We start from the raw sequence: 72,089 nt of genomic DNA on the forward strand, positions 1-72,089 counted from the left end.
AAGCTCATGGTGACACTAAATGTGCTGTGTTAAGGTTTACGGAATGGTAAGGATAGTAAGGGTAGAATAGAGCAGTGCTGGCGTAAAGAGGGTGCTCATCTTTGTTGAGTGAATAAATTATTCTTACATTAGTTTTTAAAGGACTTAGAAGTTAACAGTTTTATGGCAAATAATATTGCTTGTATATTAAGGCTTTTAAAAAGATCATTACTATTCGGATTTTGGACAGATCACGCTGCCTCATTCTTCATTAGTGAGGACTTATTATGTACACAGAGACATTGTGGATAGAGAGAAGGATTTCATAGAAGAAAATTGCTGTGAAGTTGGGAGTTTTCCTGGTATTGTAGGCTTTCTCATTGCCGAAGCTGGCTAACCCTGCTAGCTGCTGTGGTGGTTCTTTCTCAGGTGATGGCTCAATGTATGCAATAAAGTAAGAATTTAGAAAACACATTTGGAAATTCTTTTTTGATTAGACTACGTCAGCACACCAGTTCAGAATTTTAAAAATAATGTGCTTAAAGAACTCAGATAATGAGAGAGGGATCTCAGTTTAAGAACTGATCTTTGACATGATGTAGAAAGGTTCTTTGATTAAGGAGTTAGATCAGTAATCCTGTTTGAAGGGAAGGAGAAAGGCAGTAGACTTTGAGATATTTTGAGATATTTTTTTTGAGTGGACGAATTTAACATGTGGAGCCCAGAGCTTCGCGTGGCCTCCCCTCTCGCCCATCCTGCTACACTGCCATCACTCATGGGTAGCTCTGATTAGTGGTGTTTTAAGCTTTTTCCATCGTGCAGAATTAAATACTAGTATTTTATCAAAGCATTATAAGGATGTTTAAGAGCAAGTCTTTGGTGTCAGAGAGACCAGGGTTCAAATTCTGATTCCTCCAGTTTATAGCTGAGGAGCACAGGGTGTCTGGCAGCCTTTCTGAGTCAGCTCCCTCATCCGAAATCCGCTCATAATAATAGTACCTACTTCTTGAGGTTGTGAGGAAAAAGTGAGTTTCTTAAACTCTTAACCCAGTTCTGTCACATAACCACCATTTCCTAAACTTTAGCTGATGTTATTTTGCTTCAGATACGTACATTAGAGGAAATTTTCCTCAAGAGTATATTCTTAATGTGATTTGATGATATTGTGATTTCCCCCAGAATTATGAATATTGAGATGTTATGCTTAGCTTTATAATGGAAGATGAAAAAGAAAAGAGGGCTTGAGTGCAGTGTTTCACAGGCAGGTATTCTGTGTGAGGATGGTCTGTATTGGGTCAAATGGTTCAGCTACCTTAGTTGGGTCTCTATAATAGTGACCAAGCATAATAGTGCCTTAAGTATTGCTAAATTTCCCTATGTAACTATCATTCTTCTATTATGTATGAATACATGCATCATCCTTGAATCTATATTTTGCAGCAGCATAAACTTTATATATGTATCATGTGTACTTGATACAGTGCAGTGATTCTTATCCTTTGGAGACTCCTGATTTGACAAAAGATACGAGTCTTATCCCCAGAAGAATGTGCATGTGCATCCTGAGAATTTTAGATACAGTTATAGGAGGAGCAGGGACGCCTGCTGCACCCCATCCGTGCATGCTGATGTAGGCTATATGAACACAAATAAAGACCAGTAATAGGTTAACCAAGGATAAAAAAATTTCAGACAATTGAGGCAGACATGATTGGTGGAATGAATGAACAACGTAAAGTAACGAGTGGTTAGGAGACCTGTGTTCTAGTTTGGCTTTGCTTCTAAATAACTAGATATGTTAAGGGCAGGTCACCCTGGCCTTTCTAGACTTAGTTTTGGTTTTCTCACTTTTAAAATGAGAACGTTTGTAAGGCTCCAGGCTATCTTATAGTCGGTAATCTTTGAAGCATCTGTATAATTCAGGGACTTCTCCATTTCAAGCTGAATCTAAACTGCATGTGAGACTTGGAAAAGAGAGGCTGCATTTACTGAGCATTGAGGTTTAGTATGTAGTGACTATAAGAAAGTAGGTGATGGAATTGTGAGCTGTTCGGAGCAGGAAAGGTAAGGTGAAAACCATGGGAAGTAAGGCTTGGAAAGTAGGTCAAGTTGGATTGACGGCCAGATCTTTCAGAGACAGTTGAGTCTTTTCATCTTTTATCTCTGCATCTAGTACAGCTTAGTGAATGATTGCGAATGAATGAGAGTCTGATAGGAACTGTTCAAGCTCTTGATCTGATCAATATGATGAAGAGCAAGTAACCCACTGAGAGGCCTCTGGTACTATTAAAGAGGAAGAAAGTGTTTGATAGGCACCTTCGTATTTTAATTTTAAAAGCTTATTATATTTTTGTACGCGACTTCCCTGGGGTTTCAGTGGTTAGGATTATGCGTTCCAGTGCAGGGGGTGCGGGTTCCATCCCTGGTCGGGGAGCTAAGATCCCACATGCCTCGTGTCCAAAAGGCCAGAACATAAAACAGAAGCAATATTGTAACAAATTCAATAAAGACTTTAAAAGTGGTCCACATTAAAAAAAAAATCTTAAAAAAAATGCTTATTATATTTTGTATATAACACTACCGGGATTACCTACCTTTTCCAAGGGTCTTATATATTGTACAGCTAAACATTAAAAAGAAAAAAACCCTAATTTAAAAATCTTTATATGTACCTGTTACATATAATAAACTCAAGTAATTTATTTATCTTAGACCAAACATAATTTTGGTGTTCAGAGGAAAAGGCATAATTTTGTTGATTAAAAACATACGAACAAATAATAGAACAACCCAAATTAGGCATTTAAATGTAGTGTGTAAATTCTACTGGAGTTAAGGCAAGCTGTAATTTCCAAATGCTGTTAGTGCTTAAAAAGAGTAATTCTTTATTGCTTACATAACACATGGACTTCAGTTTCCAGCCCTTCTTCAATAAAGTATGTGAAATGAAGCATTGTCAAAGGGTGCTTTCTTTTGGGGATAATTTGTAAAAAAAAGTTTTTGTTGACACATGACAGAATTCTGAAGGAGAATATTTATTGTTATTATTTAAAATCAGTCTTTGTGCATCTCTAGCTTTTCTGTTGCTGAATGTTAGGAAAATTCAGGGAAGTTTTTTTTTTTTTTTTAGATTTATTTATTTATTTTTGGCTGTGTTGGGTCTTTGTTTCTGCGCACAGGCTTTCTCTAGTTGTGGAGAGCAGGGGCTACTCTTCGTTGTGGTGCGCAGGCTTCTCATTGTGGTGGCTTCTCTTGTTGTGGAGCACGGGCTCTAGGCATGTGGGCTTCAGTAGTTGTGGCACATGGGCTCAGTAGTTGTGGCTTGCGGGTTCTAGAGCGCAGGCTCAGTAGTTGTGGCGCACGGGCTTAGTTGCTCTGCGGCATGTGGGATCTTCCTGGACCAGGGTTCGAACCCGTGTCCCCTGCATTGGCAGGCGGATTCTTAACCACTGCGCCACCAGGGAAGTCCCCGGGAAGTTTTTTTACATATGAATTGGGTCCATATTTTGGCCAGGAGTAGGGAAAAAAATAATTTTCCTAAGGCCTCTTTAGCATGCACACGCTTATACATGTGCACATGCACGCATGTACCCACACATACATGTACACATGCAAAACATACATTTATACCTACATATATACATGTATGAAATCTGTGTCTTGCCTCAGCAGCAAATGCTCTGGCAAAATGCTTACCTGTGTTGTCTATATTGAGTGAAGAAAAAGTTACATGGTACATTGTAGTTTCTATAATATTAATTAATCTAGTTTATTTCACTATGTCTGAACCCCCTTTATAATAATCTGTCTTAAGGTAGCACTTAATTCATTTCACTAGAGAAAGAAGTCATTATGTAGTTTCGGTGTCAAGCAGTAAATCACGTTTAGTCTTCAGCTAAATGTAATAAAGGTATTGAAAAAAATGGTGAGATATATAGTCTGTTACTGTGTATTTATTGAGCACCTAAACTAGAAAGGCCAAGAGAAATATCCATAGTCAGGGCTGATTTCAGTTGCTAAGGCTTTATAATTAAAGCAATATTTGCTTATATGTGTTTATGCAGATTCAGTTAAAAGTAAAATATTCAGTGGGCATCTGTTAATCTTAAAATGGATACATTCTTTTTCAACCCCCTGAGGAGATCAAAAGGAACATATCCAGATACATATTTTGACCGGAAGATCACTGTAAAAATGGGCACTTCCTTTGAGGCCATAGTGTTTTGTATATTGTGAAAATAAAAATAGGAATCAGACAAAATTTTAAGCAGAATTCTACTTCTCCCATTCATTAGCCACATGGCCTTGGGCAAGTTATTTCAAATCCCTTTAAAATGGAGATGATAACTTGTCTTAGTGTTGCTTTGTGGATTAAACCAGATAATAGACTATAAGTGCTCAATAAAGGTAAATTTTCTCCCTTTCCTTCTTTACTCTGGGAGCTTTTGATATTTCATACTTGCCATGGTATATGAAGAATTTTTACACATTGTATTAAGGATTGTTTACTTCTCTTTTATTTTAAATTTTATTTATTATTATTTTTTGCGGTACACGGGCCTCTCACCACTGTGGCCTCTCCCGTTGCGGAGCACAGGCTCCGGACGCGCAGGGTCAGCGGCCATGGCTCACGGGCCCAGCCGCTCCGCGACATGTGGGATCCTCCCGGACCGGGGCACGAACCCGTGTCCCCTCGCATCGGCGGGCGGACCCTCAACCACTGTGCCACCAGGGAAGCCCTTGTTTACTTTTCTTTTAAAATAAACTTTAAGTGAAATCAGTTTCAGTTGATACACAGGAAAGTACATATATCGCAGGGGCACACATTGAACATACCGGTAACCAGTGCCCAGATCAAGGAACAGGTATGGCCTATGTTTTTTTTATAAGGTTTTCTCAATGCCCCCTCCCAGGCACTTCCCTCTCCCCCGTCCAGCCCCCACCAAAAAGAGTAAACACCATTCTGACTTAATTATTTTTCCTTATTTTTAATTTTATGTAGTGAAATTATATGGTAAGGTTTTGTGTGGTTTTTTTCACTTAATAAGTGTGTGAGATTCATTCTGTGTTGCATCATTGAGTTATAGCACTTAGTTATGTGATGTGTCAGCATTTACTTATGTTATATTGTTGATGGAGATTTGGCTTGTTTTCAGCTTTGGCTATTATGAATAGTGCAGTTCTGAACATTCTCGTGCATGTCTTTTGGAGAATATTTGTACATATTTCAGTTGGGCATACACTTAGGAATGGAGTTACTGGGGGGTACATGTATATTCAGCCATAGCAGATACTTCCAGTGTACAGGGTTGCCAGTAGTGTGTGAAAGTTCTCTAAGCTCCACGTTCTCCCCATCATTTAATGCTGTCTCTCTTCATTTTAGCTCTTCTGATGGGTGTGTGGTAGTAGCTCTTGGTGGTTTAATTTGTATTACTCTAATTGCTGATGAAGTTTATTGACCATTTTGGTATCCTGTGCTTTGAAGACCTTTGCCTGCTATTTGCTTGTCTGCCTTTTTCTTATTGCTTTGTAGCAGTTGATTATATATCTCCTGTTCTGGCTTGGCTTTTCACTCTCTTAATCAGTTCACTTTGTAAACGGAAGTTCTTAATTTTAATGTAGTCCAGCTTGTTAATTTCTTTCCGTATAATAAATTTTTGCTCACCCCAAGAACAGGAAAGTATTCTTCTATTTTTTTCTAATAACTTTATTGTTTTACTTTATACATTTAGATATCCAGCTGTCATTGATTTTGTGTATCATGTGAGGCGGGAGTCAAGATACACTTTTTCCACCCAGATACATAATTAGCCTAGCTTTTATTTGAAAAGATCATCTTTTTTCCCTACTGTGCTACAGTATTGTTTTTGCCATTAATTAAGTAACCTTATGGGTGTGGGTCTGTTTTTACATTCTGTTCTGTTGCATTGTCTGTTCTTGAGCCAGTACCTGCATGCTGTTTTAATAAACTGATTGATTTTTGAATATTAAACCATCCTTGCATTCCTCCGATAAACTACGGCTGTTCACGATGCATTATCCTTTGTACATATTTCTGAATTCAATTTGTTAATATTCTATTTAGTGTTTTTACATTTTTTGTTTGAGAGACAGGTCTATAATTTTACTTTCCTGTAATGTACTCAGGTTTTGGTGTCAAGTTCATGCTGGTCTCATGTAAAGAGTTGGGAAGTATTTCTTCTTATTTCTGACCTCCCGAAGAGTTTGTCTTTGAGATCGGGGTTACTCTTTAAATGTTTTGAAGAATTTACTAGTGAAGACATCTGGGCTTGGAGTATTTCATAATCAGTTTTTTTTTTTTTTTTTGCGGTACGCGGGCCTCTCACTGCTGTGGCCTCTCCTGTTGCGGAGCACAGGCTCCAGACGCGCAGGCCCAGCGGCCATGGCTCACGGGCCCAGCCGCTCCGCGGCATGTGGGATCTTCCCGGACCGGGGCACGAACCCATGTCCCCTGCATCAGCAGACGGACTCTCAACCACTGCGCCACCAGGGAAGCCCCATAAGTAGTTTTTAATTAAATTTCTTTAAAAGCTATAGGCTTCTTTACATTTTCTCTTTCTTAGATGTTAATTTTGGTAAATTGTATTTTGCAAGAAATTTGTCCATATCATCCAAAGTGTTCTCCAGAGTAAGATGTAATTGATATTAAAACATAACCAGGGCTTCCCTGGTGGTGCAGTGGCTGAGAGTCCGCCTGCCGATGCAGGGGACACGGGTTCGTGCCCCGGTCCGGGAAGATCCCACATGCTGTGGAGCGGCTGGGCCCGTGAGCCATGGCCGCTGGGCCTGTGCGTCCGGAGCCTGTACCTCGCAATGGGAGAGGCCATAGCAGTGAGAGGCCCGCGTACCGCAAAAAAAACAAAAACAAAAAACAAAACATAACCAGATAAAACTTTGCTCTACGTGGAAAAAATTACTTTTTAAGAGAGTCATTTAATGATTTAATATAAAAAAATACTCTTTGTTGTGGTGTATGGAAGAATAGAAGTGTTTAATGTCACTGAAATTAGGTTTTTTATGTCCTTAGAATTTAGGCACAAGTATGATTTATATGGACAAATTTAGTTCCCTGAAAACTAATAGAGTTAGTTTCATGAAAATGATATTCAAAAGCTGTCAGTATGTGACATCTTTAATTAGATTGGAAGCTAAATTTTTAATCTTTGGCCAAAGTTCACTCTGGATAAATTTGACTAATGAATTATAATTTAACATATTCTTTGTTGTTCTTGGAAGGATTGTTTCTGAGTGATAGTAAATAAAAATAAGTAGTTAAGGTATGAAACAGTAGTATTTTAAAAACCTTCCGGGAGGTGGGGGGCAGTCAATATTCAAATGGCCTCTACCTAAGAGTTGCCTGTTAGTGGTGAGAATTGTCAGCCTTTCTTCATGTATTCAGATAGATCCTGCTTGTGCCTGGTACTCGGATTGGTTCTGGACATATGGATTATATATATTAAATTACTGTCTTTTAACTGATATTGTTAACTTTGTGAAAATGTGACACTGGAGGTGAGACTTGAAGATTGAGGAGCAGATGGCCAGGGGATGGTGTGTGTAAAGGCTCTGAGGTAGGAAAGAGCTTGGTGGAGGGCCTAAGGCCCTGTGACTAGTGGGAGACGGGGGAGTTACCCAGCCCCAGTCAGGGAGAGGGAGAGGCAGGGTCACACATAGTAAGGATTTTAGATTTTATCCTAAGTGCAAAGGGAATTCATTGAAGGTTTTGAGCTGTCTTGCTGTCCTGGTTTGATTCATCACGTTTCTCGTACCCAGAGTCACCTGGAGCTTTACGCTCCATGAGTACTCTACTTTTGATTTTAATCCCTTTGTTTTTTTTCTGGGACTGATGCTTGTTGGTAGTCCTTGGCGAGAGGTTGAGTTTGGCAAATGACAGCTACTTCTTCTGCTCTTAGTGTTGGATACTGTGTCTCAGTCACATTGTCTATTTGCCATTCAGACAGTTTACTTACTGAGTAGGTCCCTTAGAGGTGCCAGACTTTATCTTTGCAATCATGTGTAAGCAGATACATATGGGGTATCCTCGTGGCTTTGCTCATGTTCAAACAATGTAGGATTAAAAGCACTAGGATACGGTATCCTTGCAGGATACGGTAGCCGCCAGTTTTGTCCTTTGGTCCAATGTGGGCGCTTGCCTGTTTTTTTAAAGAGGACTATAACAGTTCTGAAAGGTGGGACCAGTTATAGTTTTGGTTCTTGCTCTTCTTCCCATTCTCAGTGGTCCCCAGATTTGTGAACCGTGTAGCATACTCTTAATTGACTCTCAAGGAGAGGCTCTGAGAGTCTTTTTGAGCATGGTGCCCGCAGTCTCTCACCTCTTCTCTCCAATGTGTGCAATTCCTTTTTCCACAGCAAACATCTTACCTATTTTTTTTTTAGTGATTTGCGTAGTTGACTTACGCTAGAGTTAAATGTGTGTGTTGTGGATTATGTAGGGAGAAGGAGGAGCCAAGGGGCTGCCATCTGTGTAGGTGCCATTGTAGAAATGAGGTCGTTTGCCCGCAGTCTTAGAGCTAACGGGCTCATTCACCACTCTGACTTTGGAGCCTACTCCCTTTCCTCTCTTACCTGGATTCTTTCTATACTATATGTATATTGGGTTTAATTGTAACATAATTGAGTGAAATAAGAGTTGTTACCTTAGGAGACTGCATTTATTTTGATGCTGCTTTTCTTTCTTGAAGCAGCTCTGGAATTCCTGTAAGAATGGTTGTGTGAGGGGGTGTTTTTTTACTTGTACTTAGTAGTAGCAGATCTTCATCTTTCTTTTTAGATTAATTGAAGTTTTGGAGAAGTTCCTTTGATCTCCAAGTGGAAATGTACCGTAGGCAGTCAGGGGTAGTGAATTGGAGCTAGAGGTGGGGTGACCAACCCTCTTGGTTCTTCCGTGGTTGGACTGGATGGGTGGGTGGTTCCTGGGACAAGGGATTTCAGTGCACCAACAGGGACAGCTCCAGCCAAACCTGTATTCGCAGAGGCAATGATTGTAACCAGGAAAAGGAATGTCCCCTGTAAAGGAAAGAGTAAAGTTCAGGAGTCTCTTACTTTGTTGTATTCAGATTTCTTGTATATGGGCCTTGATAGAGAGTCATTCTTAGGCTGAGATTAAGTAGGTGACAACCCTTGGTGTATGCTGAGACTAAAAAGGCCCACAGGACGAGATTCTAATCCCTTTAGAGCTGTGTAGAAGGCCCTTTATGGTCTCGCCCCTGCTTATCTTACCACTTTCATGGTCTTGCTGTTCTCCTGTGGGACACAGCGCTGCAGCACACAGCTTGTAATTCCCTCAACTCGACTTGCCTGGTTTCTGCTTAAACGCTGCTTCACATGCTGTCTCCTCGTCCCCATGATGTCCTGTATTATCTTCTCCCTAACTAGTGCTATTACTACACATTCTTCAAAACTGAACTCAGGTTCTCACATTCTCCAGAATACAAGTTTGCATTAGGGATGTCTTGCTTAATAAATACGTGTTGAATGAATGAACAAATAATTTGAGGGGCAGGAGGTGCAATGAGAGTTTTTTAAGTGGGGAAAACCACTTTAAATGTTACTTTTTGTACTGCTCATCTGTGGAGGCTGTGATACACTCGTCGTGGAGTTACAGGGAAAGCAGAGAGCATGAGTGGCTGCACGTGGCTGTGGTGTAGGCTCTGCCTCTCACCTGGAACTTTGATGTGTTTGCTTCCTGACTCAACATTGACTAAGCGTCCATCCATAATCATGTTTGTTAGGCTCATTTTGTCTCAGAACTGACCTCTCTTTAGTAGTGAAATGTTCACATTGTAGCATCTTAAAGCAGCTTGACATAGAGAGTTGAGTTGTGGACCCTTTTCCCTCATGGATGTTCTTATGTGTTGTAAAAGGTAGAATTGAGTAACATTCTAGCACTTGTTGAACAATGTTTTTGAGTAAAGTACAGAAACTTGGAATCAAACATTAACCTTAAAACTCACCTTGAAAGCTAGTGATGTATTAAATATTTACCTTTCTGAAAACAAAATTGCAAAGTAAGGTCATTATAGGTGACTTGAAGGGCAGGGGCGGGTATCTGTGCCATTTCGATGTGTTGGAAGGTGGTCTTTTGAAGAAGTATTCCAAGTAAGTGGGCCATTGGCTGGCAGCCTAGAGTTACTTTCTATATGGAGATTTTGGTGGATGGAATTTGTTAAAATGGTATTTGACCTGTATTCAACTTCAATTTTGGACAAATCCCATTTTAGGCATAATTACCTGGAAATGTAAATATAATATGTTTATGCTACAGATTTTAGAGAAATGCAGAAATTTGTTTGGTTCATAGAGTAGTGCAGGAAAAGAAGGCTGGTGAATTTGTGGTTTAAGTTATAGAAACTGGGGTAAATTTTACCACATTCAGTGGCTTAAGAAGGGAGTTTTTTCCCCCAATACTTAAGACAGAGTCATATATCTTTATTGTCTTCATCCTCAGTTTAAGAGTGTGTTTACTTCTGAAAGTAATAAAGTGTTCAAATTGTAGGGGATTTTAAAATGCAGAAAAGTTTTAAGGAGAAAGAAATTACTTATGGTAGTAATCCCAGCCTCAATTTTGGGTGCAATTTTCTTTCCCTCCATTCCTCCCTTTCTTCTTTTCTTTAGTTTTTAACTTGAAGACACAATCAGATCTTCCTGTAAATAAAAGTTTTTTCATTGAATCCCATAACATGAGCATTTTTGTTTATTATAAACTGTCATCATTTTAATAGCTCAGTTGAACTGTAGTTCATATAAAGTGAGCCATCCATGGTTTACCAAACCATTCCCTCACTCATTGTTAGACATTTAGAGTTTTTGGGGGAGGTGGGAGGGACATTTTTTGCTATTATAAATGGTAATGCTGAAGGGTGCATATCTGAATGTGGTTTGTGTTAATGTTGTAAGCTAGATTTATATGCAAGGATTTCTAATTAATAATGACAGATATGACAAAAGTGAAAATGGAAATATTTCTCTTGTGCTGTGTATTTAACTACCTAAGACTAAAAATTCCAGTGTTTAAATTTTTGAAATTATTATCCCTTTTCTCTTTGGTCTGTCACTCTTTGGTTTGACCTTAGTCATTTCATAATCTATATTCACCAAATAATAGTTGATAAATCCTTGAAATATTTATTTTATGTACAATGGGTATTTTGGATGTTTCCTATCTTTTTGTTTTCTCTTTTCTTGCATTTTATATTTTCAAAACTTGTCTGATGGTGAGGATGATGATGACGACGGTTACTTGCCCAGCTGTGTACCATTTCATTGCCTAAGAAACAGTTCAGTCATGTTTGCAGTGATGTCTGGGGAGCCAAACAGAAGTAGCACGTAGTATTTTTTGGTTTTTGCTTTTAAAGAGGACTAGTGGACACAAAGGTGTTTAATTTTAGTTTACATTATATACCATGTTTTGTGATTTAAATTTGTTTGATTTTCATTGTACTGTAAACTCATAATGACTAGGTAGTTTGGAGTTTGTGGTTTTTCAGGTTCATCTGATTAAAAATACTGTATAAAATCTTGTATAGTACTTTAACTTTGTATGAGAATAATTTTTTTATATTGAATCTTAGGATTGATACAACATTTTAGGTTCTTTAAGGAGTTCCTTAAAGTCTTAAGAATTGTATGACAACAGTGGTTGTAGATAGAGATGGTCGTGTGGTTTCTTTAAAACTATCTGTTTTTGAACATTTTCTGTGCAAGGACTTTTGCTCTACCAAGGTTATTATGCGTTTAATTACTTAGTCGTCATAATAGGTGCTCTATTTTATAGGCAAGGAAACAACCTTAGAGAGAGGTAGTAGAGTCTGATAAACCTTGGTCTTCCTGACACTGGATTCTGCTAGCATTCAGATTATTTTAAATGAAAGATACTTAAAAAGAAAGAAAGAGAAAAGACTGCTTTCTACATCCCCAGTGGCCTTACCCAGTGTCCCTCCCACATCAGAGGGCCTCGCTGAGGAGGGAATGACTGTATTCCAAAATATTAAGAAGTGAGAGCATTGGCTTGACTTAGGAATTAACTTAAAACAGCCTCCTCTCTTTCTCCTCTAACTTTAATTTAGAAAAGGGAGGTTGTTTGGAGTTATTTGTAAATACCTTGGATCCTTCTTGTGTGCAGATTCCTTTTTAGGAACAAGAGGAGGTGTTTGCGCACTTAAGTTCTATTTTCATTTTTAAAACTGCTCTCTCTAGTGCAGTTGAGCAGTATATTTTAGGATTTTTCTACTGTTTTAAGTTTCAAGAAGTGGATTTTGTTATTTGGTGTGAATACTTTTTGAGAATTGGACTATTTTTTTTTTCTTTAAAGCTAATGTTGGGGAAATATAATTAAAAACAAAATCTCCTCCCAACCCAGAAAATCTCTCCAAAAATGTAGAAGGGAAGGAAGAATTTTTATTGATTAAGCATTAAACTAGAATGTGATGTGTATCTCAGGCTATCCACTAAAGAGATTGCAAAGACAGAAACCTTATTCTTTTGTATAGCTAAGTGGTTACAACACTTTACACCCATGTTTTCAAGATAAAATTGCTAATTTTCTCGTATCTTTATGACTGGTGGTAGGTTTTGCAATTTGGAGTCAGTTGCCAAATTAGGCCATCCTAGGAAACTGGGAGATTGGGCATTATCTTTCTTGGTGATGACATATCTTAAGGAAACATTCCTGAGAAGTGAGACTGGCTAGAGGCTTATTTGGCTTTTATAAAGATTCAAGTACAGCACAAAAGGACTGAAAAAGAAGTTCTGAAAAAAAAAAAAGGAGGGGAAAGAGTCTCTTTCCTTTATTTTCAAGTGGGAGAATTGAACCACTTATTTTTAATTTGCCCTTACGTCAGCAACCTGTATTATAAACCTGTTATTTTATATCCATAGCCAAGGATGCTCTTAGCATTTAGGCTTTGGTTGGAGTTAAAATTAATGTCTTGGATCTCCATAGCATATTTGTTACTGTATTAGAGACTAAAAGCTCTTCAGACGTGTTTTAGTTTTATCTCTTAGCTTCCAGGAGTATTTTTGACAGTGTTTTAATGTCACAATATTAATGTTGTGTGGGTGTGTTCTTTTGTTCACTATGGAACTTCATGGTAGTTGCGCATTTTGGGCTTCATGAGAATAGGAATGAAATCTGGACAGTCATATTTGTAAAGTTAGTAGTATCAGAATCTGTGACACATAATAAAATGAATGAGTTGGAAGTTTTCTGTTACCAGTTTTGAAAATATGCACCAGGAAGCTCTAGATGCCTTTAGACTTCAAACTAGGAGGGTTAGCTGTCTGTTGTTACAAGCCTTTGTCTGAAAGAGTACAGCCATATATGGGATCTAGATGGTAATTAGGTTAAGTTTGTTGGTTTATACTAGAACTTGACTGAGCATCTGGTATGTGGCATGTCTTTTTCAGAGTTATCTTAAAGGGACCTATCAAACATGAGTCATGTATGTAATTTAAATCGTAGTCATCAATTAAAATTAGAAAACTTGACCTATTGGCTCCGTAGTATGAACATAAGTTGTCATTGTACTTGGCATGTTAACTTTCTAATTTATCTCTATACAGAATTGTCTAGGGAAGTAAGTTGGATAACTCAACAATAATTTTGTAATAGTGGAGTTGCATTAAGTTTTAAAGGACTATCAGCTTATTATTTTGGCTACAGTGTTTCTAGAAAAGAGGTGAATATGAATTGGAAAGACGTCGAGTGTGACACATCAGGCCAAGTTGGTGTATTGCATTTACATCATACTAGGTGGCAGTACAGAACGGAATTAAAAGTCAAAGCATGAGGTAGTTTTTGAAAACACGAACTTACTCATTAGGAGAGTAAGGGGTTATAAGTTCATGTAAAGCATGGTACTGACTTACTGTAGTCTTTTAGTATTTTTTTAGTTTATTTTTTTGCGGTACGCGGGCCTCTCACTGTCGTGGCCTCTCCCGTTGCGGAGAGCAGGCTCCGGACGCGCAGGCTCCGAACGCTCAGGCTCCGGACGGACGCTCAGTCTCCGGACGGACGCTCAGGCTCAGCGGCCATGGCTCACGGGCCCAGCCGGTCTGCGGCATGTGGGATCTTTCCGGACCGGGGCACGAACCCGTGTCCCCTGCATCGGCAGGTGGACTCTCAACCACTGCGCCACCAGGGAAGCCCTCTTTTAGTATTTTTAAAGCCAGATTTTACTGGGGGGGAGATGTAATTTACTTCCAGGAATTCTCCTTATATCTAATTGAATTGTACTAACAACTCTTAAAAATTCCCAATTGTAATAGAACATAATAAATACTAATTTTTAAAGGGCAGCCCTTTCATACTTATACTGTTTTCTTGATTCCCAATAGATAAGTACAAAACTTGTTTTTATCAGAGATCTTATTCTGATAAGATAAATATCAGAAAAGTTTGTCAAGTAGGAAATTTCTTAAAGTTGTTTTTTAAAAATGAGTTGTATGTTCTAAAATATTCTCTCTGATTGCTTTTAGGTTACCTAGGGTATGAATTAATACAGACTTGGAAACTGAAAGAACTTAGAATCAGCATTTTGAGGTAAATATGTACATACTAAAGTAGTGTTAAGGTTTCCCCATTCTGCTTTGTTACCTTATTAGCGAAACCAATTTGTGTATGAAATGAGAAAGTTTAACCTCCATGCACGACCTATAGACTAGACTAGACTAGACACAAATAAGTGAAAAGAAACCACTGCCAATTTGTTTTTCCTGAGCTTGTGGTAGTAGAAGCATTGCAGTTAAGGAGCATAAATGAAATCCAGTATCAAATCTAAAAAAAGCAACATTGATTAAATCAAGCTTTTCACCTCAGTACTTTATGCTTCCTCATTTATTTTTTTTATTAATTAATTTATTTATTTTTGGCTGTGTTGGGTCTTCATTTCTGTGTGAGGGCTTTCTCTAGTTGTGGCAAGCGGGGGCCACTCTTCATCACGGTGCGCGGGCCTCTCACTGTCGCGGCCTCTCTTGTTGCGGAGCACAGGCTCCAGACGTGCAGGCTCAGTAGTTGTGGCTCACGGGCCTAGTTGCTCCGTGGCATGTGGGATCTTCCCAGGCCAGGGCTCGAACCCATGTCCCCTGCATTAGCAGGCAGAGTCTCAACCACTGCGCCACCAGGGAAGCCCTACGCTTCCTCATTTTTTGACTTATAATTTTGATTTTGATTTATAATCTCTTAGGATTATTTAGGACCACCCCTAAATTTAAATTTCTCCACAGTATTGACATTGTTGAACTGAGTTCTTAAATTTTTATTCATAAATGAATTTTATAAAAGAGTTTATCATTAGATTAAATTGTTCTTTGAGTTCGTATTTTTAATTTCCTTTGAGAAATTGAAATTGCTGATGGATTTCATACTTGTAGTGAAAACTTGCTACCGGGTGATTTGGATTACTCAGCCAAGTACTCTTCTGGTGATCTTCTTTACTTCTTTTGTATATATGAACTTAGGAAATGACACATCTCTGTCCTTTTATTTATTTATTTTTTCCATTTCCCTAATCACTGTCTTTAGAATTTATGTACTTTGTTTGATTTCCTTGCATTCATTTTTAAATCTTTCCTCTAACTTTTCTCAAGACAGCCCACGCCCCACCCCAGTCTCTGGGAATTAGGCATGCTATTGTTATAGCTCATTCTCTTGTTCTTTGTTTTAGAATAAGACTTAGTATCCTAAAATAACCCAGATGTCTTTTGTTTAAATTTTAATCCAAAGTAATGGCCTTTTATTCAGCTTTTCATATCCATAAGGCTTTCTTGTAGATGCGTTTATATTTAGTTTAAGTACAGGAGTCTTAAACTTGGCTATTTTTGCATTTATTTTTAGAGCAGAAGCTTGGGTATGCTGTGATTTTCCAATAAACTGCTATCACAATGTCAAAATGCAGTTCAGACAACAGCAACACAGAGATCTCAAACATTAAGACGGTAAATCTGGGCTTTGTCGTATGTGGAAAGAGGAAGAGAGTTTTTATTCATGTGTTTTACTAAGTTATTTCTAAATGAACCATATAAAAGCTATGAAACAACCTCACAGCTTTCATGAGTGTTAATTGTTTGACCAGAAATTTGAAATCTATGATTGGAAAGTAGTCATGTGGATTACTCTGTTGGCTCTGCTGAAGCAGTTAACCATAGTTAGTTAATCTGTGAAACTATAGAACTTTCACTTACCAGCAGGGATTCAGAGCTTTTCATTAAGACCAAGTTAAGAAAAAAAAATCTATTTAAACATGCCAAAGAAAGTAAAAATTGGCGAAATTATAGGTTTTTCAGTTTTCACATTATTGGATTACTTGTTGACTTTTTAAATGTTGGATTTGCTTTCTTCAAATAGATAGTGTATCGCTGGGGCCAGTCACTGTGTACTAAATGAATGAAAATTAATTTAAATATTGTGACCTTCTGGAAATGTAACGGGGAGGGTTCAATTGCCGTCCTCCATTTCCCTGCAAATTCTCTGTCTTGTATCCACCCTTCAGGGTGAGTAGGAGTGGTGCGGGCATGGATCTCCAAACCAAATACTGTAGAAATAACTTTTGAACTATGATTCTGTTCTGTATGGTACTGTGTGGACATTCATGAACCTCTGATTCAGTTCATCAGATATTTATCTAAATGTACATATGGTACATTATACCAGGTAGTAAGAGCTGTAAAGAATGAGACACACATCTAGTTCTCGTGGAGCATGTTTGCCAGTATGCCAGTAAAAGAATAAGTTGTGTATGTATGTGTCTCTGTGAATATATGCAATGTGATGTAAGTTATAAAAGGCAAATAGAAACTGTTTGAAGGTTTTTATGTCACGCACATGGACAGTATTTGCATTTTACGAACCTGTATTTTTTGTTTGCCATGTCTGGGGTGTGATTTGGTTCGGTAGGTGGTAGGAATATGTGTGAGACATACAGCTCTTGTACTCAAGGAGATCCTAGTCTAATGGGTAATATTTATTTATTTACTTTTTAAAGCTCTTTATTTGGAAGTAATTTCAAACGGACAGAAAATAAGATTAGGACAAAGAATATGTGCTTTACCTATTTTGCCCCATTTGCTTTATCAGTTGCACCCATTCTCTCTCTGTATATCTACGTGTAGTTTCTTCTTCTGAACCATTTGAGAATAAGTTGCATACGACATGACCCTTTTACTCCTAAATATTTCACTATATATTTGTCAAGAATAAGGATGCTCCCCTACATAGTCATGGTGCGGTTATCAACTCAGTGAATGTAACACTGCTGTATCTACAGCCTTATCAGTGGACTCTGTAATGGTCTTTATGGCATTGCTCTCAGGAAAGGATCCAGTCTGAGGTCAGTTACTGCGTTTAGTTGTCATGTCTCTAGAGTCTTCTTTAATCGGGAACATTTTCATAGTTTTTCTTTGTACTGGTACTGATAATTTTGAAGAATATAGTTCCCCCTTAAGGAAATGGAACAACAACAACAAAAGAGGAACATTCTTCTATTTTTTAGACTATTCTAAAAGTAGACTTTATTTTTAAACTACTTTATATAGTCTATAATAAATTTTTAACTAAATATTTAAATATTTATACATAGACTGTTTTTAGACTCTTCTAAAAATAGAACATTCATTTGCTTTTTAGACTATTTTCTGGCACCGTCATCATTATTAATGTTGTCTACATGAAAAGGAATGATGACAGTGATCGGAAGGAGGGTTCCCACTGTACATGGTTTCTGGAGGTGGAAGAAATGTGTTTGGGGATTTACACTGCTGCCCTCTTTTCTCCTTTGAAAATTTCCATCCCCCACCAGGATTTAGGCTTCTTTCCTGATCCCTTCCACCATGTCTTTGTTTGGTCTTGGATTAACGTTTGGGTTGGGTGAAAAGTGAGGTGTGAGGCTTAACAATGATAAATCGTCCTGCCAGTAAGCAGCCTGGAGTCATGAAGGACAAGTACAGTTGTCCTTCAGTGCCCATGGGAATCGGTCCAGGTCCCCTGCAGATGCCAAAATCCATGGATGCTCACGTCCCTTGCATAGTACAGCTGGCCCTCCGTATCTTTGGATTCATCCGACCAAGGATAGATTCGACCTACGGGTGTGGAACCCCTGGATAAGGAGGACCATAGAGATATCCCAAGAATGGTAGGCAGGTGGGAAGTGCCTGCAAATCCCTTGGGCCTTCAGCGTAACCTGCTGGATCTTAGGAAGTTAGGTAAAATAGCCTTCCGCCTCAGGTTCTCTGCAGCGGTGTCAAGAAGCTTGAATGGTCAACCTGAGGGTGTTTATCCTGTGGGCCTGTAGAATTGGGAGAAGTGAATGCTGAGTGTAAAAGGGGTAAAAAGAAAGGCTGTTGGGACTTTGATTCAGTAGAGAGTGAGCACGTTATTTCTCATGAAAGACATAGTTCTGCTTGACCCAGGCAAAATAATGACTTGATAGTTTTTCATAATGTACTCTGGAATGCTGTGCTTGCCATCTTCCTCTGAGAGGGATAATGAGAATGGTTGTGCTGTCTGGTCCACGGACACGCCTGCCTTGCTGAGGTCCTTGGCCCTGCAGCCATTTGCCCCTTTACCATTTACTTGAGATCCTACTTGTATTAGCTGGATGTTGAATTCTTGTCAACTGAATTGAGCTCTGAAATCAGAATTTGGTATTATGCCTATGCATAAGAGAGACTCTACTCTGGAGACTTCTTGTTGGACTAGCTGCAACAATTTAAGTCACTGTGTTGTACAGTGGTTATAAATTTAACATGTCAAGAGATTCAGAGTTTTTGTTGTCAAGGAACAAAGAGTGGGGATTCTTTCTTTCCAGTGTCATAGAGTAATAACAATGAACACTGCAAAGCAGTACAAGGGAGAAAATTCCCTTCTACGAGGCAGGTGAATTCTGCTGCTGATGGACTTTCACGTAGAGATTTGAAACCCTAACCCTCTATCTGCAGGTTAGGAATTTTAAAAAGACTGAATTATTATTTTCTCATTTTACATAATCATTTTTATCTTTGGGGAAGAATATATGCAATATAGAAGAGTGCTTAGATACCATGAAATAACTTTTATTTCACAGAATGGTGTTGCCTTGTTTTAATTTATCTAGGATATGATAATTTTAAAGATACATATGTAAATAGTTGAGCAGCTGTGCAGTTGTGATAGGTTGTCAGTTGAGAAGAATGACCTTCTGTGTTTATGGTCCTTTGATAAAATGACCAAATGTTGGCAGGCATTTGAATGCTTCCCGTGTGCAGGCATAGTGCGCAGTGCCTTCCATACAGTTTTCTCATTATTTTATCAATAGCAGCATCACAGAATTTACAAAGAATGTTTGAAATGTATTTACGTATGTATTTGCACGTTTTGTATATATACACGTATTTTAAAGGGCATCGATACTGTACATATTTTCTCTTAAAGGTATATTATGGGCACAGTTCTGTGTCAGTAAATACAGATCTGTCTTATCTTATGGATTTATAGTGTTCTATTTTAAGACTAGACCATAATTTACTTAGCTAACTTTTGATTAATTCATTTTAAGGTTATTTCTTGTTCTTAAGTAATAATGCAGCAATAAATACTCACGTGTTTACCTCTTTGTGCAGCCGCCTGATTCTTTTAGACAGGTTTCTAGGTGTAGAATTGCTGGGTTGGCGAGTACAGAATGCTTGACTTTTAAAACGATCCTCTTAGATCATGAAAAAGCTAAAACAATTATGAAGAGTTTGAAAAGGCCCATAGGAATGATATTCTGATGTTCCTCTTGTTTCCGTGCTTTCTTTTGTTTTTAACCCTGCATGGTTGTGTAATGGTATTCTTTTTCCCTTTTGTAGTAAGCTGTGCTAGAACAAAAATGCAATGAAAGAAACACTGGATGAATGAAAAGCCCTGCTTTGCAACCCCTCAGCATGGCAGGCCTGCAGCTCATGACCCCTGCTTCCTCACCAATGGGTCCTTTCTTTGGACTGCCATGGCAACAAGAAGCAATTCATGATAACATTTATACGCCAAGAAAATATCAGGTACTAATGAGAACACTAATACTGGAGCATTTTCACTAAAATGGAATAAATTAGCATACAGTTGACACAACTTATATAAAACTCCTTTACCTTTTCAAGCTTTCCTCTTCTGATTAATTTTCTCATTCCAGATACTTTTTTTCTTAATAGTCCTTTTCTAACATCTGCTGGGTAATTGATTTGATAGTTTTATTGGTGAAATTTCTTTTTCTTTTTTTTTTTCCCCCTGTGAAAACTTCACTGTTCCTTAGTATCTATTTGGGTGTGTCTGTCCTCATGATCTGGGTAGGAATTGAGATTGGTCTGAGCAACCTTGGACTGGCAGAAGAACCATGGTTATAGTCATTTCAGTTCATATTATTCTAGAGAAGTTTTCTGTCCCTGTGAAAATAATTCTTAAAGAAATTGTAAATGCCATTTCAACACATTTACACAGCACAGCTATGTGCAACCGGTATTTTAATGTCTCTGATTATTATTCTTATATAAAGATGTAGAATGTATGCTTTTTGAAGGGGCAGATTTGTTGGAGGAAGATTTTAGAAAACAGTGAAATTTTCTGAATTAAAACAAATCCAATTTTCTAAATTCTGTACTTAGATAAGAAGTGTATAATCTTTTTTTCCCCCACTGTATTTCTAGGTTGAACTGCTTGAAGCAGCTCTGGATCATAATACCATAGTCTGTTTAAACACTGGCTCAGGGAAGACGTTTATTGCAGTACTACTCACTAAAGAGCTGTCCTATCAGATCAGGGGAGACTTCAACAGAAATGGCAAAAGGACGGTGTTCTTGGTCAACTCTGGTAATAAAAAATTATTTTATCAAATTGTGTGGAGGAAAACTGGATGAGATTTTATGGTTAAGGAGATTTTTCCTGTGGGTATTAAGTTAAACTCTTGAAAGTATAGAGAGGTTGATGAATAATGTGTTTGTTGAAGCGGAAATATCATTCTGTCTTATTTCTTAACTTTATAGTATTTCTCTTAAATGTTAGTCATCTTACTTCATAGGTGTTAAACTTCAGCTTTTTTCCTAAAACGTAATTGCGTTTAATTCCAATTCTGCATTTTTTTTGAAGGATTACTTTCGGAATATAATCTGATCTAAGTAGTTGTTTTTGTTGTTGATGTTTTAGCTTCACATAGTGTATCAAAAGGTGCTTGATTATGAAATAGGTAACTTTGATTTATGATCTTGCTATGCCAGTTGTAGAAAGAAAGTTAGATGCTTAACTTAAAAGTTAGATATTCAGTAAGAGTTTAAAGTACTGGTTTTTATGTGTTTGGGATTAGATATTAAACTAAAGGGTATAAAATGTGAACATAAACTGCTCGGGTACTAATATAACCATGTCACTCCTCTTCTTTTTTTTTTTTTTTAGATTGTCTCAGCATGTGATGTTCTCATGTGCTTTAAATACATATTAGTCTGTCTTATTTCTTGGTGATACAGTCAGATTTTATTGAAGAAAACAGGAAGGGTGGATCTGGAGTAGTTGCCATTCCAACCTAGAAATTATATTCTTAGATTGGGGAAAGTCACCTTTAAAGAAGGAAGGTGGTATAAGGCTCTCTGAAGTGAATGACAGAGGGTGGGGTGGTGAGTCTAATAAGTGTGTTTTGGAGATTACTGTGAAAATATGATTTTAAATTGGCTATCTAAATTGGTGGTTAGGTGTAATGTATAATAATAAGGATTTCCTGAACTGTTTAACTGTTAGTAGTCCAGAGAGCCGTTTAAGGAGGAGTTCTCATATTTACACAGCATATTATATTTGTAATCAGCAAACCAGGTTGCTCAACAAGTGTCAGCTGTCAGAACTCACTCAGATCTCAAGGTTGGGGAATACTCAGACCTGGAAGTAAGTGCGTCTTGGACAAAAGAGAAATGGAACCAAGAGTTTACTAAGCACCAGGTAAGACTTGTAGAGAATTTTCACTTAATAAATCTGTACAAGTCCTTGGTTTATGAGATGATCTGTAGCCTTGGTTGTCTGAATTAGGTTTGAAAACTCTACTTTTCTGTACTTTGTCAGCCTAGAAGCTAGCCCTCATGCGTTTTCTTACTATAATCTCATCCTAAAGCCAGGTAAATTACTGACATGTATTGCTCTTATGCGATAGAAAAGAAACAGCTTTTACAGTATGATTTACTTGCTTGAAAAACACAAATTCCTATGACCTATTTCCATCTTGCAGATAACTTGCTTTCACAAAGTTTATTCTTGAGTTAAATGTCTTGAAACTGGAGACATTTCTTGGTTGAGGTCTTAGCGTCTTTGATGGAAGACTTCCTCGTAGACGTTTCCATGTAGCCAGCTTGTGTTGAGGGCCTTTCGTGTGTTGGATCTGAAGTGGTTAAGGGATGCTTCCTAACTAAGCTGAGCAGTCCCCAGTTTGCTAGTATGTCTTACATATTGGGGTAAAGCCCTCACTGGTAAAGCACTTAAAATCCACAGAATGATAAGCCCCTGTCTGCTTCCAGAAAACCTTGTCAGTTTGATGGGGAAAAACTGTGATAAAACTGATAGGTCTTATCAGTCAAAATTATGGCTCTAGGAACCTAAAAACCTGAAGTAGATTTAGTAGATTTATCATAAAAACATGGTCTCCATTATCAAAATTTTCTTTCTTGTCTCTTTCCGCGTTTTCCTAATTTTACACCTTGGTTCTCAAGTACGAGCTTCCATACGTTGAGGATTTGGGTTTTAATTTTTACGGATGAGTGTCTTAATCTTCACCTGAAATACAGTGGTTCCATAATCTGATTTCATAGAAGTGTGTCCAGGCAGGTGAATGGCATGTGTTGTATACTGATAGCAGTTTTATTTTAGGTTCTCGTTATGACTTGCTATGTCGCCTTGAATGTTCTGAAAAATGGTTACTTATCACTATCAGACATTAACCTTTTGGTGTTTGATGAGTGTCATCTTGCAATCCTAGACCACCCCTACCGAGAAATTATGAAGGTAAGTTTTTAGATTTTATCAGTCTTAATAATGCAGGTCAAATTACTGAGTATAAGCAATGTTTTTATAGATCAAAAGCAGTATTAGTTACCAGTTTGGGGAACTTGGTTCCAGTGTAGGAATGAATGAATGAATATTAAATTAATGTTCATTTAAATCTATAACCTATAATATTAAACTGTAATAAATTTATAACAAGTTCTAAATCTATAATAAAAATTTAAACATAATATAAATCAATAAATTATATGATCTATCATAAGTGAATTCATAATCCATCATAGCATATTTAAATGTTCCTTTTTGATAAACTGATCTTTTAAACAAGCTACAGTAATTCTATAAGTGATAATTTTAGTATTTGTTAGGTCTTCTTGACATGTTTTATTAGGATGCTGTCTCTTTGGTTAGGGCCTTGCAAAATGAATCCCTTACTGTCAGTATCTTTTGTTTTGTTAGCTCTGTGAAAATTGTCCATCATGTCCTCGTATTTTGGGACTAACTGCTTCCATTTTAAATGGGAAATGTGATCCAGAGGAATTGGAAGAAAAGATTCAGAAACTGGAGAAAATTCTTAAGAGTAATGCTGAAACTGCAACTGACTTGGTGGTCTTAGACAGGTATGCACTTCGTATTGACTGGGCTTTAATGAGACCTGCTATGACAGTTTTAGGCCTTCAGTCTCAGTGCCTTGCAGATAGTCTCTAAGGGAACAAATGGCTATTAAAAGGAAAGAGCAAGACTAAGAATTCCTTATCAGGACAGTCATCTTCGAATGCAAGAATCTGACGTTATTTCCACAGAGAGTAACGGAGGTGTTTCTGCCTTAAGAGGAAATGCTGCATAAGCGCGGGCCCATCCTATTTGCTGGTGTTGACGAGGACTGGGGAACTCTGGAAATCAGCGTCCTTTTCTGCAAGTGTGGACACTTTGTTGTTTTGACCCACGTGTCCCACATGATGCTTTGCAAGAGCATTTATTTATTTACAGAATTCAATATTTTACAACGTGCTTTAAAATAATAGGAAACACCCTCTAGTTTTGAAAGTGGGTGTGAATTTCTGAGAAGATGTTTGTGACTTTGAGGTTTGTCTCTTCGAAGGGGTTGCTATTTTGAGTTTCATTAAAACGTGCAGACACAAACAGCCTTTTTGATCTAAGTTGGTGGAAGTGAGCCTATATAAATGAGGTTTTTAAGTAAATGTAACTAATCCAATTCATATTAAAATACCCATATTAGATATAGCCTTTAACAAGGTTAAAGGTTACCAAGCGGTGATTCTTAGAACAGTTATAATAGAGGTGACTTATTTCTCAGGTTATGAAGTTAAGTCACACATGGGTTTTGAGTACTGGCTCCACTAATTGTAAGCCATGTGACTTCGAGTGAGTCATTTATTGTTCCTGAGCCTGTAAAATGGCATTAGTGGTTTCAAGGGATTCTTTGATGACATGGAAAACACCTTGTGGTGTACCTGTCATTTAGTAGGATTTTGGAAAGAGTTCTCTTTGTGGAGTGAGGTGAAAAGGTAACTTGTAGATTCATAAAACTTACGAATCCAAATGTAAGGTGAAATACAAATCTCATGGCCTTAAGGACATGCTGTTTTCTGATTTTCCTGAGCTAAGATAGTCTGTGATGTAGAAGTGAAAGGCTGTACTTTTGCTTTTATCTGACCTGAATTAGATTGGTAGGCCTGTCCTACTTGAAGTCTTTAGGAGAAGCAGTGGTATTAGAGTGTTTGGGTAAAACTGGTGAGTAGTCTGTTGAGTCTGGCATCACCTAATTCTCAAAATGTGACTCTTAAACATTCTCTCTGGGAATAATGAAAACTGTGGTATTTAAATATGTCTTTATTGTGTTTCTTTTCCTTAATTAATTATTATATGTGCTTTTAGGATTTTGCGTGTTGTTCTGGTTGTCGTATTATGAAAGTCATGAAAGATCCAATTACATGAATGATAATGTAATTGACTGAAATTTGGGGGCAGTTTCCTTATGAAGATATGTTAAAAACACATTAAAAATAAAATTGACATTTGCAAATGCTAAACGTTTTCAAATAGTGTGGAAATGGATACATTTAATGGTAACACTTCCTCTCTATGATCTTCTCCCCTCCCCCTTCCCTGTTTCTGCTTCTGAGAAATCATCATTATTGAGTTTCTTGAGTATTTTGACTAACATTGTTTCTCATTCTGGATGATGCCTAAGGGGGCAAAAGATGAAAGGCTAAACCTAAAAAACCAAATGAAAAACCTGGGATAATAATGCCGTAACAAAATTCACATTGAGACCTAACAGGCAAACACAGTACGGATAGAAGGAGCACCACTTCAGGAATGCTTGCTGTGAGCCTGCTTGTTATTCCAAATGAAAATAGGAAGTTTCTGTTTTGGTTTAGATAGATAACGGATCGTAATGCTGTAGTGAATTTGTGTATTGTGTATTGACGACTTTTGTTTCTGATATTAAAGATATACTTCTCAGCCATGTGAGATTGTGGTAGACTGTGGACCATTTACTGACAGAAGTGGGCTTTATGAAAGACTGCTGATGGAATTAGAAGAAGCACTTAATTTTATCAATGACTGTAACATATCTGTACATTCAAAAGAAAGAGATTCTACTTTAATTTCTAAACAGGTAAGCATATACAAAGTAAGTATGGGGAGTATAATAAAAGGCTTCTATTTATTTTTAATGTTGAAATGAATATTCTTCTAATGAGGCTGTTTTATATACATTTTAGTTTAAGGCCTTGCCTTCTTATCTCTGGACATTTTTCATTGAATGTATTGCATCGGGTTGAGTTTACTATTACCCGACAGACAGTTATATTATTAAATATAGACCTCCCTGGTTTAAGGAGATGTCATGGTTATTTAAGTATAAGAAGTGAGTCCAGTTTTTTTTTTTTTTTTTTTTTCTTGGTCAGATGAATTAGTTCCTGATCAAACCCCCGGGCTGAATGAATTCTTCGGCTCTTTCTTTGTATGTGACTGGATATGAGCTCGTCATCCCTGAACAGTGCAGCTTTGAGAAGCAATTCCTTAGGACAGTGGCCTTCAAAGTGTGGGCCCTAGATGAGCAGCTTCCCTCTGGAACTTTTTAGACATGCAGATGACAGGCCCCACCCTTGACCTGCTGAATTTGAAGCTCTGTGGGTGGGGTCCAGCAGTCTGAGATTTGACAGGCCCTTTGGTTATCCCGATGCCATTAAAACTTGAGAACCATTGTCCCAGGACTTTGCAGCCAGCTGTGAACGGTAGCGCCGTACTGAACCTGAGTCTTAGTTCTCTCCTGCTGGGTTTCTTCCGGAGCGGCAGTGCCCAGGCTCTGCTCAACGCTTGTCTTCTCATTAAGTCCATGGTCAACCCCGTGTGTCTTTTACTTGCCTGCAGAACTGGCAGTCCCTCAGTTTTTAGCTTTAATATGGATTTACATTCTGCTCTGAGCTCGGCTTGTAAGATGTGGCACTCTGGGCATAGATAAAGTTAAAGGAAAATTGTTTTGCTTTTCTTTGATACCTAAAATAAAATTACATACTCTGTTGCATTTGCATGTACATATATATGTACATTCTGCTACATAGTTCTTTGCATATTTACCTAGACGTAAATGACTCAGTTGTACTTCGAACTAATCACAGTTCTAAAATTGCTTTATTAACTGTATACAGTTGCATCTTTTAATTTCTCTTGTTTGATTATTTTTGCTGGGGAAAACAAAAGGATGGTTCTGGGCGTGTCTATGAAAAAGTAGAGCTTGAAAAGACCATTGGCCTTTCCCCCTAACCTTGGGGAATTAACCTCAGTGTTTATATTAGAGGGGTAAATTTATTTTGAAGGGGCAGACTAAAGACAACTTAAATCCCAGTTAAACTCCATGTGAAAATAACTACATGATTATTGTTTAGCATTTGGGCCTTTACATTGTTTTGTAGATACTCTCAGACTGTCGTGCGGTATTGGTAGTTCTGGGACCCTGGTGTGCAGATAAAGTAGCTGGAATGATGGTAAGAGAACTACAGAAATATATCAAACACGAACAAGAGGAGCTGCACAGGAAATTTCTATTGTTTACAGACACTTTCCTAAGGAAAATCCATGCACTATGTGAAGAGCACTTCTCACCTGCCTCACTTGACCTGAAATTTGTAACTCCGAAAGTAATAAAACTGCTTGAAATCTTACGCAAATATAAACCGTATGAGCGACAGCAGTTTGAAAGCGTTGAGTGGTATAATAATAGGAATCAGGATAATTACGTGTCTTGGAGTGATTCTGAGGATGATGAGGAGGATGAAGAAATTGAAGAAAAAGAAAAGCCAGAGACAAACTTTCCTTCTCCATTTACCAATATTTTGTGTGGAATTATTTTTGTGGAAAGAAGATATACAGCAGTTGTCTTAAACAGGTAAATCTCTAAGATTGACGTTTTTTCCATAGTAGAACAGGCAGCTTTTTGTTTTGTGAAGTGATATGTTGTAATAGCTTTAAGAGCTACCAGAAGGCTTTTATGTAAGTGTCCTGTACTTGGCACCATCCTCATAGCTCATGTGTTACGCTATACTGGGATTGACAGGATGTTTATATATACAGTAGCTTTCCCCGAAGGCTAGATTTGATATGACTGAGGTTTTTTCCCCTAAAGGGTGCTAATCTTTTCTAATCCATGAAAATAGAGTGCAAGTGTAGAAAAATTGTTACATTACGGTAAAGCATTCCTTGTTTTATATTAATTGTTAGCTTCAGTTAGATATTTACTAACCTGTGACTATGATGTGTTGGGCATGTGTTGAGCATTTCACACCAAGCTTTCTCCTTCAGGTAAATGTTAAAGATAAATTTTATCAGGGTATTACTGCGGCTAATGTTTCTGTTAGCTTTTCTCCTTACCAGATGTCGATTCAAGTTGGCACGTTTGCAGGGAAAAGTTTTCAACAACTGGATTTGAAATTTGGATTGGTTCATAGACTACATATTAAAATTTTCTGAATCAGAGGAAAATAAAAATGTTAGGGAGGAATTCAGAGGATATTGGCAAAGGTGACAGCGAATGCCAATTAGGTTGTGAATTCCCACCCTACCCCCTTCTTCAATAGAAGTGTATCTTTCCTGAATATAGACCCAGCTAGCTGAGGAGCTACACTTCAGATTTGTGTCATATGGTCACTTACTGTATGGTTCTTTTGACTTGTGGATGGATGCTCTACTATTTACAAGGGCCAGAAAGGGTCCTTATTTTGCACTTCAATCTACTTTTCTACAAGATCCATTAATTGGCCAGAGTTGATCCCTAAGAGCCTTTTCTGCAAGTATTGATCTCTGAGGAGAAATTAAGCTTTGTTTCCTGAGGTAATTTGGGATTTTTTTTTTTTTTTTCCAAACTGCTCTGACTGTTTGGGGGCCTCGAGAACTTACTTGAATAACGAGAAATTGGACTCTGGGGAAGTCATCTGGCGGTTTTCGGTCTGGTAATTTTCATAGTCATTGGGCCTGATCCTTGTGATGAATATGAGGTAAAGTAACTTCAGGTAGTGAATTACATTGGAATCAGAAGTCTAAGGTTGGAAAGGGACTTCACTGACTGTCTAATCCAACCCACTTACTTTTATGAAAAAGAGAAGGGCCTCAGGAGGAAAAGTGATTCGCTCTGAGTTAAATCCAGTCAGCGGCAGAGACAACTCTAGAATCCTGATATCCTGCCTCCTAGTTTTCAGTTCTTTGTGTAACCGTAATGCCCTTGGGTATGACAGAACACTAAAAACCGGTGCTTTCCAGTGGGAAGGCTGCCAGGAGACAGTCCAGGGAGTGCGTGTCTGTTCGGGTTGTTTCTTAGAATGGGGGAAAGGCATTTTGGGGGTCAGAAAAGTTTAGCGTTGGCACGGTTGTAAGCCGAGTTATAGACGTACTCCCTGCCCCTATACAGGATGGTTTAAGAATTAAATACATTTTCTGGGGCTTGGAGAGAAGTCGGGGTTCATTTTCTTCCTTTCCCCGCTTTTCTGCATGCGTTTTTAAGTGTAGAGATGTACTCACTTTCACTGCAGGAATATTAGCCTGAAAAGGTCAATATTCAGTAGTCAATGTTACTTCCTGTTGACTTTGAGGATCAGATTAGTTGTGATCAACTTTCATAAAATGTGGCCGGAATTCAATGTTGGATGATGAATCAGGAGCGGTTTGAGGCTTGGCTTTATGGGCAGCTAATTAAATATACAATAGAGGTCTTGTCCCGGTGAGCTTTTTAATAAGCTTAGAAAAACTTCCTGCAATCCAGGTTCTTTCCTTCCATCAGTTTAATGGGAGGAAAAACCCTTCTTCAGTGAACAGTTTAATGGGAGTACAAGCTATTGTAATACACAGGCAGTTTTCTATTCTCCTAATTAAAAAAATAAATCACAGCTACTTCTATATATAATGTAGTATGTGTACAGTCTTCTGTTTATAGTTTTTCTTTTGCCTTTTGTGTTTAGGGCTTTATCATTTATTTATAATTTACCTTTATATATTTTTTTAAAATTTCAGAACAGTCCATGAGGGAAGAAGGTAGATGTTTTTGCTATATCATAGATGAGGAAAATAACACTCAGTTTGTGACCTCCTGAAGTAATGCAAGTATCAAGTGGCAGAAAGTGGTTTCCACTCTCCAAGTCTAGAGCTCTTTTCAGTGCGTAATTTACTAGCATTGTGTGACTTTCACCAGTTTTTCCATTAATGTCCTCTTTTTAAAAAAAAAAAGTATATATATATATTTATTTATTTATTTATTTTGGCTGCACTGGGTCTAGCTGCGGCACATGGGATCTTTGTTGCGGCATGCAGGATCTTTAGTTGCGGCACGCATGTGGGATCTAGTTCCCTGACCAGGGATTGATCCCAGGCCCCTGCATTGGGAGCGCAGAGTCTTACCCACTGGACCACCAGGGAAATCCCTATTAATGTCCTCTTTTTAATCCAAGGTGTACCAGAGTTCATTTAGTTGTTATATTTCCCTAATTTCCTTTGGTCTGTTACAGCGTCTTCTTTCCTTGTTTTTGATGACTTTGATACTCTTGAGGAGTACTGATCAGATAGTTTGTAGAAGGCCTCTCAGTTTGAATTTGTCTGATGTTTTTCTCAGGATTAGACTGGGTTTTAGGATTTGGAAGAATACTACAGACGTGAAGTGCCCTTCTGGTCACTTCGTCTCAGAGGGATTCATGGTATTAACACAGAACATCACTGGTGATGTTAAACTTCATCATGTGATTATGATTGCGTTTGCCAGTTTTCTCCACTGTAAAGTCATTGTTTTTCTCTTTTCTTACTTAATTCTTTGGAAGCAAGTCACCAAATCTAGTTTATTCTGGGGAGGGAGGGATTCAGTTTCATTCCTGGAGAGGGGCTTATATATGTATGTTACAGAAATTCTTCTGTAAGGCAAGTGTGTCTCTTTTATCCTATTTATCTGTTTATATTTGTTGAATCATGTTCTTTTATCATTATGAACTCGTGTTTGTTTATTTTATACTTCGGTTATAATCTGATACTAGTTTTTTGTCTTGTTTTGTTTTGTTCTGTATAAGTTGTTCCACCCTGGGCCGTTGGGGGCTGTTTGAGGTTAGCTCCTGTGTCCCTTTGACATGCCCTCATCCTTTTGTTTTTTGAACGCTTCCTTACTTTCTGGCACTACAAGATGTTCCAGGCTCATCTTGTATTTTTCTTGCATAGGATCAGCCATCTCTCCAAGGAGCCCTGGTTCCTTTTATTTCTACTCACTTTATAGGTGTATGTTTTGTGCAAGTTATTTACCTTTTTAAAGTCTCAGCATCTTCATCTATAAAAGAGTAATAATACCTCCCTCTCTTACTGGGTTGTTAATAAGAGACACTGGATATAAAAATGGCAGTCTTACCACCTGACATTGTACTTGGGGAGGCTGTATGCACACACACATGCACTGTGACCTGTGAGTCTGTGCCAGCTGCGTTGAGTGAGATACAGAGATGGAGGGTAAGCATAAACTCTTAGTTTTAAGAGTAAGTTTTGTCCTCTGAATGTCATACAGTTATATTCATAAACTCTTAGTTTTTTATGTCTGCTGAATGTTATACAATTGGCCGTTGAATTTTAATGCTTTTAAAGTTATATTTTCTTAGTAGTTAATTTTCGTGGAATTTTACAAAAATTTTGCTTTCGGGTGAGTTTGAAATTAGGAAAAAAATAACCAGTTCTTTGCTATAGATTGTTTGAGAAACTCTGTGCACTAGAGAACAGCATTCTTTATCAAACAGCTTGCTTGTGGAACAACTCACATAAACTCAGTATAAAATTAAAAGAAACAAATAAGACTCTGTCCCAGCAATTCTGTGGTACTGTGAAGTCTCTAGGCAGTGTGTGTTACTCAGTAACAAGCTCCCTGCCAACAGTAGACCTTGTTTTGTTTCTCTGGAAGCCCATAACTTTGCAGGGATTTCTTAAATTTATCTGATCAAGAAATTTTTCTCTTTAAACGTTGTCAGCACAGGTATATAGAATTCAGCCGTTGCTTATGAGAGACTTTTTTTTTAATTAACGTGCAGATTGTTTCTTCTCTTCCCGGCAGTCCTGGTGAGAGTCTGGTTAAGGAGAAATAAAGGTACTTGTAGTGCTTCTGTTTCCCAGCTAGTTGAAGTCTACCAGATTTATTTTTTTAGGCAAATTGAAATACATTGTATACCTAATTAGGAGTAACGTGAAATGCATTTTTTTAAACCTCTGTTATGTTCAAATTGATGCTAATTTACATAAACTAAAATGTGGAAGTATATATTATTTCTAAGATAATTAATTTCATATTTTAGATTTTGGGGCATGCTCTTTGCATGTAGCACTGTTTTCTGTTACTGACATCATAAGTTTATGATAACTAAACGAATCTTGGAACATATTAAAGAAGTTTCTGATTTTGAACTTTTTAAGTACTTGAACTATAGAGCAGACTCTCAAACTAACCTAGACACACAAGTGTTTTACTGATTTGGAGGCAGGAAGATATTCTAGATGGCCCTTCAAGGTTTTTTTCAGGGCTTTGATATTAGCCTGTTTCATGTACTTATTGGGGGGAAAAAAAAAAAAAAAGAATGGTTTGACTTAAAAATGCAATTTTCTATTAGGAATTTATACTATGTTGTATGACTTCAGAAGAACCATATGGAATCGCTTAGGTCAGGTGTGGAACCATTTATCCTGTGTGCTGAGTTTTTGAATGTGGATATTTCCAAAATAGCTGTAATGGCAACACTAACTGTTAACCTTCTGCACCCATGTAATGTGAGCCCGTCCTGTAGCTCTTTTCCCGTTTCTTAGTGGAGGACCCGTCTGAGGGGACCAGCTTTCTGGGTTAATACAGAGGTGCAGGCAGAAAGGGAGATGAGCTCGGGAGTATGTGCTCTTTCCTGACAGGATGGGGTGCGAACTCTCTAGGCCTTGCAGTGCCGAAGCTCAGTGGCCTTTAATGCAGAACCGTGGTCAGCGGCCTGCCCAGGGACATGAGTGTTGGGAATGGAGATGCTTAGCAGTGGATGGAGGCATCGCTTTTTTTTTTTCAATTTTAAAATTAATTTTTTAGATTTTAGAAAGTAGTTTAACCACCACTTTTCAAGTAGCTCAGTTTTTGAGACTGATGATGGCAAATTGCTTGGAGGGAAAGGTAGGAAGACAAGTTAATTTCTTTCTTATTTTAAATCTCAGAGTGAACAGCTATAAGATTGGATATGTTAACATCCCATGCAGGGTCTGAATGGTTCAATTAAAGGGGCAAGGCTACGTTCTTCATGGACTTTTATTCCTTTTTTGCTTTGTATTATTATTATTATTTTTTATTTTTATTTTTTTTAAACATCTTTATTGGGGTATAATTGCTTTACAATGGTGTGTTAGTTTCTGCTTTATAACAAACTGAATCAGCTATACATATACATATGTTCCCATATGTCTCCCCTCTTGCGTCTCCCTCCCTCCCACTCTCCCCATCCCACCCCTCCAGGCTGTCACAAAGCACCGAGCTAATATCCCTGTGCCTTGCGGCTGCTTCCCCCTAGCTATCTACCTTACTACGTTTGTTAGTGTGTATATGTCCATGACTCTCTCTCGCCCTGTCAGGAGGCATCGCTTTGCCTAGAGCCGTGCTTCCAGTGGTACAGAGTGCTGGGGTAAATCTAAAAGAAATAACGCACTTCTTTTCATGCACAGCTGGAACTCTCTTACTGTGTGCAGAGGAGAATGAAGTATTCCTTTGGGGTATTTGGTACTTTGCGTAAGTTTGGCCGTGGACGCAAGGGCATGACCATCGCTGCAAGCTGTGTGTGTGCTTAGGGAAGTGCGCTGAGAAAGAGTGTGCGGTTTTTTCATTAAGACTTGGACTAAAGCCAAAATACATGCGGAATCCATGTTCCTCTTTGCCTAGCGCTGTCCCCTCCTGGGCCACATTTCTATGAAGGTCATCACTGCCAAATTAGAAAGTTTGAGGGACTGTGACCATTTCATTCATCAGTGTAAATCAGCCCTGTATTTGGTGTTATAAGTATTTGGTCCACAGATCGACTCAGAAGAGCGACAGTGATTTCTTTTTAAGCTAGTTGAAAAAAAAAAAACCGACTATTTTGTTAGGTATGTTGGCAAAAGGATATGTATTTCCATTTTAAGGGAGACCTTAGAAACAGAAGTTTAAATTTTTTTCCCTCAGCAGTGCTTAACTTCCAAATGTGTATAATTTTCTTAGATTGATAAAGGAAGCTGGCAAACAAGATCCAGAGCTGGCTTACATCAGCAGCAATTTTATAACTGGACATGGCATTGGAAAGAATCAGCCTCGCAACAAACAGATGGAAGCGGAATTCAGAAAGCAGGAAGAGGTAACTAAGTTCAAATAATTGTACAATAACAATTTTCAGAACATACACAAACCTTGCCCGTAGGAACTTCCTTTCTTCATAGTTCCTCTGCATTTTTTGGGAATATAGAGTACTCGTTCATGCAGAAACTAGCCGTCTCCTTTGCGGTAGCTGTATAGTGATTCATACGTTGAGAATCTATCTGGAAAATCAGTTCTGTGTCTTAATTGCCATCACCCATTTTGTTTTCCATTATTGGGCTGATGGCACACAACTGCATTTTATAGAAAAAGAAAGCTTGTGTAAACTTAACTCCTGTTGACTCCATACGACTCTGAAGCAACAAACTGAAATGTTTTCCTAGAAAGTGTTTTGTTTTCTACTTAAAGTCCTGCCTTGGTTGAATCCTTTAAAAATAACAATACATTTTAAAGATTTTGGCCTAATTTTTTTCATGCTTTTTAAGATTTTGATATAGGAAATAGCATTGTAAAGATGCTAAAACTTAATATAGTGTTCCAGCTTGCAAGTAAAATCTTTTTATTTAAAAGTTGTTATTTAACTTAAAAGTAGCAGAATAATTCACGTTGAAGTCATTTCTCTGTGATAGCTCTTTGGTAATCTTCCAGGTTTGGGGAGTCTAACAGCCAGAGTCTGACAGATCAGTCTAAAACCCAACTTACTTTCGTATTTAACTTATTCTGGATTGGGAAATGATGTTACCTTAAATCTAGTGTGAAAAAATTTTTCACTTTAAAAAAAAATCATTTCTGATCCCTTAAATGTGTCCCAAGATGCCAGAAAATAAGTAATGCTTTGCTTGTAATTTTTAATGCCGAGTGATTTAGGGATTTTAGTGAAAGAGTTTTGACATCTTTGGAGGGATGTTGGCACAAACTCACAGCCGTAAGATCCCATTACGGAGGCTCAGAATGGCAACAGGACTCCAGAAGGGGATTCGTTTGGTCACTTTGGTTATTAAAGAAGCCAGCGCCTTCATCTTGAAGGCTGTGATTTGTCTGTGGGTGCTTCTGTAAAATAGAAAGGCACTTGGATTTTTCAAGTCATATTCAGTTGAAAACGTCATGTGTTCATGCGTCTCGAGTTTTGTGAGGTGTTATCGTCATCTTCAGCCTGGCCTGGATTAAGCGTGCTCAGAGTATTGTCAGAAATGACAGTTGTCCCTTAATTTTACTACATTGTTTTCTTTGGAAGATTTCTTAGAATTGCTATCCTTGGTGGATTTTTTTTCAGGTACTTAGGAAATTTCGAGCACATGAAACCAACCTGCTTATTGCAACAAGTATTGTGGAGGAGGGTGTTGACATACCGAAATGCAACTTGGTGGTTCGTTTTGATCTGCCCACAGAGTATCGATCCTATGTTCAATCTAAGGGAAGAGCGAGGGCACCGATCTCTAATTATGTAATGTTAGCAGATACAGACAAAATAAAAAGTTTTGAAGAGGACCTTAAAACATACAAAGCTATTGAAAAGGTAAGATTCATGTGTTATCTTTCAGTTGTTTTTATGTGTTTAGAAATAGTTTTATCTTCAGAGACTAGTCTCAACAGAGCTGTGCAGTGTGTACACTATTAGAAAGTTGAGAGTAATTACACAGAGCCAGCAGTATTTTACAGGAAAATAGCAGTGAAAATGGTCATATGGATTATTGGGGAAGAAGACCTGGGAAGTGTACTGTTTATGTGGACAGTGTAGTAACAGTTGATTGCTTGAGATGCAGTGATTTGAGAGTGATGACATAGCCCCTATACTCATGAAAGACTGGGGATCACGTGTGTGTGTGTGTGTGTGTGTGTGTAGGTAGGTAGGTAGGTACAGTACCTTTTAAGCCTTGTTACCTGTATGGGGAACTTCTCCACATGATTGGAGCTGGAAAGGATTAATTAGGAGAAATTTTCAGCAGCAGGCACCTGTGGAGTATTGCAGTGTATTTAGGAGAGGTGTTTCATGTCAAGAGAGCTTTTTCTGTAGGTACAGAAGCAGACAACTGATGGCAGAAAAAGCATTTGTTTTCATAAGTTCTGTTTTTAAAATGTTCAGATCTTGAGAAACAAATGTTCCAAGTCAGTTGATACCGGTGAGACTGACATTGAGCCTGTTGTGGATGATGATGATGTGTTCCCACCATATGTGTTGAGGCCCGATGATGGTGGTCCACGAGTCACAATCAACACGGCCATCGGACACATCAATAGGTATGGCATCAAATCATTTGCACGGAAAGCCTGTGAGAATTGCGAGATTTAAGTCTAAACCTATAAGTATTGTGTTGTTTACCTTTTGCAAACAATCACCAATCTTTCTGCTTATGGCCTGTGATACTTTGATGAGAGAAGGAAAAGAAGTTGCCTTTTTTGGTTCATTGTTCTTTTTCGTCAGAAGGCAAAACCAGTGTTGCATAGTAATAAATGTTTAGTTCTCATTGACAAGGCTGACATAATGAAGGCATGCGTATTTTAATTAGATTGAAATTAATTTTGCAGGAAAATTAATTAACAGCTCTTCTTTTATAAATCTTGAAACTTGTTTTGTGTCATGAATGTTGGTGGATGTTGAATTTTCCATTAGCAGTAATGGAAGATTATGATAAATTAACCTTTTTTTTTGGGGGGTATGTTCTGTTTTACTTTGTCCTGAGTTGGTGATAACATTTCTAAGAACTAAGAAAAGCAGATACATAGCTAGATCATGTATCAGGATAAATTTTGTGCAGAGGCAAAATAAAGGAGCAGAAAACATAAGATTTTCTTTTTAACTTTTTATTTTGAAACAATTTTAGACTTTAAAATATTGCAAGAGTACTACAGAGAACTCACATATACCCTTCACCCAGAGAGACCCGTTCAAGTTTCATGAGAATGTTCTTGGAGTGAAAGGGTCCAGTCCAGGATCGTGGGTTGTACCCATTTTCCTCATCTCTCTGGTCTCCTTCAACCTGGAACCATTCTTCAGTCTTTCCTTGACTTTAATGACCTTGAAACTTTGGAAGATGACAGGCCAGTCATTTCTCAATTTGGGTTTATTTGATATTTTCTCCTGATTAGACCCAGGTTATGTGTTTTCGGCCAGCGTATCATGGAAGTGATGCTGCGTTCCTTTCATTCTCTCTAACGGGGTCCCTCAGTGTTTATTTGTCCTCTTATTATGGTGGTGACTTTGATCACTTACGTAAGGTCTGCCAGCTTTCTCTACTGTAAAGTTGCCTTTCCCCCTTTATAATTAGTGACTGTTTCATGGGGAGGTATTTTGAGATGATATGAAATTTATTCCTCTTCCCAGTTTCACCCATCAGCGTCAGTACTCCATTGATATTTCTTGCCTGAATTGATTATTTCTGTGATGTCTGCAAAATGGTGATTTTCCGATTGCACTAGTCTTTCTGGTATTTGTTGTCGTTTTACTGTGAGGAAGAGCTTTCTCTTCTCTCTGTTTATTTGTTCCTTTTATTTTTTTATCCAGTGTGAACTAATGGGCTTCTGTTTTATTCAGTCATTTATAGTCTTTTGCTGTCATTTATTTTGTTGTTAAAATTGTGTAAAATTTGGCTGGTGGGGGCCCCTTCGTTCTAGCTTCTATGTCTTTTTAACATGTCACCATTATTCTTTGAACATTTCTGTATTTTATGGCACACTAAGATGTTCTAGACTCATAATTTCCCTGCCCCAGCCTAGATATTGGCTATTTCTCCAAAAGGTCCTGGTTCCTTTTAGTGGAGAATGAGTTGTGTTTAGAAACCAAGATCTGTGCACTAGGTGTGTTCATTGCCTCTGGAGTATTACTGCTACCAGGCTGTTTAGTAGATGGAGCTAGAAAATGTTTATACCTATTCACGTACACGTGTATATAAACATTTATATAAATACACGTTTGTAATTATTTCTGTACCTGACTACCTGTCTGTTGTTAACTCCATTTTTTAGCATGACACCAGAGGGTTTATTCTAGCTTCCCTTTTTTCCATCTTTGTTCCTGGCTTTTTTAATAGTGAGGAATCTGATTCCCATTGTCCTCAAAGTAATTACTTGACTGTTCAGTCTCCCTATATGTAGCAGTCTGCAGGGCTGCCACCACGTTTAGGTGCCCTTATTGCACAGGTCCTGACCTTGCAGGGTTGCTGCCCATTCCGCTGCCCTCCTTGCGTGTGTCCTGACCCCCACTGGGTTGGCTTCCTGTCCCAGCACCCTCCTGACTTGGGCCCCAGCTCCCTCGAGGCTGGCTTCTTGTCCCGCTTGCAGTGCTCTCCTTGTGCTGCTGCTGGGTGGCCGTCTTGTTCTGCTGCCCTCCTTTGTGTGAACACTGGGCCCGCTTCTGATGCCGTCCTTGCATAGACCCCAGCGGTTGTGGGCAAATGTAAGGTCATTAAGGACCAAACACTGCCAGTCATTCCCTTAACGGGCTCTGAGCAGTACTTTCTGCACAGTCCAGTCGTAGCACTAGACGCGTATGGCTATTTATATTCAAATTTCAATTTAGTTCCTTCGCTGCCCTTGCCACATTGCACGTGCTCAGTGGCCTCCCTGTCAGACAGCACAGATACAGAAAGAACATCATTGCAGAATGTTCCATTATGGATATAAATGTACTGTTCCATCTTATTGAAAGTTTGAAGCAGTGAAGCTCAGGCTCCACATACAAACACCAATCCAGTAGAGGGCAAGAGGGGCATAAAAAAATCAAACTTTAGAATGTGAATATCAGTAAAAAATTCTTCCTCTGTTTCTCAGTTGTAGACTCAGCATCCGAATTTCTTTTTCTTCACAGATACTGTGCTAGATTACCAAGTGATCCGTTTACTCACCTGGCTCCTAAATGTAGAACCCGAGAGTTGCCTGATGGTACATTTTATTCAACTCTTTACCTGCCGATTAACTCACCTCTTCGAGCCTCCATTGTTGTAAGTTTAGAAAAAGAAATGATTGTGCCTTAAAATATGTCATTGATAGATTTGTTTTCAGCTTCTCTAAGGCTATGCAAGTTACAGGTAAATTTGGCTTTAAATCTACTTTAAAAAGTAAATTTGTAAATCTCTTTTGTAGTCAACTGTATGTTCCAATCTTCAATAGACTGTATAATTCGTAGACTCCCAGAATTAGATTAGATGACCCCTGAAGTTTCCTTTAAGATCTTACTACTGTAAACATTTCTGGCAGAATCATTGATCTGTGGCTTAGATACCTACAGTGACACAGAATCCATTAAATGCATCTGGGTTGTCGTTGACTTGAAAATCAGCCTTTGTGTAACTGCTGTCCTTAGTCTCAATACTGATATATTAAATTCTTACTAAAATTTAAATTCATCAAAATTGTAAAATCTTAGTTATAACTATGTAGGTTTTACTGAGCAGGCTTTTTTTTTTAAAAATTAATTAATTAATTAATTTTTGGCTGTGTTGGGTCTTCGTTGCTGTGCATGGGCTTTCTCTAGTTGCCGCGAGTGGGGGCTTCTCTTGTTGCAGAGCACGGGCTCTAGGCGCATGGGCTTCAGTAGTTGTGGCACGCGGGCTTGGAAGTTGTGGCTCGCAGGCTGTAGAGCACAGGCTCAGTAGTTGTGGAGCACGGGCTTAGTTGCTCCGCAGCATGTGGGATCTTCCCGGCCCAGGGCTCGAACCTGTGTCCCCTGCCTTGGCAGGTGGATTCTTAACCACTGTGCCACCTGGGAAGCCCTGGGCAGGATTTTTAAAGATGGCTCTTCAAATTATGGAGATTAGGATTTTTTTAAACTTGCTGACGTTTTTCAAAACGAAACTTTGTTCTGGTAAATTCAACTTTAAAGATCTCGGGGTAGAGGTTTAATATATGTTTTACGCACTAATGATAATACAGCTTCTTGCATATATAATGGGCACATTTTTTGTTACTTTCAGGGTCCCCCAATGAGCTGTATACGATTGGCTGAAAGAGTCGTAGCTCTCATTTGCTGTGAAAAACTGCACAAAATTGGTAAGAGTGTTTGAAAGGCACGTGTAAATAAAAATAAAGTTAAAAACACTGTAGAACAAAAGCACATCAAGGGCTTCATAGGTGCCCAAGGATTATGCGGGCTGTGAGCCTGTTGCTCTTGGTGTGCTTCGGTGAAGACAGATGTAAGTATGGTGTAACTGAAGATCCCGTGTAAGGTGGAGGAGCTCTGTTTTCCACAGCTTAACAGCTACAATTTATTTGCTCCCGTTTCCTGACCTCTTTTCAGTATATAAATACCTAAAGGTCTTCTAGTAACTGTTGAATCATGAACATTTGTGTTTTGTGTTTTAATGTATCGGTCTCAAATTAGTCTATGTTAGTGTACAAATTAAAACTTTTTTATTTTAATGGGAAGACTCGTTTTCCAGTGGCATTTGTAAGCGGATGACATGTGCTATTTTTCTGTTCATGTTTTTATTTTTTAATCTTAGAACAGAATTTATAATCCTGATCATATTGAATATACAAATGTCAAAATAGACTGCTTTAAGTATCACATCTGATAACTTGCGTATTATTAAAAGCACAGATGCTTTAGTTTTCATGACTTTTCCAGTTGCTTCCTAACATAGTGCTGTTCTGGATTATTCACTGATGAGTCAGAGAGGCAAAATCAGGATTGTTTGTTAATTCTCTTTACATTTCTCAGGCGAACTGGATGACCATTTGATGCCAGTTGGGAAAGAGACTGTTAAATACGAAGAAGAGCTTGATTTACATGACGAAGAAGAGACCAGTGTTCCAGGAAGACCAGGCTCCACAAAACGAAGACAGTGCTACCCAAAAGCGGTTAGTATTGGTTAGAACCAAGTAAAAATCTAGCCTTTCTGACTTTATTTCTTGCTATATCAAGTCTAGGTTCCTTTGCTTGGCTTCCAAAACCCTTGTAATTTAGCCCACTCTGGATCTCAGCTCGTTGCCCTCCCTCGTTCACAGCTTCTCTCAGATCAGCCCCTTCGCTGTCATGTGGACACTGTGTACTCTTTCTCATTTCAGACATTGCTTTTGTTTTTCTTCTCAAAAGGATTCCTGGACTCATCTATCAGATTCTTTTTTCTTATTGGCTTTTTATTTTTTATTTATTTTTTTAACATCTTTATTGGGGTATAATTGCTTTACAATGGTGTGTTAGTTTCTGCTTTATAACAGAGTGAATCAGTTATACATATACATATGTTCCCATATCTCCTCCCTCTTGCATCTTCCTCCCTCCCACCCTCCCCATCCCACCCCTCCAGGCGGTCACAAAGCACTGAGCTGATCTCCCTGTGCTATGGGGCTGCTTCCCACTAGCTATCTACCTTATGTTTGGTAGTGTATATATGTCCATGCCTCTCTCGCGCGTTGTCACAGCTCACCCTTCCCCCTCCCCGTATCCTCAAGTCCGTTCTCCAGTAGGTCTGTGCCTTTATTCCTTTCTTACCCCTAGGTTCTTCATGACACTTTTTTTTTTTCTTAAATTCCATATATATGTGTTAGCATACGGTATTTGTCTTTCTCTTTCTGACTTACTTCACTCTGTATGACAGACTCTGGGTCTATCCACCTCATTACAAATAGCTCAATTTCATCTATCAGATTCTATCCAGAGTGTGTTAATTTCATTTAAAGGGACTTTCTTTGTTTCATTCACTTTTGTGTCAAGGTTCTTGCTTTACCTTATGTTCGGAGCTAAAACATAGAGGGTGTGTATGATAAAACAGGCAAGTGCCCATCCAGATGAGGGGCACACCAGCAGGTGCAAGCACAGTTACTTGTCGGGAGTTAGGATGTGGCTAGACTGGAGTTAAAATTAGTTTTTCCAATGTATTGTGTCTAGCTGGATCTGTGGCATAGTTCTAGCTGTAACCATACTGGGCTGAAACACTTATTTAAAAAATATTTGTCAATATTTTTACCTTATAAAAACCCCAAACAGAAGCAAAAATTTGCTGTGTACTTTGATCTTGGCCTAAACGTATGATTTTTTTGTTTTATTTTTTTGTTTTATTGAGTTTTTACTTTTTTAAAAAGTTTGCACCCAGCTAAGCATTTTCAAGATTCAAAATCCTGTCAGTTTTTCAAAAATCATGAATTAAGTTATCCGATTTTCTGAAATGCTTATTTCCTCATAACCAGTTTTCCTGCTCTAACATTTATCCTAGTGATTACTGGACTGGTTTCATATGACATCATATGTTATCACCAATAAGTGTTTTGAGAAGCATAGTACTGCTTTGCATCCTGTTTAATTAATAGGTGCATTCTGTATTATCTGATATTCTATTAACTATAACTATCCCATAGCCAGCATTTCTGTACCTTTTAACTGTGGGCATAATTACTTATGTTATTGAGCCTCAGAAACTGCAAGACTATTGGGTGAGGTTGTATGATTATTGAAAGTTCAGAAGCAATCTTAGTTTAAGTCATGGTTTACTCCTTCAATGAGGTGGCCATTAAAAATGATACTGATTTGTATTGACCCTGAAAGATGTTCTCACTGTAGTAACTGGAGATAAAAATCAGGTTATGATACAGTCTTTTTTTTGTGATTCCATTTGTAGTGAAAAATATGTATGTGTGTATGTTTATATACATTTATTCTGGAATGTATACATTTATTCCAGAAAAAGTCTGGAAGATGATACAGTATGTCACAGTGTTAATAAAGGTCATCTTTGAGTTTCAGGATACATGGGATTTAAAAAATTTGGCTACCTTGATTTTCTGCTAGTCTACAAGTGAGTAAAGGCTAAGAAACCCAAGAAAGAAAAGAGTTTGTTCTCTAGTCAAAAGGAATAGATCAAATGCACAGTATTGTGTTGAAAGACCCTGCAGTGTTTGACGGTTTTATATACTTTTGCAGACCCAGAAGTGCCGACTCTCCAGTGAGGTTAAGAAATTGGGAGGTCTCCTGCCTTGGATATTTTCTCAGTTTTCTCTCATCAGCTTTTAGTAAAGCCAGGAATAAGTTTGTTATCTTGCCGACATCTGGAAAAGAGGTTAATACACTTGAACTTGATGCTTAATTTTTCTTCCCAATCCCAGATTCCAGAATGTTTGAGGGATAGCTACCCCAAGCCCGATCAGCCTTGTTACCTGTATGTGATAGGAATGGTTCTAACGACACCTTTACCTGATGAACTCAACTTTAGAAGGCGGAAGCTTTATCCCCCTGAGGATACCACAAGATGCTTTGGAATACTGACAGCCAAACCCATACCTCAGGTAGACATTTCATAATAACTGTTTATGTTGAACTGTCTTGTTCTTTTTTAAAAAAAGGAAAAGCTACTTTAACTATCTTTTGTTACCTCAGAATGTTTAATATTTTAAAATTAAGGTATCTCTTCTGTTCCCCTGATACAAAGCACCATTCCTTTTCTGAAGTTAAATGTTTGTAATGGACTGAAACATCTGCTAACCTTGGGGGTGCATTATTTTTCTTTTTGTTAAGATTCCGCACTTTCCTGTGTACACACGCTCTGGAGAGGTTACCATATCTATTGAGTTGAAGAAGTCTGGTTTCACGTTATCTCTACAAATGCTTGAGTTGATTACAAGACTTCACCAGTATATATTCTCACATATTCTTCGGCTTGAAAAACCTGCACTAGAATTTAAACCCACAGACGCTGACTCAGCATACTGTGTTCTACCTCTTAATGTTGGTAAGAAGGACCCAGACTCTAAAGTGTTTCTGTATACTAGCTTAAAAATGAAACTGTTGCTTAATGAGCTTATTGTATAAACTACAGGAATATCTTTGATAACTCTGAATTAGACACATGTAATGAATATATAGCTTGAGTAAGGATCTTACCTGTATTATTGTATTTTAACAAGCTAAAGGGTCTTTTTCTTCCCTAAGTTAATGACTCCAGCACTTTGGACATTGACTTTAAATTCATGGAAGATATCGAGAAATCCGAAGCTCGCATAGGCATTCCCAGTACAAAGTATTCAAAAGAAACTCCCTTTGTTTTTAAATTAGAAGATTACCAAGATGCAGTTATCATTCCAAGGTAAGACTTTAAGAGGAAGGCTAAGTGGTGGTGATACTTCGTTTCAGAAGATTCCCTTGTTCATATGGGGAATGTAAGTGACCTGTGACTTTGGCATTGATGTTACTAGTAGAAAATATAGGTGTCTCTCCATGGTGGACCTGTTCTCTTCAGTTTACTTACTTAGAAAACAAAAACAAAACCCAAAACACTGTTGATGAAGGGATTTGACTTTGTGAAGGTCAGATCTTCTGAATGATGTTGGTAGTCTTTCTTCGTAGAAGCTCCATCCTTTTAATCCCCAAAGTCTTAAAGAATTTGGGTGTAAATAATGGTTTATTAGAATTGTTAAAATGCATAGTGTTATTAAGTGCAGTGAAAACAGTAAATTACTATGCTTTGTTTCTTATTTTGTAAAAATTTAGGGGATGGAGTTTTTGATCAATAAAATTAAACATTGCACTTTTTAAAGAATTAAAGTACTGGCTGCAGTTCAGTCTTTGGTTTTTGTTTTTGTTTTCTTTTTTCTTTGTGTACTTCAAAGCCATATTTTAAATGTTAGCTAACACCAACCTATCAGTATCATAAATGCCGCAGTAATACATTTTATGTGGCGAGTGTCTTTCATGTTTAGCGTTAGGAATATACACAGTATTTACTTGGTTGTTGAGATATTGAAAGTTTTCTATACTATTTATACTGATGAAATTAAGAGATACTTAAAGGTGCCATTTAGCTTTCATGTGTTATCAAAGTATAGATATTTAGAACAAGGACAGTAGTAAAATAGGGGAAGGGGGAGAGTCAGTTTTTACTTGATATAAATGTAGTTCTTCTCGTCTTAAATTCACTTGAAATGTATTATTTAGAATTGAAGTTTCTTTAATGTTACTTATTTTTAACCTTTTCGAACTCTTTAAAATCAAATAATTTGCATTAATGCATATTAAAAGCAGTTGTGTCTTGAGAATAGTTGATTTAAACCAGAAAGTCACTGATTGTTTTTCCTTTTTAGATACCGCAATTTTGATCAGCCTCATCGATTTTATGTAGCTGATGTGTACACTGATCTTACCCCCCTGAGTAAATTTCCTTCCCCTGAATATGAAACTTTTGCAGAATATTATAAAACAAAGTATAACCTTGACCTGACCAATCTCAACCAGCCGCTGCTGGATGTGGACCACACATCTTCAAGGTAAAGGAGCTCTAGAAATGACGTTTTGATTTTACTTGTGGCATTATTTCCAGAGGTCAGTAGGCAGATGTGGAGGTTCACAGTCCACACAGCCCACCTGTATGTGGGCTCTGAACTCAGGAGGTCCTTTGCACACAGAGTTGCCCAGAGTGTGGCCCAGCGGTCTGCAGTTTAAATGAGCTCTTCAGGTGACTTGTAGACACACTGAAGTTTTAGAACCACTGTGAGAGTGTACTTGTTTTTGTCTGTTTGATCAAATTATTTTGAAATTTCTATAGACTGAATCTTCTGACACCTCGCCATTTGAATCAGAAGGGGAAAGCTCTTCCTCTAAGCAGTGCTGAAAAGAGGAAAGCCAAATGGGAAAGTCTGCAGAATAAACAGGTAGTGAGTTAATTGTGACTAGCATAACTTAATGTTTTGAAAGATAAGTTTGAATTTTATTTTATCAAGTGAATTGAGTGATTCGTGAGGTTTCTGGAAGTTGCCCAACCCTTAGGTTTTGTTTGGCTTTAATTAATATGATGTATTGACTTCCATTTGAATGTCTTTTTGGTAAGTGTGAGAGGTTTGGCTTTTATACTTGATCCACTGATAGCAATTATATCATGAAATCATCCATGTAAATCCTAGGATAAATCCCATTTTCCTTAAAGGGTTATTTTAAAGAATATTTTTAAGATTTTTTGCTAGTGTTTTTGATTTTTGTCTTTCTTCGTTAGTGAAATTGGCCTTAAGTTTTATTTTTTCTTCTCTTGTGTGTCTGCTCTCTATTTGTCTATCCACAATTTATATTTATCCACATTTTTGCTTACTCAAAGATACTGGTTCCAGAACTCTGTGCTATACATCCAATTCCAGCATCACTGTGGAGAAAAGCGGTTTGTCTCCCCAGCATACTTTATCGCCTTCACTGCCTTTTGACCGCAGAGGAGCTAAGGGCGCAGACAGCCGGCGACGCTGGTGTGGGAGTGAGGTCACTGCCCGCGGATTTTAGGTACGCCTGTGCTGTGGGCCAGGAAGAGCTCGGCTCGTGAGGTCCTGCTGGCAGAGGAGCAGAATTAAGTTCACATTTTAATTGTATGTAGAATAATTTTTAAAAGATTAGAAAGAAAACGTGGATGCCTATCTAATACGTGAAATAAATGCATCGCTTGACTCATAAGTGAAAATCTATACATTGGGTCAATGAGTCTAACATTCTTGGGAAGTTACAGCTGGAGAGGAGAGCCTGAGGTCAAAAACAGTCATTCCCCCTTCAGAGATGGCAGTTAAAGTGAAAATGAAAACAGTTGTTTGCCACTGCTGACATTTTAAGACGCTTCCTTTTTTTATAACATCAAATGTACATGAAAGAGCAGCTGCCTCTGTGTGGTCTTTGTCTTCATTATTTTCTTCTCATCTGTCAGGACTCTGCATTCTAAAGAAATCAGCCAGTTGGCAAGACCAAGATGGTTCAGGAAATGAGGAACTTTATAATAGCAGTGATCACGCCTGCATTTATTGAGTACTTACTGCAGCGTCAGACACTGGCTTAAATGCTGTAGCTCATGTCAGGTGATTTCATTGTTAGGATCCTGTGGTGTAAGAGGTGTTAGTTCCTCTTCCAGGTGTGGAAGCTGAGGTACGGAGACATGAAGTAAGTTATCCCAGGTTACCCAGCTAGTTACCTTGTTGGCCTCGGGTCCCAGCCCTCGCAGTCGGTGGCTCTAGGTCCCGTAGGCTGGCCCCAGGCTTCACGAGCTAAGCCCTACAGCGTGCAGAGACCCATGTCCCACTTGATGGTTTACACTGTGCAGAGTTCCAGGTGTGTTGATTTCTGCCTTGGAGACTTACTTATCTTCTAAGGTAGGAGTATATTTATAGGGATCTTCATTTATTTAATTTTTACTCAAATTGCTCTTGCTCTAAGCCTAGCCTTTTTGAAGGATCTGATGAAAAGCTATAAAAATGTCTTTGCAGATACCCCAACTTGGACTTCGGGTGGAAAAAATCTATTGACAGCAAGTCTTTCATCTCAGTCGCTAACTCCTCTTCAGCTGAAAATGAGAATCCCTGTAAGCTCAGCACAGTCGTCGTCCTTGAAAACGCTGCGCGCCAAGGTGCTAACAGAACCTCCTGTCTAGAAAGTCACGACCACGTGCCTGTGAACTGCAGAACGCTGTTCGAGTCACCTGGTAAGCTCCAAATCGAAGTTTCAACAGATCTGACAGCAATTAATGGTCTTTCTTACAATAAAAATCTCGCCAATGGCAGTTACGATTTAGCTAACAGAGACTTTTGCCAAGGAAACCATCTGAATTACTACAAGCAGGAAATACCTGTACAACCAACTACCTCATATCCCGTTCAGAATTTATACAATTATGAGAACCAGCCCAAGCCCAGCGATGAATGTACTCTACTGAGTAATAAATACCTTGATGGAAATGCTAACAAATCTACCTCAGATGGAAGTCCCACGATGGCCGCCGTGCCTGGTACTACAGAGACTGGTAAGGCGCTCACGGACAGGACGGCTTCTGAGCAGAACCCTTCTCCCGGGTACTCCTCGAGAACGCTTGGCCCAAACCCTGGACTTATTCTTCAGGCTTTGACCCTTTCAAATGCTAGTGATGGATTTAACCTGGAGCGGCTCGAAATGCTTGGCGACTCCTTTCTAAAGCATGCCATCACCACGTATCTCTTTTGCACTTATCCCGATGCTCACGAGGGCCGCCTTTCCTATATGAGAAGCAAAAAGGTAAGAAAGCGTCCTTTGATTTTGAGCAGTTGTATTACTCAGCGTGCATAGAAGTGGTCTCAAGCATCGGATAAATTTCAGAGGATGAGGAAAGTGTTACCGCAGGGATTGCCACACCCGACAGGGCAGCTGGAGCCTCCTCTGTACCCCCGTGGGAGTGACACTAAATTTAGCGTGGAATTAAGATTGAGGGAAGAAAAGTAACGAAGATAAATATTTAAATGATGATAAAAGAGATGTCACAAGGCGCCATGCACCTGCTTGACAAGTAACACACAAAACTGCTAAGCGCTCAGAAGGAAGGAATATCACTTGTGATCAGGGGAGGCGTTAACAGAAGAGGTGCGTTTGTAGTGTGTAAACAGGGAACATATGGCAGAGCGTGTCAGGACTCGGTGAATAAACTGTGGGGAAAGTGTGGAAAGATCCGAGAAAAGACTTAAAAAGGCGGGTGGGCTGAAGCTGTACTATGGAGGATCTTCAGTGCCAGGCCAAAGAGTCGGCACTGTTTTGAATGAGGTGCATGTTGAGGGTACTTCTTGTGTAAGGGACTATTAATATTAATACGGTAGTTTTAAATGGTCAGGCTGGAAGCAGAATGCGGCATGAGTTGAAAAGCAAAACTAACCAAGCTGAGTGATCATTTGGGCCTTTGGAGAAGTCTAAGCTTAAGTGGAAAATGAGACAGATGTAGAGTCTGGCAGCAAGGAAAGCACTGAGGGGAGTGAGATTTCAGAGGCGATGAGGTTCTTAGCCGACACCTGCGAGTACTTACTCTAGCCAGACACTACCCTCGTCACCTTACATATATTAATTACCTGATTTAATTCTGTATACTTCTATTTATTTTATTTTTTTTGTGATTGTGTGTACTTCAGTCATCCCCATTTTATAGCTGAGGATACTGAGGCAGGAGAGATTACCTTGTTCAAGTTAACATGGCAAGTACGTGGCACGGCCTAGACAGTCTGGCTTTAGAGACCTTGCTCTTGACCACTACGCTGACCTCCCTCTGAAGTTGTCTGTAACACTAGGCACTGCACTGAGTGTTCTACACACCTGCTCTTTCCAGTCTTCTCAGCGTGCCCCTCAGCGGTAGATGACATGTCCCCATTTTGCAGTTGAGAAAACTCTTGCCTAGGGAGTTTCATTGGCTCGTGCAGGTCATCCAGCTAGTCTGGGATGGTCGGGAGCGTGACCGAGGCCAGAGCCCATAGCCTCGCCCACTCTTCTCTGCTGCCTCCCGGTAGAGAGGGTGACGCAGAACTAACGGCCATAGCGGCTGGGGCTGCTGACGGGGCTGGTGCTGAGGAAGACAGAAGTATAGGAGTAAGAGTTGGGGCTAGAGTTTTTAGACCTCATGGCCTAGGAAGTGGAATGTTCAGGTAATTAAGAATTTAGGACTTAGGTGCAGTCTGGGGAAACAGTCTTCGTGAGAGTGATAATTGAGAACAAATGAGATTTCCCAGGGGTGGCTGCAGGAAGCAAGTATCAGAGGCTGAGAATGAGCACAAAGCAACAGCACACTCCTAGGTAAGAAGGGAATTCTTTTCCTTTTTGAAAGTTCATCCATCATCTTCTCAGAAAGCTCTGACTCCTTACATGCTGCAGAAATCCCTGTCGCTCCCGCAGCACGGTGGTGAAGACCCTTTCAGGGTGCCCCCCGCCCCCAAGGGTCCTGGCCGGGCTGCCGCCCCTGGCTGTCCTTCGCGGGACCTGCGCACACACCTGCTGTCGTTCCTTCCCCGCTGCTCGCCCCGTTTCTGCGGGCTGAGCTCTGCCTGCCCCACCTTGTGCCTCACGTGGGCCCTTACTGAGCTCTTCTTCCTTTTCCACCCGGCGGACCATTTCTGCTGACTTTGAATGTGATTTCTGTCCCTTTCACGCCCCTGTCGTACTTTACCCTCTTGTTGGCATCTGTGATGCTGTGTTCCCATGGTGTGGAAAGGGAAGCCAGCGTGTACTTAAGCCGTGCAGGCGGCGTGGGAAAGGGCTTCGGCCCAGAGTGAGCGTCATGGGGGGCTCCCGGCCCAGCCTGCGGGCTCCAGGGACCGCTCCTCTGCCTCGCTGCCCGCCAGCGCCTCTCCGACGTGGGTGCTTGTTCAGGGATATTGAGTTACGTGGAAAAAGGGCTCATGAAGTACTTAAATAAAAAGGAACCCAGTTTTTAGAAAATGAAAATGAGATTGACCGTTCTAGACCTTGGTTTCCAAGTAAAAATGAGATGGAAACATGGATTTGAGTAAATTAAGGAGGAGATGGAGGCCTTAGGAGAAACAGACTAGAGGGTAGACAGTAAAGCTGTTTTATTGATGACAGTAAACATGGAGCTTTTCTTTATTGCCTTTTGCTCTATTTTAAAATGGTTGAACAAAACATCTTGAAATGCCATCCAAAACTAAGGAATAATATTTGAGAAAGCATTGCCGTCGAAATCATATTCATAGCTTAGGTTCTAGGAACATAAAATTATTTTAGCTCAGTTCAGTGCCAATTTTCACTTTATAGCTAGAGTTTATGGTATTTCCTCCTTTTATTTCATTGAGAATATTGTGACATCTTGGACCTAATGTGGAATTGCACTCTTTTCTATTTTGATAGTCCCAATTAACAGTTTGAATTTTATATCATCAGATTACATGAGAATTTAATATTTCCTATCATGAAGAGGTAGAGAAACTATACAGTCTGAATAATTGATGACCAGTTATGGAATATGAAGAATATTTAGCTAAAAAATTATGTTAATGCCTTATGTGAATTTCAGCAGTGACTGTTCATGGATAAGTATCTTATAAATTTTTTCTGCTAAAGGTCAGCAACTGTAATCTGTATCGGCTTGGAAAAAAGAAGGGGCTGCCCAGCCGCATGGTGGTGTCAATATTTGATCCCCCTGTGAATTGGCTTCCTCCTGGTTATGTAGTAAATCAAGACAAAAGTAACACAGAGAAATGGGAAAAAGATGAAATAGTAAGTTTTTGGTAACTGGATGGATTTATTTTCTGGTGAGGGGCAGAGTCTTGTTCTATTAATTTTTTGTTTCTTTTCCCTGGTGTGTTTATAGTAGAGTAGAAATTCAATATATTGAATGAATTCCTTTAAACAGATGTCTTTTCATGAATTTAGAAGTGTTGTAATTTTGACGGAGAACAATTTCTGTGATCTTCCTTTTCCAAAGGCAATAGAGTATCTGATGCTGTGACTCCAAAAAAAAAAAGCAAAGCTCTGTAACGTTTCACTTTAATATTACGTATTACGATTTATTGTAGATCCTTAGCTCCGTTCAGTGAAATGACTTTTCAGTGACCTATGATCTCCGATCTGTATGTGTAGTAATTTCAGTAAAATTTTGCTTTTGCAGCTCAGGGCTTTTTCAGGACTATTTCTCCTCTTGTGACCTTAAAAAAAAATACATAAAGGTAGTTTTCTGGAAATAGTTTAAGATCTTGCCAATGACTTTAAGTCTCCAAACGTTAGCTGCAGCTGCTTCATTTTGTCCTGTCTCGAAGGCCACCAGAGGGCACCTCGGAGGGCCTTGCGAGCCGGAGAGCTGTGGAAGCAGCCTGTCCAGTGTGGTTAGCTGGGAGGCCATCTCGCGGGCAGTTTCGTTTTTCAGGCATTTATTTTGCACTAATGATAAACTGGCTCGTTGTTACTTCATTTCCAGGTAGCATGCTCTGTGACTCTGTTTTGATTTTTACTTACTCATTGAGTATATTTTTAACTCGTGCAGTATTCGACTTACTACAGAAATTGAACTTATCTGGAAAAGCATTAAGAGAATATTTTAATGCAAGTTGGGTTAGAAAAATTATATATGTTATTAATTTAGAAATAGAACCTTAGAGGAAGATGTGTAAGATTTTGAGAACTTTAGAGGAAATATTGCATTTCTTTGCAAAACATTCCAGTAACACATATCCTGCCTTATAAATCCTGTTTCATAGTATCATTGGTTCTTTAAATAAAAAAAAAAAAATTAGCATAGAGGTGATGTTAGCGTGTCCTTTTAATTAAAAAAAATTTTTTTATTTTAAGATACAACATAAAGTTATTTTCCTTAACATTTCAAATGACCTGGCACTTTGGTTCTTAGAATACATTAAATACTGTTTATATTTTCATTTACTAATTTCTACTTCTTGAAATGGACCATTATATGATATTGGAAAGCATATGCTGGATCCATTCCTGTTCTACCTGCCTTGCTCCTCAGCAGATAGGTTTAAGTGAAAGCTTTGCACACAGATGCCGAAGGTGGGAATAACGCAGGTGGAAAGTGAACTTGAACTGTAAAAGGAGTTTCGTGCTGGTGGTTTTGCTTTTTTTTGTTTGTTTGTGTTTGTTTTTTTTGGGGGTATTTTTTTCGTTTTTTTTTTTTTTGAGAGCTTGAAATGCTCTTGGAAACCATTTAGTGAGGTAGACTCCCACTATTTTGCAGATAAAAAAAACCCAAAACCCAAAGGCACTAATGAACTTTGCCCAAGATCACACAGCTTGTTTGTTGATAAAACCCAGCCTTTGTTGTGAGTTTTGCCAGTGTCTGGTTATGATAGCATCTTACTAAAGATACATAAGGATTTTTTTAAATTACAAATATTATTTAGTCTTTATTTTTTTTTTTTAGTTGCAATTTGGCCTTTTTTTCCTAAGGACCAGCTAGTCAAAAACATCTCACGTTACCTTGGGAAAGTGTAATTTTTATTAGGTAATAGTCCCTAGAGGTGTCCACCGTTTTAGGTTTTTTCTTTTTTTGGTTTTCCTCCTTATTCTTGAAAAAAATTTGTAAACTTTTTAATTAAAATAGACAGATAGTGGTAGGTATATGGATGGCTTGGCTCATTGCACTTATTTCTTTTCAAACAAATGCACTGTTTGCATCTCTTTTGAGTCTGGCTTAAAATGAGAATATTTGCAGCATTTAAAAAAATGGTTGACAAAGTTTGAAAACCTTTTTATCAGAATACGCTGCAAAGTTGTCACTATTGAAATTGAAGCACACCCTCCTTGAAGCACTCCCTCCCGCCTTTCCCCCCCAAGTAAAGTCTTTTTTATTTATTTATTTATTTTTTTATTGAACAACAGAAATTTGGTATCTTTCTAGCATTGCAAAAAAGTTACATCATTACTGAATCCTGGCCCATTATTAAGGTTGTCATTCACAAATAAGCTTTTGCCAAAGAAATTGGAATTAGCAAAGATCTTCTGACAGAAATTGGATTGTTGTGTTTCCTGTTAGTCTAAATTGTCTTCTATTTTTGTCAGTTATGCTATAATCTGTTGCCCTGATTCCTCTAGCTCACCGAAAGGGAAAAGCATAATTCCTCAAATTCACAGCTTAGCTCACAGTGATCACTTTTAGTTTCCAAGCAAAGTAGTTTAGTTTTACATTGTAGCGAATGAGCTTTGAAGTGGAAATAGGGACCAAAACTTATTATTATGAAACCCCACTGTACATTTTTAATGTTATAAAGAAAATAATTCGATCTGTTTACATATTATTCTCTTATTTAATTGCAAAGATAACGCTTTTTCTACATCTGGAATTTAATTTTATTAATTTGAAAATCTTTTAAAAAAAATTTTAAAACTTTGTCAGCCAACTTGAAGCTCTCTGTGATCAGCATATGAGAGCTTTCCTTGTGTCTCCTGCTACAGTCAGAATTCTTAGCTGAAGTTTTGCCTTGTGGAGCTTAATTTTAAACTTTATATCCATGTATAAAATCCTTGACTTAAAGCTTCATACTGGATAAAGGTCATTTTATAACTCAGAAAATGAACATTCAAAGAACGTGTTTTACTTTGTTTATATGATTAAATAACTTATTTTATGTTAATTGAAAACAAATGGCCATGATTTGAAAGTTGCCTTTTAGTATTTGTGGTTGTCATTTGAAATTATCCATAACCCTTGCTTTTATTGAGTCTCAGGCCCTTTTAAAAACAGCAGCTATGTCTCCCCTCCTTCCCCATTCTCCCTCTTGCAGACAAAAGACTGCATGTTGGCTAATGGCAAGCTGGACGATGACTTCGAAGAGGAGGAGGAGGGGGGGGGCCTGACGTGGGGGGCTCCGAAGGAGGACGCCGACGACGAGGAGGACTTCCTGGAGTACGACCAGGAGCACATCAAGTTCATAGATAGCATGCTGATGGGATCCGGAGCTTTTGTCAAGAAAATCTCGCTTTCTGCTTTTTCAGCCACTGATTCCGCCTATGAATGGAAAATGCCCAAAAAGTCCTCCTTAGGTAGTATACCATTTTCATCAGATTTTGAGGATTTTGACTATAGCTCTTGGGATGCAATGTGCTATCTGGATCCTAGCAAAGCTGTTGAAGAGGATGACTTTGTGGTGGGGTTCTGGAATCCATCAGAAGAAAACTGTGGTGTTGACACAGGGAAACAGTCCATTTCTTACGACCTGCACACCGAGCAGTGCATTGCTGACAAAAGCATAGCCGACTGTGTGGAAGCCCTGCTGGGCTGCTATTTAACCAGCTGTGGCGAGAGGGCTGCTCAGCTTTTCCTCTGTTCGCTGGGGCTGAAGGTGCTCCCGGTAATTAAGAGGACTGATCGGGAAAAGGCCATGTGCCCGACCAGGGAGAATTTCACCAGCCAACAAAAGAACCTTTCAGGGAGCCGCGCTGCCGCCTCTGGAGCTGGCCCCCGCTCCTCTGTGTTGAAAGACGTGGAGTATGGGTGTTTGGAGATCCCACCGAGGTGCATGTTTGATCACCCAGATGCAGATAGGACACTGAGTCACCTTATCTCGGGGTTTGAAAATTTCGAAAAGAAAATCAACTACAGATTCAAGAATAAGGCTTACCTACTACAGGCTTTTACACACGCCTCCTACCACTACAACACTATCACTGGTAAGGAGCCCCAGACCAGAGCTCACTGCTCTGAAAATGAGACCTTGTGTTCATGGAGCTGTTCTGTAGAATAATGTAAAAAGAATAATCTATGCATGTACGTTAGAGTTCAGTGTGCACGGTGCGGGGAGGAAGCACAAGAAAGTGAAAGAAGCCTTTCTTTTTGGGAGCATGGACTGTTCCTTACCTTTGACAGCTGGGAGCAGAGCTATCTTAGCTCCTCGTGTCTCTGTCATTTGATATGCGGCATAATTAGACAGGTTCGGGCCTTAGTATTTCGGTGTGTTTTTGCCATTTTATGCTCCCCCGCCCTTGTCCTTCTGATGCCCGGTCACTGCTGCTTTTGGTTCTTGAATAATCTATTCGTGTATTCTGGATGTCTTTCCACATCTTTTTATTGTTCTTCCTGAACAAAAAGCCCCCTCCCTTTAAGGTCTTTTAAAATCTAAAGATGAACCGATTAAAAGAAACTCTTTCACAGGAAGGTTTCATTGCTCTGACTCTGCTGTCACCTTCTGCTCTGCGCTGTGCTCCGTGTTTTTTTTCCTCCTTTATTTAATAGGCTCCCGATCCATTCGATTAGAAGGGAGAATAGGCGCCTAAAACCAAAATCGGCTTCAGTTTTCGAAACAGCTAAAGTCTGTATTTTTTTTCTGTGTCAGAGTAATAAGCGCTTGAATTCAGAAAACCAAAGCCGAGTGTAAAGTTTGTGTGAGAAAAACAGGGTAGGCCAAGGTGATCAGAAAAACGGAAAGCCAAGAGCGAAAAATTAGCTGACTCTGGACCAGAAAGGCTGGTGGAACTAAAACCTGTTTTTCTTTGTGGAGAAGAAACGAGGCCTCCTTTTCTACCACGCTGTACTGGCAGGAGCCCTGGGTTCTAGTCTGCCTCGGGCCCTGCTTCTGAGCTCATCGGCTGTGCGGGGGCAGCTCACTATCTCTGTTCCCGCCTCAGTTTCCACAGTTGAACGACTTTTTTTTTTTTTAATTTTTATTGCTTTACGATGCTGTATTACTTTCTACTGTACAGCAAAATGAATCAGCTATACACACACACACACACACACACACACACACACAAAATGTGTGTATCTCCCCTCTCTTTTGGACTTCCTTCCCGTTTAGGTCACCACAGTGCATTAAGTAGAGTTCCCTGTGCTATGCAGTGTGTTCTCACTAGTTATCTATATTTATAGCAGTATCAATAGTGTATATGTGTCAGTCCCAATCTCCCAGTTCATCTCACCTGAACAGCTTCTTTTTAATCACTGTGAGATGATAGAGGTGTTGATCAGTGTCGATAACTTCTCACATTTTGACATCGATCATTTTTGCTTAAGGTCTTTGCTCGCCTCCACGACTCTCCTTTCTCAGCCTCTTGGTTTGTGTCTAATTCAACATTTTTCATTCAAGTTGAGAAGAAAACTGTCTTGTACTAACTGTCATCTTGTGTAGCAAATGTAACCCAGGAGTGGCGAGGCATGGTATCACTCCCGCACTTTCCAGAGTGTGAGTGGACAGTGTGCAGGGGTGACAGCAGAGTGTGGGGCAGGACTATGTGCAGGGTCTGGCGTTCGTTGCTAGGTGACGATGTGTGATGGAGCCTTTAGAATGGTGCCCCAGCACCTGCCTGGCCAGCACAGTGCCGGAGGAAAAGGGTTGAGTGATGATGATGGCACTTGGGAAATGCTTTTTCCTTAACGAGCATTAGTCTTTTGGCCACTTAAAAATTTTATGACCCCAATTTCTATGTAAGAAATATGCTTAATTTGTCATTAGAATTTAATTTCCAGAGGCTTCCGTATGATGTCAAATAATTTTGTCACTGAAGAATATATATGAAAATGAATCCCAATAAAAAGTCTTTTCAGTGTGTCTGGGGGATCGGTTCTTTATCTGAGTTATTATTTGAAAATTGTGTAAACGTTTTTGCCGGAGCTCAGGGCTTCACTTTGGATCTTCCCTCAGATTGTTACCAGCGCTTAGAATTCCTGGGAGATGCAATTTTGGACTACCTCATAACCAAGCACCTTTATGAAGACCCACGGCAGCACTCCCCAGGGGTCCTGACTGACCTGCGCTCGGCTCTGGTCAACAACACCATCTTTGCGTCATTGGCTGTGAAGTATGACTACCACAAGTACTTTAAAGCAGTTTCTCCTGAGCTCTTCCACGTCATCGATGATTTTGTGCAGTTTCAGCTCGAGAAGAATGAAATGCAAGGGATGGATTCTGAGGTTAGTGCCATTTTAAGATATGTTGAAGTCAGTGTTTAAAATAAGCCTTCCGACTAGGGTTCTCGACAGAGCTGTCTAGAGAGCCAGCCGAAGGCCGGGGTTGTGGTCCCCAGCACGCTCTGCGTTTTCCAGGGAGAAGTGAATGGGTCTCAGTCTTCAGAGAGGCCTTTTCAACTTGACCACTCATACTGTGGTCGTTCTGGCGAGGAGAGGGAGCCAGGGGGCTTTCAGCTGCTTCACCACCCCCAGTCCTTGATTCGGGCTCCAGGCGGTTAGGCACGCCAGAGAGGTGCAGCCCTCCCCCTGCCCCCAGAGGAGCTTTAACCTCAGTGAGAGCTCGGCGTGGTTGGTTCTGTCTTTCTTTGTGTTTAAAATAGGTCGGGAGTATTTGCTAATATCTCAGGTAAGCATCACAAATGTATATTCTGCTTCTACTGGAGATGGGAAGATCTCATTTAAAAACCAAACGTATACGTTTTTAGGGACTGGAATTTGAGAGGTTTCTACTGTAAGTTCAGCCACAGGTTCTTTGGTCGGCAGAGCTAACTCCATGTGTTCGTGAACTATTTTGAAATTTTGTAGGAAAGGATTTTGCTGAGATCTTTCCAGTCTCCTCTAACCCTTCACTAACATCCATCCACATACCTGGGTACCCAGGAGAGCACTTGCATTTCTTCTTCTCCTCATTCTGATTCCTTTGTTCTTCTTTCTGTAGATTTCTTGTAAGTCATGGAATTCATTCATAACTCTGGTAGCCATTTTAATTACTCTTTCTTTAATTTGTACCTTCCTGTTTTTTAATCGCACAAACCGTCGTTAGGGAGTAGTGCATTTCCTTGGCCTCCTGTGAGAGAAATGAAGAGCCTGGGTTTTGAGGTGTAGCCACGGGGCAGAAGGGTCAAGCATGTTGAACGGGATGGAGGATGTGCTGAAGGGGAATCAGTAGGCAGTGCCCTTCCTCTCCCCTTTCACCCTTGCACACGCTTCCAAGATTAATGGTCTGAGTTGGAGCACAGCTAGCAGTGAGACCAGGAATTAGAACCATCTCAGATATATTCAATATTATTTCTAGTCTCATTCTGTAGAAATATTTAAGCTTAGAAGTTGAGGAATTAGCTAAACCCAAAGTTCTCTTTTGATGACAGTTGGACATACTGGCTTTGTTAGTTTTTGTTCATTCTTTTCCTTCCCTTCATTTATATAAACATATGTATAGAAGTTACAAAAACCGATTGGGAATGTCATGGTCTGGCTTCTCTGACTTACTGTTTGATCTTAAGAAAGTCTCTCCACCTCTCTGGGCCCCAATTTCCTCATTTGTAAAAGGAGAGAATTAAACTTGATAAGTTTAAAAATTCCCATCTACAACAGTAAGTATCTTATTTTTTCCGGTAGTCAGCATCTACTATATAGAACTTTGTGTGGCTAAACCATCCATTTAGAAATTACTATCCCCTCTTCTTTTTATTTCTCTTTCACAAGTAATGTGTGTGTATTTTAGAAAATACAAATAACCAAAATTAACATTTTGTGATGTTTTATTGCTAATGTACATAGACATAAAGTTATGTACGATATAAAATGAAATTATAGCACGCACAGTGTACCATACCCTATTCTTTTCACTTAATATATTGTGGATGACTTTCCCCGATCGTTAATAATTGGGATTACAACTTTCAGTAGCTGCACGCTAGTGAGTATATGGCTATAATGTAATGCGTTTAAACAATCCTTTGCGACTGGGTGGTTAAGGTATTTTTTGTTAGGGTTTGTAATAAACGTGGATGTGGTAAATATACTTAAATATCCAGTTACCTCCTTAAGATGAATTCCTAGAGACGGAATTGCCACATCAAAGAATTATGAACTTTTAAAAGGCGTTTGATACATAGGTGAGTTTTTATTCTATTAATCTGAGTACCTACTGTGTGTCAGGTTCTCTGTCATAGTGAACATTTATTAAGTGGTTTCATAAAAGGGGAGCTTGGAGGAAAATATCTTCCAAATAGAATTTCCCTGTCGAAAAAGCGGCAGTTTACACTCCTCAGGGCAGTGCGCACCCTTGCTCGCGCTGCACCAGCGAGTGTTCTGCCTGCTCCTTGCCAAGCCGCCAGGGGCTAGCCCTGTTTCAGTGTGCATTCTGTGATTATGAGTGAAATATGAAACTTTTTTCCATCAATTTATTGCCTGTCTCCAGTTCGTGTTAGGGTTGTTTTTGTTTTTATTTGGAAGTAATCTTTTTTCCTTTGTTGACTATAGAATACTAAATAGGGAAGGGCTTTTTTTCTTTTTCTTTTTTTTTTTTTAAGGTAAGGTAACGTTTGTGAAGAACCTATTAACGGTGTGATTGGCATGTCATAAATGTTTGATGTTACCCTTGTTAAAGATATAGTAAGAGTCATATCCAAGAAAAGAAACACATCTCTGTAGACTGCCTTTCAAAGCGGCCTTTTTGCTTACGAGTCACTTTTCTCCCTATAACAGCTTAGGAGATCTGAGGAGGATGAAGAGAAGGAAGAGGATATTGAAGTTCCAAAGGCCATGGGGGATATTTTCGAGTCGCTTGCTGGTGCCATTTACATGGATAGCGGGATGTCGCTGGAGACGGTTTGGCAGGTGTACTACCCTATGATGCGGCCGCTGATAGGTACAGTTGCTCCCCTTCGAGAGAGGCAGAGTCACGGTTAAAAACAACTTCAGGGGTACTGATCACATTATTCTTTCATTTTGATTACAGAAAAATTTTCTGCAAATGTGCCCCGTTCCCCTGTGCGAGAATTGCTTGAAATGGAACCAGAAACCGCCAAATTTAGGTAAGCAAAAATATGCGTGGAAAACAGTTAACTTACTGAAAAACAAGGGGGAAGAGTTCTCGAAGATGCCATACACGAATGATTTTGAAAAATGCTTACCCTGGGACACGCTCTTATGCAGTTGCTGTTTGTAGCCCGATTGACTTCTTTTTGTTTTGTAAAGTAACGCTGAGTGAGAGAAAGAGCTGCAGCCCTGTCTGTTGGCAGTATGCAGCAGTCATAACGCATGTTTCCTTCGTGTGGTGTCAGCTTGTGTCGGGGGCTCTCAGCCTGAGAGTACATACTTGGTGCTGACTGACTATAATTATAAATACTTCTGACTTCTAATTCAAGCTGTTTGGCTTTGTTACAGCCCGGCTGAGAGAACTTACGATGGCAAGGTCAGAGTCACCGTGGAAGTAGTAGGAAAGGGGAAATTCAAAGGTGTTGGCCGAAGTTACAGGATTGCCAAATCTGCAGCGGCAAGAAGAGCCCTACGAAGCCTCAAAGCTAATCAACCTCAGGTTCCCAACAGCTGAAACCCCTTTTTAAAATTAAAAAAAAAAAAAAAAAAAAAAGCAAAAAAAAGCAGAATTAAGGTGGAAAATATTTAAGTTGAAAAGGATGATTTAAAACTGATAGTGAGTGGAACGAATTGAAGGCAGAATTTAAAGTTTGTTTGATAACAAGATAGGTTACAGAATAAAACATTTAACACATGTATAAAAATTTTGGAACTAACTGTAGTTTTAGTTTTTTGCGCAAACACAATCTTGTCTTCTTTCCTCACTTCTGCTTTGTTTAAATCACAAGAGTGCTTTACTGATGACATTTAGCAAGTGTTCAAAGAAATTATTGAGAGTTTTTGTTTTGTTTTGTTTCGTTTTAGTTTAATTCTGTCAGCTTTGCTTAGAGTTCGGAGGCCAAGGAGCTTAAACCTGGAATAGCCCCCAGGGTTCTGTTGAGAGCTCTTGACACCCGACGGTGTGTGTGGCAGTGCCAGTCCTGCATAGTTGATAAGCTGAGTGGAGCGATGCAGTTTGCGAGAGAAGTGTGCCAGTGTTGTCTTTCCTTTCCACATTATAGCGTGTAAGATGATGTTTCCTGGTCGCTGTTGCACTTGATAGTAAGGGACAGATTTTTAATTAGCATTGGCTGGCATGTTGGCAAATCACATTTTAGTTTTCTCATGCCATGTTGTCTTGCATAAAAGAGGTTCTTGCCTTAAGAGTAAAACCCTCATGGATATTCTTTCATTTCTGATCTTTTTGGAACAAACCGTTTTACATTCCCTTCGTTGTGTTATTATGCATTAGACCTTGAGACAGCGTGATACTTACAACTCACTAGTATAGTTGTAACCTAACTTATGACGGGATTATATGAGAATTTCTGTCATATGTGTACTGAAGACATTTTCAAAACCAGAATAGGTAGTCTATGGAGTTTTAAAAATACCATCATAAAAATAATCGTTGGCTAAATACCCAATTTTACTGAAAACCTCCTGCTAGGTAGTTCCGCTGATGGAAATTGTTTGTGGCAAATAATTTTGCCCTGTAGGCTGTTGCTCTAACAAAATAAACTTTAGACATATCACACCTAAAATATGCTGCAGATTTTATAATGGATTGGTTACTTATTTAAAGAAGCAAAACAGAGCACCTTACCCTTAGTCTTCTCACATACATTTCTTACTGTACTTTTCAGAGTGTTGCATGCGTATTTCACCTACCAAAGCTGTGCTGTCAATGCCACGAAAGTTTAACGTTTGCGATAAACTGCCGTAATTTTGATACATCTGTGATTTAGGCCATTAATTTAGATAAACTAGCTCATTGTTTCCATCTTTGGAAAAGGAAGAAAAAAAGGCATTTTTAGGCATTTGCCTAAGTTTCTTTAATTAGACTTGTAGGCACTCTTCATTTAAATACCTCAGTTCTTTTGCATGCATTTTTTCCCCTGTTTGGTGCTATGTTTATGTATTATGCTTGAAATTTTAATTTTTTTTTTTTTGCACTGTAACTGTAATACCTCTTAATTTACCTTTTTAAAAGCTGTGGGTCAGTCTCGCACTCCCACCAACATACCAGTAGAGTTTTGCTGCAATTTGCCCCATTAATTATGCTTGAAATTCAAGAAGCTGAGCAGAGGTGTCTAAATAATTTCCAGCACATCATTGTGAACGTGATGCCTCATGCAATGCTGCATTTATGTTTTAAATTGCAGTTGAATACTGTACTTCTTGCTTTATCTGCACCACCTACCCCCAGAGAAACACCTCTGTGCGTGTGCACACAGAAAACTGTCAGCTCTGCTTTCTAAGGAGACCTGAGTGAAGGGGACGTTAAGCTTCTCCAGTGTGATTTGTTGTCTCCAATCTTAAACTTCAGTTGAGATCTAAATTATTAAATGAGCTTGAGAGCAAATCAGTTTGGGTGGACACGTGTTTAAAATATTTAATTCTGGTTTGGAACCTTAGACTTCTATTTGTTTTTTGTTTTTTGTTTTTTTTAAGAAACCTCCATGTAAGATCTCCTGGCAATTTAAAACCAAGCAATTGTTGGATTATGTAACTGTAAATGTATACAATTAACAAGTAAGGCTGGATGTGAATTTCACTTTTGAGGGTGATTCGTGAGAAAGTTGTATCACAGATCTCTTGATAATTTATAAACTACCTGATGCCAGGAGCTTAGGGCCTTGCATTGTGTCTAAGGCACTAATCCCAGTGTTAAGGGATTCACTGGCCTCCTGGCACCCAAATCAGATTGTTTCACAGTTACAATTCCCGTGGGGAGAAAAATGCCTCAATATATTTTGTAACCTTAAGACGAGTATTTTTTGTTAATACTAAAAAGTTCAGACTTGGATGAGATTAGGTCACACAGTCTCAGGGGTTCAAATTTCCTGCTACCATTCAAAATGTTTTTATCAACAGCAAACTTCAGCTATTGCTTGTTTTATTTTTTTGGTTGGAGGACAATAGCTGATTTTAATTGTGACTCACGCTTTGAAGCAATCTGTGATCCCCTGGTTACTAAGTTAAAAAATAAAAACTATGAGTTAGACGTATGAAATGGTTATGAACGCTTTTGTGCTGCTGATTTTTAATGCTGTAAACTTTCCCCTAGTTTCGTTTATTGAAATGTTTCCCATCCATTAATTAAGGGAAAAAAAATCACTCTTGTTGCTCCACTTTACCACCTTGTCTGTCATCCTTTTGTTCCTGTGATTGCCACGTGAGACCGAGTGTGATTTGGAAACCCCCCTGGTGTGGCTGTGCGGCCAGCACGTGCGGGAAGGACTGGGCAGGCGCGTTTTGAAAAGCAGCTGCAGAAATTCCTTACGGTGATTGTGTGGGGGTTAGTTGGCATGAACCTTCATTGTAAGTGTTTTTTGATTTTTTTTTTTTTTATAATACACTTTCAGCAGTCCTGACTATGCTGCGTTTTGTAATAGCTTTTTTCCCCTCTGTTCTGTTCATGTAGCACAGATAAGCATTGCACTTGGTACCATGCTTTACCTCATTTCAAGGAAAATATGCTTAACTGAGAGGAAAAAATGTGGTTTGGCCTCGCTGCTGTTCTGATTTACCGAATTTGAAAAAGAAAATTACAATGCCTGCAATGTGTCATATACTTGCACAACTTAAATAGGTCATTTTTGTCTGTGGCATTTTTACTGTTTGTGAAAGTATGACGAAGATTTGTTAACTGAACTCTTAATTATGTTTTAAAGATGTTTGTTACTTTTTTTTTCTTTTCTCTTTTACATTATGTGAAGTGATTAAATTTAGAATGACCTCTAACACTCCTGTAATTATCTTCTGAAATACTAATATTTTTCCTCTCTTAATAATAGCTTGCCCTCAGAAAGATTCAAATTGCCCTGCCCGAATAGTAAGAGACTGGAGGCTACTTTGGTTCTGTTGGTTCAGTTCATAAATACAATTATTCACCCAGCAGTCGGCTCTTTTAGTCGTTACCTGACATCAGCCTGTGTAACTGCAGAGTGCAGAGACTAATCGAGACCCAGACCTACCACAGTTCAGTCTTAAGGCCCAGTTGATTTAAAACTTTCTGTCTTCCTCTGTTAGGGTGTCTAATCCTTTTACACAAAATTTAAGCCACCAAACGGAGACCTTGATGTCTTCATTTCAACTGCATCTGAAGTTCTTTTAGTGCCCCGAACCAGTTTGTGTTAGCTGCGGAATTGAAACTCGTGTCTTGTTTATTACCTATATGGTTATTTTAATTACATTTAAATAGGTATATTTTTTCAACCACTGATTACTTTTCAGGAACTTAATTATTTCCAAATAAATTTCTTTATTTTATATTGTACATGAGAAGTTTTTAAGATATGTTTAAGACCAAGAATATTGAAATGATTTTAAAAGTTGTTGGATTCGCCAGTAGCAATATCTAGGGAATTTGCATTGAGACTATTGTATTTTCCACTAGCAGTGAAAATGATCTTTTGAAGCTAACGTGTAAATATATTTTAATCGTTAATTGTTTTTTTTCTCTAGTCCATTTTTATTTGGACGTCACCCACAATTTAAATTTTATAGATGCACTCAGAATTCACTGGTTACATAGCAAAAACGCAAAGGTGAACAGGAAGTGAAATTTCTGGCTTTTCTGCTGTAAATAGAGTGAAGGAAAATGACTAAAATCAAGTAAAACTAACACATACATAATTTGATTGACAAAAAAATATTTACCATCACACGCTGCAGCTGTTTCTAAGGAACACGACGTGATTCATTCATACGGCAATCATGCTGCAGAAATCCGCGTCTGCACCTTATGGGTCACAATTACCTTTAGTCGTTTTTTTTTTTTTTTGTAATAATTGTAGCCAAGTAAATCTCCAATAAAGTTATGGTCGGTTCACTTTGTGTCCTTTTGTCTTTTTCTTTTCTTGTTCTGATTCAGGTCAAGTTTAAATAGTTGTAGCAGAAATGCCTTTAAAGTGTTTTAATTCCATGGTCATCTGAAAACGCATACTTTAATATGATAAAACGTTGTTTACCAAGTTATGCTTCCCGTCTACTGGTGGAGTTATCTACTAACAACTGCCTTGTTCTTTTTCTGATTTAAATAATACCAGTGTGTTTGCCTGAAATTCTGCCACGTTGACTGATGTTTTCCAGGTCCTGGATTATCTGTGACACATTTGACACATTCCTTAAGGGAATTTGGTTATTCTGAAGTCAAGTGGACAGAATGTTCGGCTTCCAGGTTTTTAGGACCCACTTCCAATGTAGTATTGGTTAAGAAAGAATTCCGTTATTTCAAGCTTTGACCTAACCTTTCTGTAACTCAGTAAACCAAGCACTAAAAGGAATGCCTTTGCCGTAGGAACAAGAGGGTAAGTATAAGTTTCTTAGAATGAGAAAAAAAATTCAGTTTTCCTTTATAAGAGTTTAAATTAATCTCTTCCTTTCCCCTCACTCTGACTTCTCGAAACCGAAGGAGAAAAAAGTATACGTATTTTAATCCTGAGGAATTTGGTTGAGTTCTACGTACTTGTGTTCGTTGGTGTTGCTGCCCAGAATTCACTGCATGGTTCAGGCCAAGCCTGAGAGCCACAGCCCTTTCCCGCCGCCTCGCCCTCCCTTCCTGTGGCTGGAACAGGGAACACAGCCAGGCCAGGCCAGGCACATCAGCTTGCAGGTTGTGATGTGCATGGAAAGAATCCAGACGGAAGTGAGCTCTTTTCTTTTTGTGGATCCGTAAGTGTATAATGTAGGTATTGGATGGAATGGTGGGTGCTGGGTGCAGCCCGCTTGGGCGTGGACTGAGTTGTAATCCCCGCAGAGACACCAGGGGCCAGGGAGTGCCCTCACGGTAGACGCGCGGCCAGGAGCGTTCCCGACCTGTGTGCAAGGCAGTGTGGGAACAACTCGTAGATCTTCTTTATTTCTCTTTTTTCTTTTTGTGGTGAATTATACGTAAAACTCACCACAGAGCCATTTTTAATTGTAGAGTTTAATGACATTAAGTACATTCACGTTGTTCTGCAACCATCACCACCATCTCGTTCCAGAACTTTTCTGCATCCCAAACTGGAACCCTGTCCCCGTTAAACACTAACTCCCATCTGCTCCGTCCCCCAGTCCTGGTATCCACCATTCTGCTTTCTGTCTCTGAATTTGACTATTTTAGCTACTTACAGATGAGTGGAATCAGACAGTATTTGTCCCTTGGCGTCTGGCTTGTTTGTTAGGGTCCAGCCGTGTTGTAGCAGGCGTCAGAATTTCCTTCCTCTCTAGGGCCGAGTAACATTCCGTTGTATATATAATATATAGACCACATCTTGTTTATCCGTTCACTTGCCGACGGGCGTTGGGTTGCTTTCACGCTTCCACTTTTTGGCTGTTGTGAATAGTGCTGCCGTGAACGTTGGTGTACATTTACCTGTTTGAATCCCTGCTTTCATTTCTTTAGCGTATGTATCCAGGAATGGAATTGCTAGATCACACGGTAAATTCTCTGTTTGATTTTTTTGAGAAGCTTCCGTACTGTTTTCACAGCGTTGCACCATTTTACATTCTCGCCACACCAGTGCACAAGGATCCCAGTTTCTCTTCACATCCTCACCAGCTCTTTATTTTTATTTTTGATAATAGCTCTCCCAGTGGGTGTGAGCTGGTATCTTATTGTCGTTTTGTGCTCCTTGGCCATGTGTACGTCTTTGTAGAAATAACTCTTCAAGTCCTTCGCCCATTTTTGAATTGGGTTGTTTTTTGTTGTTGAGTTTTAAGGAGTTCTTTATATATTTTGGATATTAAACCTTTATCAAGTTTGTGATTTACAAATACATTTTTCCATTCTGTGGGTTGCCTTTTTACTCCCTTGAAAATTCTGTCTTGAAGAATTCTGAATTGCAAGACACGTTGGCCTCAAGGATTTCAAATGAGGGCTCTCGGACCTATAATAACTAAGATTTATTGAACAGGTACGAGGTGCCTGATCTGTCCTCAGTGTTTTACGCATTTTATGCCGTTCCCTCCTCACCACGATTACAGAAATGGTAGCCTCTGGAGGGAAGTAGAGCATAGTGCGCCACACTGAGAACTGGGGTCACAGTGTCTGGCTTCCGGCACTGTGCAACTTCAGGCAAGTTGTTAAGCCACCCTTAGCCCCACGTCCTTGCCTTTACAATGAGGGAGAGTCATTTGGCTTCAGTGAGGGTTCGTGTAAAACGCTGGGCTCAGGGCCCCACACATCCTCAGCCCATAACGAACGCTCATTGTTACTATAACCCCCATTTTACAGATGGGAAAAATGCATAGAGAAGGGAAGTAACTTGCCTGAGGTCACAGCAAGTCAGGGCTGGCCCTTGAACACCCATCTGCCTGAATCAAAAGGAGTGTTTAACCGTCATTCAACAATTCCCTAATTTATGGGGCTCCTTTAAGATAAAGGTGAAATTAAAACGTGAACGTATGTGTGTGTGTGTCATAGATTTTTTACGTTGAGAAGAAAACCAGATGGTGACTCATAGCGAACATGGGCGGCAGTTGTGGGATTTGTTTCTTTGTTTTGTATGTAACCCTAGTAGCTCCTGAGGAGAAGATTCATGGTCTTTGTTAGAGAGCCCGCGTTAAAACCTACCATTACTGTTACCCAACTCACATTAGTCTGAAAATCTAGGGATGTGCCCAGCGGCTGTTTAAGGGCTGTGCATGAGGCCAGTAGTCTTGGTAGGAGAAGCCATTGGTTCCCCGTTTTAAATAACACTCTTCCTGGTCCAACAAGAAATAAGCGTTTATTTTAACCTCTCTGCTTTTTTCCCCTCCTGCTTTTGCATTCACTGTATTTTGAAAAGAAAGGAAAGCCCTTTTACCTCAGTAAAGCCACTCCCGTTATGCTGTAAGGTGCCATTATAACAGGACCAAAATGAGTGAGTGAAGTTGGGCTGCAGTCCGAAGTGGGTGTTCTTTGCGTGCACGCGTACACACACACACACACACACACACACACACACACACACACACACACACACAGCCTTGCAGCAGAAGTGTGGCCCGTGATGGCGTTTATGCCGTGCAAAGCGAAGGGGATGTTCCCTGATCTTGGTGACCTCCTCCCAGTTTTCTGTGGTTGTGGGACCGGGTGTGGTGGCTGGTGAGTGCACCACCTCGCATCTGTACCTAGGGAGTTACCAGGTGATGAAGCAGCGCCCGAGTGCTATTGGTGTCTTGAAATGTTTTTCTAACATTTTTAGGGAATAATTTTTGACGCGCCTCTTACTAGTGCTGAATGTTGCCTGGGTTTTTCGTTCTGAACATTGCCTCTCATTCGTAACACTCCCTACCCACCCCCGCTTTCCTGTCAGTGCCTGAATCTGCCTTTGAGATGGAGACTTGGGTAGATTCCAGGGATGTTCATAGATGTGACGTGGCAAAAAAAAAAAAGGTTCCGTGGTTCGCTAAGTTTGGGCATTTATGGGTTAAACATAGTTGAACAGGATTCTTTGCGGGGCTTCCCAGGTCCTTTATTATGCTGAAGTGCCTTGGGCCTGAGAGAGGGCTGCATTTCCCAAACTTACTAGACCACAGACCCCTTCACAGTCGATCTTAGGTACCAGCGTCCTGAGCAGCACACTTGAAGACGTGCCCTGCCAAGCATGCGGGCGTTTGGGGAACCATGTCTCTGCCAGTGCCCAGGAACCCAGCAGCCTGTGGTCGGTCAGCCAGTGGGCCCAAGGTCGCACATGAAGGTGACAAGCGGCCCTTGCGGCTGATGAACTGGAAGGGGCCCTAAGGGGTTATTCACTGTGTCACTTTGGCTCCCCAGGCATAGGTGAGTCCAAGCCCTGTTGTCCTGGCTGGCTACACGTGACTTGCAATTGGCAGTCACGAAGTCATGCTCCTGTTGGGTGTGTTTTCTGTTAAAGCGAGTTTTGCTTGTGCAGGGGTTGGTCCCTGACAGTCCTAGAGCAGGACACACTTCAGGACATTTGCCTCCTGCTGAGGGCTGCACCTTCGTCGTCTCAGGATGATGGATGTTGTCTTCCGTATCATCCCAAGTCTGCAGCTTTCAGGGAGGCCTTTCTATGTGCTGCTGACTCTGCCTAAAGCTCTCCTGGCCCTCTCCCCACCTTTTTATTCATCCAGTGCGACCCTTCCCTGCAGACAGAGCTGGGCCCCTGGCCCCCTGGGACATCTTCCCGTACCCAGCCCATACCCTTCTCATAGTACGTCTCACACCACTGCCCCACCTCTCCACACGTCTGCGAGCCTCCAGAATGAAAGGACCGTGTCCTAACCACCACCATGTGTTCTGGGTCCCAGGTGCCACTGGACCACAGGAGAACCTCGGTATGTGCTGATCTCAGCCCAGTGCCGTGTGCCCTCTGTCTGCAGGTACTAATGATCCTTCAAGAGACAAGGGCAGGGTCAAGAGAGGGTTGAGGGCGGAGGCAGCAGAGAAGAGAGTGGGGAGAATCCCTGCTTTGCACAATGTCTTCACCGAGGGGAGTGGGACCCGGGTCCTCCTGACTATTGTGTCATAGTCTGGGGTGAAGAGTGGGTCTTCTGGTCCATCGGACACAGTTGGTTCATGCAGAGCTGAAAACCCAGTCGAGAAATGTCTGGAAGAGCCTGTGCTTTTCCTGAAGATCTGGTTGGAATGGACACTGATCTTGTAACTGATCTTTTTTCCCCTTTTTGCTTTGACTACTCGGCAGCTCAGAGCCAGATTTGCAGCAGGCCTACGGGTCACCTGTTCACTGAAACATTTGTGGGCACCGTCTGTGTGCGGCACTCTTCCAGGTACTGAGGACAGAGCTGTGAGGGGCACGAAGACCTCGTCCTCATCACAGGCTGTCACATCCCGCGGCCAAACCAACGGGTGGTTGCTTTCTGGGAATAAAACCCTGTGTTTGTATTAGTTTCTCATTTCCCTTTGCCCTCATCCCCCTAAGTCTCCATCCTGTCCTGTTATAGCATCTCTGCCGTCGTTGCCACAGATCTTGGGAATAAGGTGGGCTGTAACAAGCATATCGATATGTCTTGGTCCAGGATATGCATTAAGCAGCTATTAAGTGTTCGGTCGGAAGCTGACCTAAATGAGTTAAGGTAGTTCTTGAGAAGGCCGGTAGCCCAGTAGAGTCACAGCTTTGAACTTTGTTCTGGTTTTGCTGTGACGTCCCAGTGGGCCGGCCTGTTAAATGGGTACGGCCGCAGCCCACGCGCTGTTATGTGAAGACAAGCAAGGCGACGGCCAGCCGTGCTCTCCCACGACAGGGGGCGTCATGCTCTCGGTGTCCCCCCACCCCCCACCCCCCGCTCCCAAGCCCAGGCTCAAATGTGGGCAGACACAGTGGGACACAAGTTGATTTTATGGGAACGTGTGTTTGAGCTTTAAGTTCTCTTAAGAGCCGTAAGGCCACTTTCGGTTTTGTTTGGTGGTTAGTTATTTTTACTTATATTTACCTATTTTGGAATAAAGGGCTGAATCAGTCCTTAACAAGCCAGAATTCCAGCTTGAGGCTGTGTTTATAAATAGAAAATCAGAGCTTTCCAGAACTAAAGCTCACTAAAACCAATTCTGTTGACAAAGGGGAGGTACTGTCAGCTAGTGGTCTGAGCATTTCTAGGCATCGGGAATTCCTGAGTCCCAGACACGCCCCCAGGGTGATCCAGCTTTAACCCTCCTGTACCAAGGATGCTGAAAGGAGCCGTCAGCTGGTGCTCGGGAGCCTGCACTGTGGCCAAGTCATTAGCCTCCCGAGGCCTCTGCCTCCTCTCTCTACAGTAAGGGATCCAACAGCTGATAAAGCCACAAAACTTGAACTCGTGAATGCAGAAGTAATAGATATCTGAGTCATGGCTGGTCGAGATCATGAATTCCTGGAAGCCAAGACCATGTTCTTGTTCTTTCGCTCGAGTCATCAGCTATGCAATCATCCGCGAATGTCGCTTCACCATCCACGACAGTCAAGCCCTGTCCGGGCCCCCGAAGTCAATGGGATTCAGTCAGTTAGGTCTCTCACATTCTGGTCGGGTGGGGGTGGGAGGGAAGACAGATCCGAAAGAAATCTGATAGTTTTGGAGAATAATTGCCTGGAAGACGGTGAAACAAGGTAGTGTAAGCGAGCGGCATGTGGAGTGGTGTGGCCAAGGTTGGATTACAATGATAGATAGCGTTTATTGAGTGCTTACTGTTCTAAGCACTGTCCCTGTGGTTCATACAAGAGGAGGTTCGACCACCAGTTTACAGATGAGTAAAGATATGCAGAGATGCTGCTGATGTCCTTGAAAATGAGTAAAACACAAGATGCTGCATTCAGGGCTCAACTTATGGTGGGGGCAACTGTGTATAACCAAATAACTTCAATCCCGTGTCCTCTCCGATGAAGCACTGACCAGGGCAAAGTGGAACAAAGCTGGAGGATTAATGGAACCTTTCTGGAAGGAAGGGGCAATGCTTGAGCTGGGTTTTGAGGGATGAGTAGAAGTTCTCACAGAATGTCTCCCTGTGGGAGCTGTTGGTCCGTGGCACCGTGGATATTTGCAGGCTCTTCAATAGACCACGTAATTCTTTGGCATGATGGATCCAGGGAGGCTCCTGAGACGTGGGTCATGTTATATGGCCATTTCATAAAGCCCTGAATGTTTTTGAGGAATTATTTAAAGGGAGTGATCACTATAAGTCTTCAAAATTAACTCACACACTTTAACCCAGATTTATAATGTTGATGTGGCTAATTACATCCCTGCAGACATTCTGAGAGCAGGCTATATTTTTCTGGGTGGGAGCTTTAAACCTGTACTTCTTTTAGCAAATCTCACGGTCTCAGGTTCCTCAGAGGTAAGGTGGTGGTGGTGGTGGTGGGGGGGGGGGGTGGGGGAGTTCAGCCAAACCAGTGATTCTGAGTTAGTATCACACCGAAATCAGAATGTCTGGGGCGAGGCCCGGGCATCTGCATTTAAAAGAAAGTTGCCCAGATGATCCTAATGTGTAACCAAGGTGAGGGGCCACGGGAGCAGAAGGAGGGTCTCCCCGGTGTGCTGTGGAACGCTGACGAGGCCCCTGCTTCTTTCCTCGGCCAGAGCCATTCCAGTTGGCTCTGTTCTATTCATTGAGCTTTCTTAGAACATTGTGTGGAAAGAAAGGGCCCTACTGCCAAAACTCATGTTTGACAACCATTGGCCCAGAAGCCTGCTCGGACCCTCTGACTCTACATCTGCGGTTCTCTGTGGGATTTTCCCCCGAGGGCTGGATCTTGGTACCATTTCTGCACTTTGTAAAGCAGCTGCCTTCTCTCCCAGATCTGGCTCCCTTGCCTTGATAGGTGAGCTAATTCCCAAAGGTGGCAGCGGCAGCATTACAATGAGAGTTTTGATTACCTCGTTGTGAATTACAGCACAGTGCCCTGGTGAAGGGTCA

At 39.8% G+C, this 72,089-nt stretch overlaps 1 protein-coding gene across 1 annotated transcript; it reads left to right on the forward strand.

Annotated features, from left to right (window-relative positions):
- Nucleotides 1–19,880: 19,880 nt before the first annotated feature.
- Nucleotides 19,881–60,420, forward strand: DICER1 (dicer 1, ribonuclease III). The gene is given in 27 exon segments (XM_065871075.1): nucleotides 19,881–19,907; nucleotides 19,909–20,028; nucleotides 20,671–20,833; nucleotides 21,816–21,946; nucleotides 22,865–22,999; nucleotides 23,459–23,619; nucleotides 25,478–25,646; nucleotides 26,947–27,419; nucleotides 33,750–33,882; nucleotides 35,116–35,358; nucleotides 35,926–36,080; nucleotides 38,647–38,779; nucleotides 39,752–39,827; nucleotides 40,498–40,637; nucleotides 42,879–43,058; nucleotides 43,288–43,501; nucleotides 43,702–43,855; nucleotides 44,850–45,032; nucleotides 45,311–45,416; nucleotides 45,854–46,029; nucleotides 46,995–47,775; nucleotides 50,590–50,745; nucleotides 53,763–54,648; nucleotides 56,616–56,884; nucleotides 59,372–59,534; nucleotides 59,625–59,700; nucleotides 60,053–60,420. Coding segments are annotated over 27 exon segments (5,769 nt in total). The 3' UTR covers nucleotides 60,219–60,420.
- Nucleotides 60,421–72,089: the final 11,669 nt, after the last annotated feature.

Source organism: Phocoena phocoena, chromosome 2 (assembly GCF_963924675.1).
Source record: "Phocoena phocoena chromosome 2, mPhoPho1.1, whole genome shotgun sequence".
NCBI lineage: Eukaryota > Metazoa > Chordata > Mammalia > Artiodactyla > Phocoenidae > Phocoena > Phocoena phocoena.